The 72,089-nt window shown below is 43.6% G+C and overlaps 1 protein-coding gene across 1 annotated transcript; it reads left to right on the top strand.

Annotated features, from left to right (window-relative positions):
* Positions 1–12,943: 12,943 nt before the first annotated feature.
* On the top strand, positions 12,944–51,609 carry LOC115093511 (inactive dipeptidyl peptidase 10-like). Its single transcript, XM_029605347.1, has 6 exons — positions 12,944–12,992; positions 30,172–30,271; positions 32,957–33,015; positions 33,120–33,192; positions 42,198–42,271; positions 49,669–51,609. Exons 2-6 carry the CDS (start codon positions 30,196–30,198, stop codon positions 49,801–49,803), a joined length of 417 nt encoding a protein of 138 aa, XP_029461207.1. The 5' UTR covers positions 12,944–12,992; positions 30,172–30,195; the 3' UTR covers positions 49,804–51,609.
* The last annotated feature ends 20,480 nt before the right edge of the window (positions 51,610–72,089 follow it).

Here is a 72,089-nt window from a genome sequence, read left to right as displayed (position 1 = left end):
AGTACGCGAACGCGCTTTTTTTAAAAATCTACCCCTTATTGTTCGCTTCAGCTAGGCACCACTTGATTCAGCAACTTAAACTCTAAAAGCAAAGTAACAGTTATGATAAATTAATACCAGTGTTCCAGCTTTGGGGCTTTGCTCTGGTCACTTGCACTTCACTTTATGTATGCTCAACCTGCTTCTGCAGCATTTGAAGCAATTAAGGCAAATTCATAAAAGTGTCCCAGCTTCATGGCTTTGCACTGGGCCCTTGCACTTAATTTTATTAAGCACAACCTGCTTCTGCAGTATTTAAAGCAATTAAGGTGAATTCATAACAGCATCTCAGTTTTGGGGCTTTGCTCTGGCCCCTTGAACTAGACATTATGTAAGCACAACCTGCTTCTGTAGGGTTTAAACTTTTAGATTCAAAGCAGCAATTAATGAAAATTAACAACAGTATTACAGCTTGGGGCTTTGCAGTCACACTTTCTAGTAGAAGGACTCCTATTCAGTCTCCATGGGATTTGTTTCTATTTCCACTGGCATATCCCCTGAGCTTTAACTCCCTTTGGCTTCCACCAGCTCCTCTACCTCCCATCGCTTTGACTCCTCTCACCCCCTCTATTTGGGTCCTTCTTCTTTTACCCCTCGGTCATCCTCTTATCTATCAGGTGGTTTCCTTGAGGCCCAGGCCCCTTGAGCTTCTGTCCTCCCTGCTTCCCACCAGTGTGTGTCTCAGAGGGAACCTGGGAAATTTAGTTTTGTGAAGGTTTTTTTTTTTTATTCTGAATTTTCTGTCCTTTTGCCTGGATCTCGTGGGGTTATTTTGGTCTTACTTTGATTAATAGGGCCAGGAGAATTTGTTCCATCTTCTCCACAGACCCTAAAATGGTATATCAGGGCAAGGCAGACCTTCAAGGTTTTTTCCGTAGTCTGGCTAATTGCATGGAAATTATGCAAACCAAAGCAAATGCAATTTTTCCATCAACTCTGGCGCCAGCCTTGAGCGATGACAGCTCTTGATGTTGCCTGCCAATGAGAAGAAAGGTTTACTGGGCCCACTGATTAACTTTGGCTGAGTAACTTTGGCTACGTTTGGCCAGCTTGCAGACTTATGTGCCCAATATGCTAGCACATCTGTGCCCATCTTCTTGATAGGCTCTGTGAGATAGCATGTTACAAACATTTGTGACATACTGCTAAAGGCTTTAGCTAATGGCCTGTTTTATGAAAGACGATTCTTTGTGGGCAACGTTGTTTTGGCAAATTGAAGTGGAGGAGGAAATGGTAGCTGACAGGGTGCTGCTCTTGCTTACACTGCTCTCTGAGGTGGCCACTCTTTTCCACTGTGCCTCTGCCTATGCCCCTGTTCAGACATCTTATCTAATAGCATTTCCTTCATGTATGTGAGATGCTGTAACAGGAGGGCAAAACGCCATTTCTCTCTTGCATCACAAAGTATAGCAAGCATGTATGTATTGTTTTATTGCAGAGGTTTCAGTCTTTCTTGCACCAGCTGCTGCAAGGAGTCTACAAACTGCAGCATCTCTGCTTCCATTTGCTCTTACTGTGTGGAAGACCCTGCCCAGGGTGGCCCTTCTGGACCATAGATCCTGTGTGGCATCCTTGAAGGACTTCAAGATTTCCGTCAGCTGCTTCATCACTACCCAATCATGATGCCCTGGGGGCATTCCACACCTACCTCTGTTTCCAGAGGCAAATCACGCAGGGGTGCCTGCTGTTCCATTAATGTCATATAGGTGGAATTCCAGCAGGTTTAAACATCTTGTGAGGCATCCCAAATTCTCACTGCTTCTCATTGAGAAGCTGCCCTCCCTTCACACTTCGATGGAAATAACCTGTTATTTTCCTTCACCTCACTATCAGGTCCTTCAGGAATAGATTCTCATGGTCCTTGGGCTCCATCCCCAGGACATTCCTCACTGCCAGGCACAGCAAATGTGCAAAGCACATGGATACCCTGAAAGCCCCGATCTTCTATTGCCTTTACCATATTTGTACCATTCTCTGTCACAAATAAACCAGACTCAGCATTCTTGCCTCTTTGGTATAATTGCCAACACTTCAGCATTTTTCTTATAGCTGATAGAATATTACACGAAGTATGACAGCTATCATCAATTAGGTGTGCAGCAAATCCCACCTATACCCTGTTGCTTGGTCCCCCATAGAGCTGCTGCCTGCCCCTGCATCAACCAGGTCCCACCAGTATGCTGTCAGGGAGAGGTAAATATATAGCACTACTGACAGTCCAGATGTCACTGGTTAAATGCACGCTACACCCCTCTGCCTTAGCCAGCTGCACCTGTATGCATCTATGGCACTTGTGTAGAGGTGGGGTGACCTATATATTAAATGCAGTCCTGGAGGGGACTTTGTAATTGGGGCTAACACATCAGATGCTTAAAGCCCACATTCTCCAGTTCCTACAGGGGCTAGTCGTTTAGGGCAATAACTTCCCCAATGCTCCTTGTTACTACTTTAGATGTTGCATGCCTTTTGCTCTGGGACGATGCTATGGAACACTATCATTGTTCCTCTATAATTGTTTATCGCTAGGGATGTGCATTCGTTTGCGACAAAATAGAAAATATAGATGATATTTCCTATTTCGTCGTGTTTCGGGGGTTGCCTAAATGATAGGAAAACCCACGAAATTTTGTGTAGTTTTCTTATCATTTTTTTTTGGGGGGGAGAAAGGGCACATAAAAAAAAAAAACCAACCCACCCCAACCCTTCAAATTTCATTAATTGCCACCCTCCCAACCCCCCAAGACTTACCAAAAGTCCCTGGAGGTCCAGGGGGGTCCCGGGAGCAATTTCCCCCTCTCGGGCAGTTGGCTGCCACTAATCAAAATGGTGCTGATGGCCCTTTGCCCTTACCATGTGACAGGGGCCGGCCAATGGCACCGATAGCCCCTGTCACATGGTCGGAGCAATGGATGGCCCGTGGCATTTTTTAAGATGGCGCTGGCCATCCATTGCTCTTACTATATGACATATATATATATATATATATATATATATATATATGTTCATACACATTCATATATGTGTATGTCTCTCTCTCTCTCTCTCTCTCTATATATATATATATCCATACCTAATAACGAAGGATGACCGACGTGCCGCAAATGCACAGTAGAGACCAGCTCTACCGCGCATGTACGGGCGAGCACGTCGGTCTGAGCCAGAAAAAAGAAAAAAAATGGCGGCGTCCAGTGGCAGCGGCGTCCAGTGGCAGCGGCGGCGTCGGGAGGCAGCGGCGGCGTTGAGTGGCAGCAGCGGCGGCGTCCGGTGGTAGCGTGGCGGCGGGCGGCAGCGGCGGCAGCGAGGGAGGAGAGAGAGAGGGACTGACAGAGAGAGGGAGGGACTGAGTGAGAGGGGAGGAGAAGAGGGAGTGGGACTGAGTGAGAGGGAGGGAGTGGGACTGAGTGAGGGGGGGACTGAGGAGGGAGGGAGGGAGTGGGACTGAGAGAGAGGGAGTGGGACTGTGGGGGAGGGGGAGGGAGTGGGACTGAGGGAGAGTGAGTGGGACTGAGTGTGAGTGGAGGGAGGGAGAGAGGGGGGGAGGGAGTGAGTGAGACTGAGTGGGAGGGAGGGACTGAGTGAGAGGAGAGGGAGGTGAGAGGGAGGGAGGTAGGGGGTGGTGAAGAGTGAGGGGAGAGAGAATGAGGGGGAGGTGAGAGACAGAGGCATGTAGCCCGTTTTAACGGGCTTAACGGCTTGTATATATATATATCCTTTAACACAGTGAAACTGCTAAGTACTACCCTGTGCAAGGTATTTAGAAATAGGAACATAGAAATGAAAGAATTCCATCCCTATCGAACAGCTCAGCACAGGAGACTACCCAGTCATAGTGAACATGCCACCTGCTGAGCAGGAAGACAGCCCTGCTAACCTGGCTGTTACTCCTCGTCACCCCTCTTGTCCTTAAATCTTTTGAGTGAACTTGAAAGAGGGAGTGATTTTGGACCAAATCAGAATTTTTATTTATTTATTTATTTATTGTTTTTGTTATACCGAGTTTCATGACAGGCATCACATCAACCCGGTTTACAATTAACAAAGTGTGTAAAACATAACATAACGTAAAACAATGTTCTCAAAAAGAACCTTGAACTTTAAATATCGTGAATCAGATATAGGAATTGAGAAAGTTACAATAAATCAGGGAAATCAACTTGGAGCTGGAAAAGGGGAGAGATTGCACAGAGCAATATTAACATTTCAGTCTATTAATGTAATAGAGTAGCATAGTGAGTAAATAAGAATATGTGAGAAACTGTGGCAATACCTCACTATGGAACGGAACATAAATAACCAAATGCATAAATACGACAGTGTTGATAAAAGTTCAGCAGGTATTGATGATTGTCAATTTAAGGTTGATTGAATTGTATTTGGTCCAGTTATTGGATAAGAGTTTGTGCTATTTAATGGAGGAATTATTCAAGGCTTGGAAATGCTTTTTTGAAAAGCCAAGTTTTTAGTCTTTTCCTAAATGTTAGAGAGCATGGCTCCTGTCTCAAATCTGGTGGGATAGAGTTCCAGAGAGTTGGACCTGCTGAAGAGAAGGCTCTGAGACTCAATGATTTATGTTGGTAGGTTTTGGCCTTTGGTATTTGGAGTGACTCTTTGTAGCATTCCCTGATGGGTCTGGCGGAAGTGTATTTTTTAAGAGGTATTTGTAGGTCGAGGTGCGTGTTTTGGTTGATAGTTTTGTATATGATGTTAATGGTTTTATACATGATTCTATAGTGGATCGGTAGCCAATGGAGGTTTTTGAGGATAGGTGAAATGTGGTCCATTTTCCTGGAGTTTGTGAGGACTCTGGCTGCAGAGTTCTGGACCATTTGTAGAGGTTTGGTATAGGAAGCTGGGAGGCCTAGTAGTAATGAGTTGCAATAATCTAATTTGGAAAAGATTATTGCTTGCAAAATTGTTCTAAAGTCTTGGGCGTGAAAAAGTGGTTTAATTCTTTTCAGGATATGTAATTTGTAGAAGCAGTCCTTGGTGGTTTGGTTAATGAAAGGTTTGAGGTTGAGTCGATTGTCCAGGATGGCTCCTAAATCTCTTACGTGGGCTGTTTGAAGGAGTGTGGGTGGTTTTGGGTGTGTATTTTTGTTTTCCGGTGATATGAGCAGGAATTCTGTTTTAGAAGCATTAAGTACCAGGTTTAGACTGGTGAGGAGAAGTTTAATTTCTACTAAGCAACTGTCCCAGTATTCCATTGTTTTAGATATTGATTCTTCTATGGGGATCACGATCTGTACGTCGTCTGCGAAAAGGAAGTGTTTTCAGGCTTAGTTTTGTAAGAAGTTGACAAAGTGGTAGGAGGTAGATATTGAATAGCGTGGGTGAAAGTGAAGAACCCTGCGGCACCCCTCTATTAGAATGGTGGTATTGGGATTCTTTATTGTGGATTTTGACTCTATATCTTCTATTTTCAAGGAATGTTTTGAACCAGTTTAGTGTGGCACCTGTTAAACCAATGTTTGCCAGCTGTTTTAGAAGGAGGGTGTGGTTGACGGTGTCGAATGCCGCCGAAAAGTCAAGGAGGATTAGTAAATATGCTTGGCCTTTGTCAATTCCAGAGAGGAGGAAGTCCGTGAGTGAGAGTAGTAGCGTTTCAGTGCTTGCGGCTTTGCGAAAACCATATTGGTTTGGGGAAAGAATACTGTTGTCCTCTAGGTAATTGGATAGTTGGGTGTTTACCAATTTTTCCATGATTTTCGCTATGAATGGGAGGTTGGAAATAGGGCGGAAGTTGTTGGGATCGCTTGCATTTAGATTTGGTTTTTTTAACAGTGGCTTGATTGAGGCAGTTTTTAGGTCATCAGGGTAGATACCATGTGATAGAGAGCAGTTTATGATATCTGCTAAGGTTTTTGCTATTGTGTCCGGGATGAGAAGGAGCATTTTGGATGGAATTTGATCAAATGGGTGAGATGATGGTTTCATTCTTTTTAACACCGTTTGTATCTCTGTGATTGTGATGTGTTCGAAGGCAATAAACTGGATCTCTTTGTTTTGGGGGAAGTATGTGTTATCTGGAGAAGTAGTGATTGGAGTTAGCTGATTGAGGAGATCCGATATTTTTTTGTTGAAATGGAGAGCCAGTTCGTCTGCTTTAGTCTGGGCTTGTTCGGGTGGAATATCTGGAGATCGGTTTAGTGAGGCTGGAGACGAAGGTGAATAGAGCTTTTGAGTCAAAGATGAGATGATGAACTTTTCGGGCATAGTAGTCTCTTTTGGTTTTTAACGTGGTACTTTTGTATAGATGGAGTGATCGTTTGTAGTCAGAGAGTGTGGCCGGAGAAGGGGCTTTACGCCATTTTCTCTCTTTTTGCCGAAGTAGTTGTTTGAGCTTTCGTAGTTCATCGTTAAACCAGGGTTGTCGTTTGGATGCATTGGAAGACCTTGTTTTGGTTGTCAGTGGGCAGAGAGAGAATAGATTTGGGCATCCATGAAGCAATGAGTGCCAAGTCATACATGATAGTTTTTGACAAATGTTGGCAGGTGGGGCATTTCCCTATGTCATTGCCTTCAAGATGGATGATCAGGGCATTTGGATAATCAGAGGGACATGTTAGGTTAACCAACAGCAGACATAGAAGTGGTATGAGTTCTGTCCACTGCATGCCCAGCTTTCTAAGCCACCATATTTTTAAGTATGCCATCTCGTGCCCCCAGCATTCTCGAAGTGTAGTGGACAGCACTGCCTCTTCAGCCCTGACTATGAAGGAGTGACTCAGAAACCAAGTGAACCGCAATGTCCCAGAAATGCCTGCAAAATATCAGTGTCAGTATAGATAGCATTAAAAGCACATGCATCCTGGAATCCCGTCCTCACACCATATGCAGAAGATGTAAGTGTCTTATCGCCATCTTCCGAAGCATTGACTTGCCCTAACTAGGAACCCCAAGGCAGCAGCACAACTGGCGGCACCAGTCTGAAGGAATGGGTACCATTGTGGTGTTACTGGAGGCCTACTACCATGAAAATTTGTCTGAAGACAGAGGGAAAAATGGAAACAGCTAAGGAGATTCTTGTGTGCCAAGAATTTTACACCACCTGAAGATCATAGAGCCAGGTAGGTTGCCGTATTCCTAACAGGACAGGTTACTAAGCTGGGAACTTCAGCTAAGGAGATGCAATGTCCCCTACTGTCCTGATCTATTTTAGACCTCGGTATGCAGCAGGTCCAGTTCTCCTTAGTTATTGTGAAAGAGAAAAACAGTAAACTACATAGGTTGGAAACCTTACTCATGTTCACCACCAACTGTTGCATCAGAGGTGGACCCTTGGGCCAAGGTGGGGTTGACGCATCCTGTAGGTAAGGACCTATGGGTCCCCACCATTAGCAGGCAGAGTGGGCTGATAGATGGAGGCTGCTGGAGCTTCACCTATACCAGCCCTTGTTCCCAGCGGATTGAGCCTTTGAGTGCCAGGGCCGGCAGGACTTAGGTGGGCCTCTGTATGTAGTTGCAGTAGGAGTTGGTTCAGTCCAGAGATAGTAGGTGAGAGATGGTACAGTCTTACTCCGGAATGGGTAATGTCCTGGAAACTCGGGCACCAATGGAACAAAGGCAGACAGGGGGAGCTCGAGCAAAAGCAGGCCGAAGCCTGAAGAAACCACGTCCAGAGAGTAAGCTGAAGAGGCGTGCAGTGGTAGGCTTGAGTCAGGGCTGGTGGCAATCCGAAGGCAGTGGCAAGCAAGGCTGAGGTCTGATCACAAAGATAGTCAAGAGTGTAGTCAGGCAAAGCGAAGTTCTGGGTCTGGAGATAGGCAATGCGTAGTCGGACGAACAACCAACAAGGACTTCAGACAACAGCCAACAAGGACTAAACTTCATAATCTGGGTAAACAAATAAGCGTGGGGGTAGCTTGCTTATTATGGCGGTTACTACCCTAAACCAATTAAGCCTGATATATCACTTTGAATACATATAAGGTGCTGCTTTCTGCTTTTACAGCAGAGGGAAAAAGTGGAAAACAGGATTTACATTCAGACATCATCCAACAAGTCATCGATCTGTGCAATCTGGGTAAACAAGCATCGGGGTACTTTGCTTGATGTGGCGGTTACAACCCTTAACCATAAGCATGCTCACCTTTGATGCAACTCCAACATTACTCTCTGCATCAATGACAGGGGATGGCAGGAAATTTGAATCAAACAGTTACCAACAAGAGCCCTGAAGTTGGTTTTTGGTGAAACAGATAAGTATGAGAAAATAAGAGTAGAAGCTTGCTGGGCAGACTAAGAGAGCATAGGGTGAGCTGAGTATGAGTAAATGGCCAATGACTGTTGAAGTTAGGCCCCTTGCTCCAGGCCCAACCAGGCATAATTCACTTCACTGAGAAAGTGGTCATGGGGTTGAGCCACTTCCATGCCATTTGTGCTTGAACTATGCCTATGGTGAGGCCGGACCTCTTTGCTTCCAGAATATATTCCATGACCAAGTCCTCTGAAATAATCCACCAATCCCAACCTCTACCAGTTAGGAAGGAAGTGATCACTTTGAATCCTTTAATGTAGGCTCTTTGGATTGAAAGGTGAGGTGTCCGTCGGTGCTGACGCCCTCTCTCCGCCCTCCTTACCTCTCTGGCGCCTCCCTCTCCGACTGCAGGAAGATTGGCTTCTGCGGCATTCTTCTGCCAATTGTCCTCGGGCGTTCCTGGACCGGCTCGACGCTGCAACCGCCATGTTTCCTGGAGGCCTATGCGCGAGTGGTGAATGGACCCATTAGTCTTAATGATAGCGGTGAGGTGGCAGCTGATCTGGGATTCATGGGATCTGACCTCGCTGGAGGTTCTTTATATGATATTTAAACTAAGGAGTGAAGCTGGCAGGAGGTGACCAGTGAAACTGGAATGTCACCCTCAAGCAATACAGGAAGTGGGAAGAGAAAGTAACAAAATTAATCAGTTCAAAAAAACTGAAAAGGCGACTAGGAAGAGCAGCTGGAAGGCAATGACCGCAAATGCTCATAGTTTATGCAATAAAATCCTAGACCTGCAGGCCCTAATGGTAGAGGAGGAATTGGACATTGTTGCTGTACAGAGGCAAGGTTCACTGAGTCTCATGATTGGGATGCGGCCATCCTGGGCTATAACTTGTTAAGGAAGAACAGAGAGATCAAAAAAGGAGGAGAAGGAGTAGCTCATTATGTCAAAAACAATATACAAGCAACTGAATTGCAAGGGACATGGGGTAAAGAAGAAGCATTATGGACCATCCTAAAAGGAAAAGATGGTTCTTCCATTTTTACTGTTGTTATCTACAGGCCTCCAACCCAATTGGATGAATTGGACAGAGACCTCATCGAGGACATCCAAAGGTGGGAAAGAAGGGAAAATGTTGCTCATTGGAGATTTTATTTGTTACGGATGTGGATTGGAGCAGAGAGATAGTAGATCCCCTTCAAAGTGCTCTGTTCAAACCAAATGGTAATGGAACCCACGAGGGAGAGTGCAATCCTTGATCTAGTGCTCACTAATGGGGATAAAGGCTCTGCTGATTGGGTAGGGGCTCATCTGAGCACAAATGATCATCAAACAGTATGCTTCGATATCTCAAATAGGATACAGAGAAGTCACACAAAGACCCAAATTTTGAATTTCACAAATACAGACTTTGTCAAAATGGGAATGTACCTGGAAGATGAACTGGAAGACTGAGAGAAAACAGATGAGGTGGAACAACAGTGGGCCAAATTAAAAGGAGCTATTACAAAGGCAACCAACTATATATTAGGAAAGTAAAGAAGAGTAAGAGGGAAAAAAAACTGATCTGCTTCTCTAAGGAGGTGGCTGAAAAAATTAAGGCAAAAAAGCAGCATTCAAGAAGTATAAAGGATCCCAAAAGAAGGAAGAATATCTGTTAACAGTGAGGGAGATGAAGAAAGAAATTGGATAAGCAAAAAAGTCAAGCAGAAGAAAGGATTGCCAAAGAGTTAAAGAGAGGAGACAAAACATTTTTCAGATGTATCAGAGAAAAAGGGAGGCCCGGAGTGGTATAGTGAAACTGAAAGGTGATAAGGAGCACTGTGTGGAGAGAGAGAAAGAAATGGTAGAAATAGAAACATAGAAATGACGGCAGAAGAAGACCAAACGGCCCATCCAGTCTGCCCAGCAAGCTTTCACACTTTTTTTTTCTCATACTTATCTGTTACTCTTGGCCCTTATTAGTAACGTTTTGGTTCTAGTTACCTTCCACCCCCGCCATTGATGTAGAGAGCAGTGCTGGAGCTGCATCTAAGTGAAGTATCTACTTAATTGGTTAGGGTAGTTACTGGCTGCATAAGTAAGCTACTCCCACGCATATTTGTTTACCCAGCCTGTGCCATTCAGTCCTTGTTGGTTGCTGTCTGAATATAATTCCTCTTTTCTTTATTCCCCCCTGAGTTGCGCTGGATATGTATTCCAAGTGAAGTATCAGGCTTAATTGATTCGGGGTAGTAACCATCGTAACAAGCAAGCTACACCCATAATTATTTGTTTACCCAGACTATGTAATTCAGTCCTTGTTGGTTGTCCTGAATATAAATCCTCTTTTCCTCTTTCCCCCCCCATTGAAGCAGAGAGCTATGCTGGATATGCATTGAATTATGCATTGAAATACTAAAATACTTCAGTTTAGGTGTTCTGTTCTGCTCTATGTCTCACTTTGCATGTAAAAGTGGGCCCTAACCCCTACACAACTACCTAAACTTCACCTCGAGTTACTAGGTGGGCCTCCTAGAGTAGCATAAATAGCTACTACTAGACAGGCCTTGTAGATACTCTCTCTCTCTCTCTCTCTCTCTCTCTCTCATGAAATGAGCACTTTGTGGTGTTACCACAAAGTGCAGTAATACCTATGTGAAGTGCTAAGATAACACACATTGCAATAAATAGACTATTACCATAAAACACACCCTTTTTTATATGCATGCAATATTTACTGCTTTTATAAATCTAGGCCTAAGTTAGGGGCATTTCAGAGGTGTAACTGGAAGAAGTTAAGTTAGCCAGCTAACTCTGATATTCAGAGTTAGATGGATATCTTAGCTGAATAATAGGGTCATTTATTAAAATGCTATACGGCATTTTTGCATGCATTAAGGGCTTATCGCATGTGAAAATGCCTTTAACGCATGCGATAGTACCATATCATATGGTGCGATGCAAATCCAAAAAAGAGAATGAGTTAGGGGCGGGCTTACCATTTTGCAAAGCCCTATCGCACGGCTTTAACACTGATTTTAGCTACACCTTTTTCAGTAGTGTTAAGCCATGCAATAGCTTGTGTTAAGACTTTATCGCATTTGGCAATGTGTTCTCAAATGCCTGTTGTAATACTTTTGAGGCTCCTGGAGGGAGGGAGGGAGGGAGAGGGAGAGAGAGAGAAGCCATAATGCCCCAACACTAGATAGGTATTTATCTCTATGGGAGGCCCACCTAATAACTCGAGGTGAGGTTTAGGTATTAGTGTAGGAGTTAGGGGCCACTTTGACATTCAAAGTGAGACGTACGAACAGAACAGTGCTCTCTTGTGAAGATTTGATGACCCTCGGAGTGAGGAAACTCACTCAGAGATGAGATTTGGGCAATGTTCTTTCAACCTAGCTAGATAGACTCTCTACCTGGTTAACATCAAGCTAGGTTGAGAGAACATTGCCCAAATCTCATCTTTGAGTGAGTTTCCTCACTCCGAGGGTCATCAAATCTTCACAAGAGAGCACTTTTCTGTTTGTACGTCTCCCCTAACCCCTACACTAATACCTAAACCTCACCTCAAGTTACTAGGTAGGCCTCCCATAGAGATATAAATACCTATCTAGTGTTGGGGGTATTATGGCTAGGCTCTCTCTCTCTCTCTCTCATCGTAAACATGGTCCCCCCAGTGGTTGTATGTAGGAAATACCACATTTTGGCACGTATCTCAAAGTGTGATAAACTGCTTATTACTATAAAACATGCCCCTTTTTCTATCGCAGGCGATATTTAGTGCATTTTGATGAATCCAGGCCCAAGTCTGGTCAGACCAAACACCTGTCCTAAAGCCGGCTAACTTTAAGATAGCTGGCTAGATTCAATAGTGCGGCTGCACTTTGAATGTACCTCCAAAGTTAGACAGATAAGTTTTTATCTGATTCAGCATGAGCATGGTCGCCATCTGATAGGAAAAGAAGTGCTATTTTTAAATATTGCTCCTTTTCTAACAGCTTCCAGCCAAGTCTATAGTAATGTGGACTGATTTTTGCCTAAGTTATATCACAATTTTATCACACATCAGAAAATTCAGTAGTAAAAGTAGTAAAATGAATATGAGTTATAAGGTTGGCAAGAAGGAGCCACATGATTATAACAAGGCGCCATCACTTTAGCAATTACAACAACTAGTGCAGTGAGCATCATATAATGATATGCTCCTTTCACCTGTTCATCATTTTTTGTAAGCTGAGAATTTGGTTGTACTCTTGTCAAGTGAATTTGTTTCTTTGCTTATAAATACCATAAATAATGAATATTGTCACAGGTTTTGCTTGGTAAATAAACGTGACTACTGACCAAATTTATTAAATATCTGAAGTAAGTTTAGCAATATCATATACTGCACCTTCTTGTAAGTACAGTGCAGGAATGTGATCATCAGGTTTCATTAAATTGTGATCACAGATGTTCTCATCAAAAACTTTCATGCTTAAGTAAATTCTAAGGTAAGTTACTGTCCAGATGTTAGTACATGGACGCCAACTCAAAACTGTAAATATAAGTTTAGCTTAATTATTTTCTAAAATGTTATGTTCAAGATTTTCTTTAATTAAGTATTTTTAACTGGATAACTTGATTTTTTTTCTTTTTTACTGCAGATGTACATTTACATATTGGACTAGAAAGCAGTAGTTATATTTATAATGCTTTATTTATTACAGATGGCTATTGAAGCAACCCTTTATTGACCCGAAAAGACTGAGTGTATTTGGAAAGGTAATTAGTAGAACATTCATTTGCATCATTTTTTAAATGTGCAATATAATATGCTTAGTGTTTGCGTGCTTTCTTAACCCTTTAGGGACGATAATCTAAAGGTTATACTCATGTAAAAACAGGGAGGTTAATATTCCAAGAACTGGTGTGTGGGTAAGTTATCTGGACAAAGTTATGCGCATTATTCAATCCAGATGTTCAGTGGAGCTTACCTGAATAAGATTATTCAGTTAACTTTAAATGAATAACTTTCCAACCAGACTTATGCACTTAACAGTAGCCTGACAGCGTTTAATATCTGCATGCATCGGCTAAACCTTGGCCCCATCCCTTGAACACTTTCAGCACTGCCTCATTTTATGCAGATAAATTTTGTGCACACTATGAATCTGAACACAAACGTTTTCCACTCATGGGGGGGAAATATTCAAGCCTTGGCTTTTGTTTGGCTATCTCCAAACGTTAGCCAAACAAAACCTTTGAATATTGACCTCAGCATTTGAAAATTTGCTCTGTGCCCCCCTTCCTCCATATGTGGGTAAAAGTGGGCAGTGTTAGGTTCAAATAGCAAAAGTATGCATGTTAATGTCATTTGCAAATCACTGTGCATACTTTCTGGCATGTACTTTCTACTTGTTTCAATGGTGCAAGGTATGCTAGTACAAAAGGTACCTGTGATTTGCGTTCCTCCCACACATCAGTGCTATGAGGAAAACTGGCAGAGCTGCTAGACCCCAGGACAGGAGATTAAAGAATACGTAATCTGCTCTGAAGTGGCTGAAAGGTGGAATATAAATCTAAATAAATCAAAATAAAAACAGAGAATTCCAGGAAATCAGAAAACAAATATGTATGTTTTCTGGTCCAGTAAGGTCTTCAAAGAGTGGCGTGAGAGGATATGGTTGAGGAAAGAAAAGATCATGGATTCAGGGAAGAATCTGACTCAGAAGGGTGCCTGCATCTGTTTATTCTCCCCTCTGTGACTACCCTGTACTGCAAGGGTGGGCTCACTACAGCAAACAGGCCAAACCTGGCCTAACAGCAGCTTTTTTCCAGCCCTCCTTCTCCTCAATTTGCCCTAATAGATCCGGCCCGTCGGTACCTTCAATGTCATCAACAATGGCCTCACATCGCAGGCCTTTGTTGATTACTTCAACCTGGATGTCAGTGGTCGGAGGTGATGTCCCCCCCAGAGGAAATTCTACAACCACGATTTTTCAGTGTGGCCTGCACAGAGGAGGAGGAGCAGCAGAGCAGCTTCAACAATGGATTGGCTCCTCCCTGGCATGCAGTGATGGTGACAGTGTCATCGGAGAAGCAAGAGAGGTTATGAGGCTGCCAAGTGAATGTGTGTAAGAGAGAATGAATGGATGCCTGCCTAAGGGGATTACCCAAGGGAAGTCTTGCCTAACAAATCTGCTTCATTTTTTTAAGGGGTTAATAAACATGTGGATAAAGGTGAACCGGTAGATGTAGTGTATTTGGATTTTCAGAAGGCGTTTGACAAAGTCCCTCATGAGAGGCTTCTACGAAAACTAAAAAGTCATGGGATAGGAGGCGATGTCCTTTCGTGGATTACAAACTGGTTAAAAGACAGGAAACAGAGAGTAGGATTAAATGGTCAATTTTCTCAGTGGAAAAGGGTAAACAGTGGCGTGCCTCAGGGATCTGTACTTGGACCGGTGCTTTTGAATATATATATAAATGATCTGGAAAGGAATACCACGAGTGAGGTTATCAAATTTGCGGATGATATAAAATTATTCAGAGAAGTTAAATCACAAGCAGACTGTGATACATTACAGGAGGACCTTGCAAGACTGGAAGATTGGGCATCCAAATGGCAGATGAAATTTAATGTGGACAAGTGCAAGGTGTTGCATATAGGGAAAAATAACCCTTGCTGTAGTTACACGATGTTAGGTTCCATATTAGGAGCTACCACCCAGGAAAAAGATCTAGGCATCATAGTGGATAATACTTTAAAATCGTCGGCTCAGTGTGCTGCAGCAGTCAAAAAAGCAAATAGAATGTTAGGAATTATTAGGAAGGGAATGGTTAATAAAACAGAAAATGCCATAATGCCTCTGTATCGCTCCATGGTGAGACCGCACCTTGAATACTGTGTACAATTCTGGTCGCCACATCTCAAAAAAGATATAGTTGCGATGGAGAAGGTACAGAGAAGACCAACCAAAATGATAAAGGGGATGGAACAGCTCCCCTATGAGGAAAGGCTGAAGAGGTTAGGGCTGTTTAGCTTGGAGAAGAGATGGCTGAGGTGGGATATGATAGAGGTCTTTAAGATCATGAGAGGTCTTGAACAGTAGATGTGACTCGGTTATTTACACTTTCGAATAATAGAAGGACTAGGGTCATTCCATGAAGTTAGCAAGTAGCACATTTAAGACTAATCAGAGAAAATTCTTTTTCACTCAACGCACAAAAAAGCTCTGGAATTTCTTGCCAGAGGATGTGGTTAGTGCAGTTAGTGTAGCTGGGTTCAAAAAGGTTTGGATAAGTTCTTGGAGGAGAAGTCCATTAATGGCTATTAATCAATTAGGGAATAGCCACTGCTATTAATTGCATCAGTAGCATGGGTTCTACTTAGTTTTTGGGTAATTGCCAGGTTCTTGTGGTCTGGTTTTGGCCTCTGTTGGAAACAGGATGCTGGGCTCGATGGACCCTTGGTCTGACCCAGCATGGCAATTTCTTAGGTTCTGTGTGTGTGTGTGTGTGTGTGTGTGTGTGTGTCTCTGTGTAAAAATGAATGGGTACCTGCCTGGGGTTTGGGGGGTGGTGGAGTGTATGTAAGAATGAATAGGTGCCTGCCTGGGTGGGAGCTGTGTGCTTGTGAGAATGAATGGATGCCTATTTCAGATATGTATGTGTATGGCGAGAGTATGAATCTTGTGTCTCCATTCAAATAAAAGAATTTTTGGACAATATTTGGTGTCTAATCCACTATTTGCCCACACGGCGTTTTTAGATCACCTACCCTCTTGCTTCATTGGTCCTGCCTATGTTACAGTACGTTTGTAATGCAAGAAACCATTATTGAGTGGACTATAATTGCAGGAGCTTTCAACCTAACACCTCTCAAGTAGGATTTTTGAAGAGTGCTACGGTAGTGTTCATCGATCAGCTAGAATAATTATTTGAGCATCTCGCAAGTATGTATATGTGTGTGTGTGTGTGTGTGTGTAGTTCTACAATATATCCATATCTAACACCCCATTTCATGCTTGGACTTATTTTGATTTCTCTATTGCGTTCCCTAACAAAAGCAAGACTATAAGTTCCTGATTGCAGGAAAGTAAAACCAGGACTGGATCAACCTGTCCTGAAAATCTGGAGCCAGTTTACAACCCTAGCCTCAACTTTTATGGTCCAGAGAACTGAAAAGCATGGGGGTAACCTGCACGGAGCAGCCATTTCTACCCTTAACAGAAGGCATGGGATTATTACCCATAACTAATAAGACTTGATTCTTTTAATGCAACTGCAAAATCTCTCTCTGCTTTGATGGTGAGTGTGTGTATGGGGGGGGGGGGGGGGGGGGGGGGGGAGAGAGAGAGAGAGGAATTTGATTCAAATGACAACTAACATGGGCCCTGACTTTTATGGTCTCAGGTACTAATTAGCAGACATAAATTTAAAAGCACAGCCAAGTCCATAAGCAAAGCATCTCAAGCAGCATAGTCTGAATTTTCAAGAAGGTTCCTCACCCGGTAATAATCTTGCTAGTAGTAAATTTTTTATGGCTTATGGTAAGGCTTGGGGATACCTGCTTGAAGCGGCAATTGCTGTCCTTAAGAGAAACATGGAGGTAACCTGCATGGTGTAGCAGATACTACCATAAGAAGCTGGCTGGGCGGTCTGGTCCTTTTCTGCTGTCATTACTATGTTACGGTGTTACTAAGTGCAGCCTGGCTTCCAAGGAATCCAGAGCCCATGAACGTCAGAAAACGTTGCAGTGGGAGCATTCAGACCTGAAACAGGGGTAGATCATGGTACACACTTGTCACAGTGGCAGCAACAGAAGTGACTGGCTATTGCGAAGGACATGCCCCGTGGAGTGAACACGAGCCCTGCAGCTAAAGTTGCAGGACAAAGCATGCATGGATTGGGCAGTTGCTGGAAAGGACACGCCCCATGACTCAAACAGAAAGCGCTGAAACAGGTAGTGAGCAGGGCACCTCGTGACCCAAGGAGCAGCCTGAGGAAGAGACACTGAGCAGCATAGCTGCAAGAAAGCCTGGGCTCTGCCACTGCTGCAGAGAATCAGTTACCTTTCAGTGAGATGGTGGGGAGGAGGAGGTGAGAAAGAGAAGTCAGAAGGGAAGGGTGTTAAAGAAAATAGCTGAGAAGAAAGGTGACAGAGGAAATGGTGTGGCAGAGGAAATTGAAGAGAAGGGAGAGTCAGAGGCCATGGGGACATCAAGCAGTCACACTCCGGCAACTCAATCACTCAGACTCCACCTGCTCTTTCACACAGACAGCAGCCAAACATTTCCCACTGACCCATATAGTCAGTCGCAGACAGAGTTCACACCCCTCCCCAATCACACAGGCCCACACTTGCACAGAGCCCACACCACCCACAGACCACACTCAGATCCACTCATTGATGGACACACACTCACACTACCCCCTCACTTCCATGCATTTCATACATAGAGCCCATATACCAACTGACCCAGATGCATACACTACTCACTCACATTCAGTAGCACAGACCGTACCTATGTACATACACCCAACACCAAACATGCAACTCCACTACCCCCTCCCCCCACCATATATGCACTAGCATTCTGCTCAGGAGATGGTTGGCCATGGGCCAGAAAGGAAGCTGCTACATGGTTGCATGTAGGGTAGAGGGGGATAAAACTAAAGGAGAGGGTAGGAAATAGTTGGAGAAGGGAGCAGGAGAGGTGAGAGAAGAAAGAAATGGTGATGCAGGAAAGAAAGGGGAAAATGGTTGGTTAGACCCTCACAACCTGCCCAACGCAATCATCCCCACCTCTCCCACTCAGTCACAAAGACATGATGCCAACAACCTGCCAATCACATATATACTCCATTGTGCAAATTTTTCCCACCTCCCCCAACTCATATATAACCACACTTTGAAGGACAAAGGCCACACTGCACAGACCCACAATAATTCACTTTAACATATTGCTCATACCACCCACTCACCTTCCATGTACACAAACACACACAGAGCTGATATGCCAAGTTCCACAGATGTTCACACTCTGCAGCCACCACTCACTCACATGTAAAAGTAGTCACAGGACCATACCTATTAAATACATACACATACGCCCACACATGCAACCCCACTTCACCCCCACCCAGAATATGTACACCACTGAGAGTCGAGGCATACTACAACTGGTGAGACAGATGGGTTGTGGCAGCCATGCAGGAGAGTCATTTCATTTGCAACTTACTCACCATAGTTACCCAATTGCCAGTTTCTAACAGAAACCCAGATTAGCGTTGCTTGCACTGGAATTCAGTTCAACTATTATATATCCTCACTCCATAACTTACCATACAGCATGAACAGCCTCTCACAATCAGATAATAGCTCTAACACACGTTAGCTGCAAACACCATACCCAATAAGCAGAGTAGCTAACACTGGAAAGAAATAAACCATTTACACTCACCATCATCTTTACACATTTAAACATGTGACCACACAATCTTTTCATTCTGCCACTGTGCACCTCATTATGCCTTTCCATTGTGTCATTTTTGATAGATATGATAACTTGGGAGCAGACCAGCTTGAGGATATACCAGAGGATAGGAGTTGCTGGACTCCTGCAGTCTTTTTAACAAAAAACCTTTTATTATATACCACCCAAAAAAGAAAACCAAGCAAAAATAGGACTGCTTACTTCAACAGACTGGCAAGTGACATTTACAAACCAGATAAATTACAGAGCTTATAGGTACATTGTCTGACATATCCTTGACTTTGCTCTTCGCTCTGGGCCTTCCTGTTCCCTCTGACGGCCTGTCTACTGAACCTCCTACCAAGGGAACCATTCTGGGACCAGAATTCCCTTCCTATCTCTGGCTTAAGGTGGAGGTGGACCACAATCTTTGAGCCGGTAGTCTGTGGCTTTCTATTGTACCTTCTGTCACACACCCTTCTTCTCAGCTCAGCCCTTCTTGGGTTGAGCACCTGCCAAAAACCAGGGACACCTCCTGGGAAAGGAAGTCAGTGTAGATGTTTCTCTTCCCAGCTCAAAGCTGAACCTTTAAGTTGAAGGGTTGGAGGGCCAAGAACCATCTCATGACTCTCTCCTTGGGTTTTGTTTGGGGTAATCCAAATAAGAGTTTGTAGTCTCCTCACCAGGGTGAACTAGCATCCTAGCAGATGGTAATAGAAAGCTTTAAGGCCCACAACAGCTAGTTGCTTTCTTTTCTATTGTTGGAGTAATTCTTCTCCTTTGGTATATAGCTTTTGGCTATTGAAGGCCATGGGGTGTTCCTAACCATCTTTTCCCCTAAATCTACCTCTGAGGCATCAGTTTTGGACTGCGAAGGAGGATTTATTGACGTCTGGGCTCATCAACACTGGCTCTGAACACAAGGCACTCTGTAGCCTCCCAAAAGGCCTCTTCACTTCTGGGGCCCATCTGACCTTCTCTGGAGCCTTGTAGTCAGATGAGGGGCTCAGCTTTTTCTCCAAAATTGGAAAATACTTTCTATCAGGGATGTAAATTCATTTAAATGAAATAGACAATGGCAACAAAATTGTTCTATTTGTCTTGTTTTGGGAGCACACGAAACAAAAAAAAAAAGAGATGAAAATTTCATAAAATTAGTATTTCATGTTAGTGCACATGAATCTGGACTAGTGCATGCTAACTGAATATTTTCATGCACTAACCATAGTTAGTGTACACTAACTGAAAATGTTACCAATAAGTTAATAAGTGTCAATTGGGGAAGCAGTTTGTTAGCCAGAGGTATGGTTCTGCAATCCCATTGGCTGTGTCATTAGGTACTTGTTTGTATTGCCAAGGTTTCAAGATGGTGTTTATGGAGGGATGGCCATTAAGTTCTAGTCAGCCAAAGCATGTAATGCAAATGCATATTTTGAATTTGCCAATCCCTTTGTATTTTAGGAAAGGTGCCCTGGTATTTTGGGATATACATACTTTGAATTCCCTGATGTGTGTCTGTGTGTTTGGGTGGAGGGGGTGACTGGTGAGAGCAGAAGTGATTGGGGTGAATGTATGGGGTAGCAGGTGGGAGAGAGACTGGTTGGGATGGTGACTGATGACAGAAAGGCAGCCTGATATGTGTGGATGATTCATGAGAGGGGGAGTAAACAGGATGACTGGGTGTGTCATGTGTTGGTTAGAGACTGGTTGAGGTGGTGACTGGTGAGAGAGAGGCAACCTGGTGTTGGGGTGACTGGTGAGAGGGGAAGTGACTGAGTGGACTGTGTGGAGTGACAAGTGGGAGAGAGACTGGTTGGAGAGGCAGCCTGCTGTGTGTGTGGGTGACTAGTGTGAGAGGGAGTGACTGGCGTGACTGTAAGGAGTGACAGGTGGGAGAAAGACTGGTTAGGTGATGACTGGGGAAAGAGAGGCAGCCTGATGTACGTGGGGGTGACTTGTGAAAAGGGGAATGACTGGGTTGACTTATGGGGTGACAGGTGGGGAGAGAGACTGTTTACAATGGTGACTGGCAAGAGAGAGCGGCAGCTTGTTTTGTGTGGGGGGGTGACTGGTGAGAGGGGATGTGGAAGAGAGAGGCAGCCTGGTAGGGTGAGGGTTAACTTGGGTAACTGTATGGGGTAAGAGGTCACCTGCCACACACTCAGGCTGCCTCTGCTTTTGCTTTTGCCTTTGCCGACTAGAACTTAATGCTATTATGTATTGCATCACTTGTTTGTTTACACTTGTTACCAGGCACTGACCATCTCCCCCACAAACACCACCTTGCAATCTTGGCAGCACAAACAAGTAACTGAGGAGAGAAGCCAAAGGAATGTAGAACCATACCTCTAGTTAATGAACTGCTTCCCAAGTGATACTTTTTAACTTATTGAAACATTTTCAGTTAGTGCGCACTAACTCCAAAATCAGGGAAACCAGAAATAAACCACCCCCAAAACCATTTTAAAAATGAAATCAAACAATAACAACACAAAATGACACAAAAAAAAAATCAGCGCACATCCTTACTTTTTATAGTATCCAGCAAGGCCAAAAAGGCTCTCACGTTGCTCTTTGTCTATGCGACTCTGACCAAGGTGATTGCTTCTACTTTCCTTGCTTAGGGATGGACCATCCCTCTTCCAAGGGAGTATCCCAGGTTACTGTACTTCTTGGCCCCCCTAGTAGGCACTTCTTGGGATTGGCTGTCAGCCCAGCCTTTCATAAGCTTGTAAGCATCTCCTGGAGTTGGCTTAAGGTATGTCTCTTCCGTTACTGTGGGCATAGTAGGCAGTAAAATTAAGCACTGGAACACAGCTGGAACCTCCATGAAGTAAACATGGCAAGACTGTAAACTGGAAGTTGCCCTCCAGGTGCTGCTGGCATAAGCAGACCTGCTAGTAACCCCTTTGTCAGGTCAAGTATGGAGATATAGCGGGTTGTCTCTAGGTGCTCAATGATTTCATCCACATGAGGCATGGGATGGGCCTCCAGCTTTGAGGCTTCATTAATCTTCCTGAAGGTCTATACAGAATTGGATGCAAACTATTCAGGATAGGTACCAATACAATAAGTGAGGGACTAATCGCTATTGGACTCTTCTGCTACACTGAGCTAGAGCATCTCTTTCACTTCTTCATCTAGCACATGACATATAGCTTATGGAATCTGGTGCAGCTGTTGTTGAATCACAATTCCTAGAGAGGTATTATCATGACAAGCGAGTTATGTTCGTCCTATTGTATTGGAAAGAACATCTTGATGCTGGCTATCTATCAAATCCAGATCCTCCTCCTGTATTGCAGAGAGTTGGTCCCCAAATGGAACTTGTACTGGACCAATGGTTTGTGTGGTGTCAGAGGCAAAGTCCTCTTTCTGGACAATGCCACAAGTCAGCACCATCCATTTCTTTAGGAGTTCACATGGAAAAATCTGAGCTTTCTTCCTTTTGGCCAGCTTGGAGAAGAGACAGCTGAGGGGGGATATGATAGAGGTGTTTAAAATCATGAGAGGTCTAGAACGGGTAGATGTGAATTGGTTATTTTCTCTTTCGGATAATAGAAGGACTAGGGGGGCACTCAATGAAGTTATCATGTGGCACATTTAAAACTAATCGGAGAAAGTTCTTTTTCACTCAGTGCACAATTAAACTCTGGAATTTGTTGCCAGAGGACGTGGTTAGTGCAGTTAGTGTAGCTGGGTTTAAAAAATGATTCGATAAGTTCTTGGAGGAGAAGACCATTACCGGCTATTAATTAAGTAGACTTAGAAAATAGCAACTGCTATTATTAGCAACAGCAACATGGGATAGACAGTTTTGGGAACTGGCCAGGTTCTTATGGCCTGGATTGGCCAATGTTGGAGACAGGATGCTGGGCTTGATGGACCCTTGGTCTGGCCCAGTATGGCATGTTCTTATGATCCACCTTGTAATCCAGAAGACCCATATTCTCCAGTACTTCATACAGACTCTGCCAACAGGACAAGAATTTACTCTCTGAACATGGTAGCAATACGAGGACATATTCCCTAGGCTAGAAGACCTGTTCAACGGCAGATCTGTTATACTCCCTGGCTTGGGGAGCCTAGGCCTTCTCCAGGCATAGGCAGGAAGCTTATCCTGCCCTTCTTAGCTGCTCCTACATGTTGATCACATAATTGATCAGGTTCCATCTGGAACTGGATTCCTTCTCCCAGATTACATTAATAATCCCCTCATGGTCTTCTCTCATATGTGATTTCAAACAGGAAAATCCTGTCAAACTTTGGAGAACTTCTCATACCACAAACAATATATAGGGCAATTCTTGTCATCTTCCATAATGAAATTCCTCAGCATCTGTTTGAGGGTTTTGTTAAATCCACCAACCCAGCAGTTTGTGGGTGGTAGGCTGAGGTTCACAAGGTCTTCACATTCAAGAGGGCACAAACTTCCTTCCTCATGGGGTCTTTTGGATAGTTAATATCTCCTTCGGTAAATCAACCCTGGAGAATACCTCATCCAAGGCTGTGGCTACTGTCTGAGTCTTCATATTCTGTAAGGCTATAGCTTCTAGATACCAGGTTGTATAGTTGAGGATGTTTCGAATATACTTGTTCTCTCAGCTGGACCTTTCCAGGAGACCCACAAAGTCATTGGAAATCCTCTGAAAAGATGTCTCAGTAATAGGCATGGGCACCAGGGGAGCTGCCCGTACCTCTGCAGGTCTGGTGAACTGACAGGTAGGGCAGGACTGATATAATAGTCCTGAACTGCTCATACAATCTAGGCCTATAGAATTTGGCCATAATCTTTTTTTGAGTTTTCCCTTCCCCTAGGTGCCCCCTAGGAGGTTACTGTGGGCAAGCCATAACCCTTGTTAATGGTACAGTTGGGATACTAAGAGTTGCACAAACATCTCACGCTTTAAGGCCTGGATTCACTAATGCCGCAAGGCATAGTGGATCCCGGCGGTAACAGAGGGCGGGGAGCGAAGCGAGGGGGCGGTCCTGTGCTAGCCGGCAGCGATCACACCTCCGCGGTGCCGGCGTCGTGCTGAATAACTACACCATAAAAGGTGTAGTTATTCGACGCAAAATAGGCAGTGATACGGAAGCTTATTGTTTCGCTGTATGCGCTGTGTTCGCAGAGCCAGCCCCGGTGCCGCCCCGACTCCTCCTCTTCCGGGGCCGACTCTGCCCCGATGTTGCTTTCGCATGCGTGCACTAAGCTTTCTAGATAATCACACTCTTGCACTGGTAGCGCAAGCGTGCGATAGCTTTAGAAAATAACCCCCTGAGTTTCCCTTGGCTACTCAGTATACCAGATCTACCTTCATTATAAGGAATGGGGGAATTAGGTTTTTACTTTCTGCCCCAGGAACTAATTCTCCATCTATCATGTGTACATGCTCCTGGGCAAACCATAGGGTTTCATATTCTGTTTGGGCTCATCTGAAATTACTGGGATTTTCCTCCCATTTCATTCAGAGGGAATATTTATAGGATCTTGCTGACTCAGAAATGCTGCCTACAGCAGCCCCTAATTGATGAGTATAGTTATGTTTCTCTAGCCTACATGAGGGTTTCATAGGGTTTTTAACATACAAGTCTAGGTCTTAAAGGAAAGACCTCTGGGAATGAGGCTTCATCTTTGTCAGAGTTAGCCGGTCTGCTCATCACCCAGCTCCAGAGGTTCCCAAAGTTTGGGTAGTTCTACCCCGGCACTATGGGATAAGGAATCCAAGGGAGCCTGCCTACTTCAATTTTAGCATGCCTAACTAGAGTCTTTAACAAGATCTGGATAGTCAGATATTGCCTCTGGTCTCCATGAATATAGGAAAGAGTTAGTATTTTCTTGTAATCAATTCTCTTTGAATATGTTTTATACTCCTTGAATCTAGTAACGATAGGTAAGGAATCCATCTAATTCAACTGGAACCATGAAGGTTGAGAACACCAAGCAGGGAATGTCTACAAAAGTGCAGAAGTGGGATTATTAAGTTTTCATCCATGGGTTTATCTTCCCGGTGGGGACAGTCACAGACAAGTGACATCTCGCCATAATTGAAGCAAGAAGGTTGGCCTGGGTTTTGTGACTGGGATAAAAACTCAAGCCTATCCTGCTCTATAACACATGGCAGGAATTTTGTTTTCAGACTGTGGTGTCCATAGCCTTGTGCTGGTGGTTTCTCTTTCATTTATAGGGTTTTGGGCTTCAACTGAGCCTGGAGAAAGGCATCAACTACATCCAAAGTGGTTTCCAGGATCAGCTTTGCATATTGAAATACCCTTTTTGACATAGGCCAGTCCAGCCCATCCAGGAACTGTTCTAGGAGTACTAGCTTGGCTACTTCCATGCCCATTTTGGCTTCCAGCTCTAGTTAATTCCATCCACTGGCCTTGAGGCAATGTAATAGGCTATGTGGGCTCTTCCTAGATAGTAAAACTCCTCACTGGTACTATACTTGTACTCTTCTGAGGTGTGCTTAACCCTCTTGAAGATAGCGGCCTTCCTCGCTGGGTTGGTGGCTTGGAAGGCAGCTTGACTGCTGCCTGTAAGCACCTTGTCCCAGCAAATGGCCCTTGAGGCTTCCAGCTAACCTACCAGGCAGGCAAGTTCTCTCAAGTGGTCCTTGAGGCTTCCAGCCAACCTACCAGGCAGGCAAGTTCTCTCAAAGTTGGTGATGCAACAATCATATTCTTCCCCAGCCATCATTTAAGGATTATCAGAGAAAAGGGCGATGGCTAGGTTGTAGCCATGTACACTTCTTGGTACTATTTTGGTCAGTGACATCTATTGCTGATTTATATTTTTTTTGCAGCACCTCTGTGGTTATACTGGTTCTGAAACACTGTTTGCAGTTGCTGTTTCCCTTCTGTCATGGTCTGCAGTAAACACTCCATTTCCCTTAATGGTCACAAGTCTGGCAGAGGCTTCATCTTCTAGCAGCCCACTGCCTGGTTTTAGGGCCCCAACCTTGAATTGACTTACAGTGATAAAATAAAACCCTTGCCTGTCCGGCTCTGTCTAAACTTAATGTTCCCTCTCTCCAGGCGGCTATCTCCCTTAGCCTGCTGTCTCTCAGACGCAGCTGCAGTCAAAGCCAGGCCCCAGAAAAAAAAAATGTTTTCTCTGCTGCTAAGATTATGGGTTTCTGTCTATGTACTAGGTTTGAAGGATACATTCCATTACTGTCACCATATGATGTAATTTGGAAACAGTCTGGCTTGGAGATGTATTGGAGCCCTGGGGTTGCTGGACTCCAGAAGTCTTGTCACACAAAACTCTTTATTATATAGAATAATAAAAAAAAAAAACAAGCAAAAACAGGGCAGTGTACTTTAGCAGACTGGCAAGTAACATTTACAAACTCAGATAATTTACAAAACTTACAAGTTGTTTTTCTCTTCGGGGCCTTCCTGTTCCCTCTGAAGCCTGTCTACTTAATCTCCTACCAAGGGACCAGAATTCCTTTCCTGTTTCTGGCTTAAGATAAACTGAGTCAGATACTTGGAGGTGGTTCCTTAAATTAATCTGTGCCTTCCTATTGTATCCTCTGTCACAATAGGCTATTCTTCTAGTAATAAAATTAATTGCTCATCCATATTCATTATTTCCTTTTTGTAGTGTGATTCTGAAAAGAATATCACATTTGAAACAAAAGACAAGTTAGAAAGCAGATTAATTTGATATATAGTGATATGAGGTAATAACATGATACTAAATTGGCCTCTAACATTCAGATGCTATTATTGAATTATGACAGATGCATGTAAAAGAATTCTGTAAAAATTCTTCACCTTATTTAATCTTTCATCTCTCTTTGTAATTTGCTACATTTGTTTGTTGGTCACCAGCTTCCAAAAACACATTTGCATTGCCTTTTGGGATATAAGAAAGTAATTTTCAAACATACCACATGGTAGTAATATGAATTGTATACAGCAAGCATTTTCCAAAGAAATCTTGTGCATTTGTTTGCTTTGAAAATACTTGGATTATTGCCCAATTACACACATTCACTCATATAAAGTTACGTGCATATTTTTAAAAATCAAAAATTATGGGCCGGATTTTTAAAAAGATATGGGGCGGATTTTAAAAGCCCTGCGCGCGCGCGCGCCTATTTTGCATAGGCCGCCGGCGCGCGTAAAGCCCCGGGACGCGCGTAAGTCCCGGGGCTTTCGAAAAGGGGCGGGAGGGGGCGTGCCGCGGCGTTTTGGGGGCGTGGCGCCGGCCCGTGGTCGAGGCCTCCGGACCAGACCCCGGGACCGGAGGACAGAGCGGGGCTGCCGGCCGGCGCACGCAAAGTTACGCCTGCTTTCAGCAGGCGTAACTTTGCCAACAAAGGTAGGGGGGGGTTTAGATAGGGCCGGGGGGGGTGGGTTAGGTAGGGGAAGGGAGGGGAAGGTGGGGGGAGGGCGGAGGGAACAGGCAGCGTGCGCTGGGCTTGGCACGCGCAGGTTGCACAAATGTGCACCCCCTTGCGCGCGCCGGTCCCGGATTTTATAAGATACGCGCGGCTACGCACGTATCTTATAAAATCCAGCGTACTTTTGTTCGTGCCTGGTGCGCGAACAAAAGTACGCGCTCGTGTATTTTTTAAAGATCTACCCCTATGTGCGTAAATCTAGATGATTATTTTAAAAAGGCCCAGCGACGCACGTAAAGCCCCAGGACGCGCGAAAGTCCCGGGGCTTGCAAAAAGGGGAGGGACGTGATGGGGTGTGGGCGGTCTGGGGGTGGGGCAGAGGCGGAGCCAGAGTCATTTCTCTTGCTCTAGTGAGAGAGTAGTTTATGTAATAATATGCCCTTGCTCGTTAGCATATATTGGTCATAACAATAGAACCATCAGACAAAGGATAGTGGAGCATAAAAGCTGTGTTAGGACAGGAAAGGAGTCTGCCCCATTGGTTGCTCATTGGAGTCAGGAGAAACATTGCATGGAGGATATTAAATATTTTGTAATTAAGCAGTGTTTCAGCGCAGAAGGGGGACACCCAACGTTTACTCACACACAGCCCGATACTGTAAAACCGCGGGAGAGCGGACGAACGCCCGCTCTCCCGGCGCACGCACCGGCCCTTTGCCGGTGCGAGCTATCCAGTATGCTCCAGCATGCAAATTAGGCGACGCGGTGCAAACGAGGGAAAGGAGGCGCTAGGGACACTAGCGCGTCCCTAGCACCTCCTTGTGGCCTGGAGCGGCGGCTGTCAGCGGGTTTGACAGCCGACGCTCAATTTTGCCGGCGTCGGTTCTCGAGCCCGCTGACAGCCACGGGCTCGGAAACCGGACGCCGGCAAAATTGAGCGTTCGGTTTTCGGCCCGACAGCCGTGGGCCGAATTCAAATTTTTTTTTTTTTTTACTTTTTTTTACTTTTGGGGACCTCCGACTTAATATCGCTATGATATTAAGTCGGAGGGTGCACAGAAAAGCAGTTTTTACTGCTTTTCTGTGCACTTTCCTGGCGCCGGAAGAAATTAGCGCCGACCTTTGGGTCGGCGCTAATTTCTTAGAGTAAAATGTGCGGCTTGGCTGCACATTTTACTTTCTGTATCCCGCGTGCATACCTAATAGGGCCATCAACATGCATTTGCATGTTGAGGGCCCTATTAGGTGCCGCGGGTGGGCCGCGTGTTTTCCTCCCCTTACTGAATAAGGGGTAAGGGAAAACACGCGTCCAGAGCAGGCTGACAGTGCGCTCCGACGGAGCACACTTTACTGGATCAACCTGACAGTGGGAACAGAAATGTATTTTTGAATGGAATCCCTTGGCTCCCAAGAGATTCAATGCTGAAATAGAGTGGGCAGCGTTTTTATAATGCAGGTTACATTAGAGTACATTTTGTGCAGTGAAAAGATGTGCGTGGCTTTCAGTTAGTTGTTGTATAGTGCCCAAATAGAGTGGGCAATATTTTGCAATGCAGGTTGAAGCTCCTATGTGAAGTGAAGGGATTTGTATAGCTTGCAGTTAGTTGTCTGCACCATTTATTCATCTTTGTTGGCTGGATATTATATTGAGTGCAAGTTGCTGTTCAAGTCGAGTAATAGCATTTATAGGTGATTACAAATAAGGAGTATGAATGCATTAGATAAAGCTGTATACAGTGGATTATAGTGTTGTTCTCAGGTGGAGTTTGCTTATAAGTAATGATTAGGGGTGGAGTCAACAGTGAGTATGTATAATTTACATTAGTGTTGAGAGAGCGGTAAATGTCACCCATTTTGTGTACCTTATATGGTTTCCCAGTAACTCCAAATTTGGCCAGATAACTTATCTGGTTAAATCTATTCATGCTGGAGAGCAGACCATAAAGTTAGATGCGTTCATCCAGCTAACTGGGACTTTATCCAGCTATATTCATCAAAACTCCTCATCGTCAGTGTTCCACTGAATATCCATGTAAGTATACTTGGCTAACTTTAGTAGAATAAGTTGTCCGCTTGCCATGCTGCTGAAAATGGAACTCTTAAATTATTTTTTCTTTTAAACCTTTTAAATATGGTAAGTCTAAATGCCTCAGTGATGTGCCTTAATTTCTTCATAATTGAAGCATTTATTTATTTATTTAAAATTTTTATGTACCGACATTCATCCAGGATATCACATCGGTTTACAGTGTAACACAAACAGACGCCAGGCATGGCGCTTTACATTGAACAAATAAAACAAGTTAACAAATGAATAAATGAGGGTGTGAATAACAAGGGGAAATTTGCATTAAATAATCAACGAGGTTTGTAAATATATACATATGTACAGAAGGAAGACACTAAGAGATAAGCAGTTTAGGGGTGCTAGGAGGAGAGGGGGGAGTGGCGAGCAGAGGGAAGGGAACGAGGTGAGGGGGGGAGAAAAAGGTATGAGGTGAAGGGGGGAGAAAAAGTGTATGAGGTGAGGGGGGGAGAAAAAGGTAGGAGAAGGGCGAAGTGAGGGGATAGAGGGCCAGAAGAGGCGGGCAGAGGAGAGGAAGGGTGGGCAGTGGAGAGGAAGGGAGAAATTAGGTGTATGCCATGGCGAAGAGCCAGGTCTTGAGTTTCCGCTTGAACGATTTGAGGCATTCCTCTTGCCGTAGTTCAACTGGCATTGTGTTCCAAAGGGTCGGCCCGGCTATCGATATTGCACGGGCTCTGGTAGATGTTAGTTTGTAGAGTTTAGGGGAAGGGATGGGCATAGTTGTGAGATGTGCGTGTCTAGTAGGCTTATTAGACTGGTGTAAGCATCTTTTGGTAACATCTTATTAGACTGGTGTAAGCATCTTTTGGTAAGAACTGAAATAAAATCTGAGTGAGAAATTAAAATACTTAATTTTCACAGCAAGACTTAACTATCCTTTTTTTTCCTCTTTAGTATAGCAAGGGATTATTCAGTAAAATCAAATAAGTCATGAAAGACCAAAACTGTATCATGAAATTATAAATACAGCAATTATATTATAAAGGAAAAATGCCAATGGTCTAAGTAATAAGAAGAAATAAGTTGATCTTGTTATTTTATAGGGATATGGTGGTTATATTGCATCAATGATCCTGAAATCTAGTGAAAGACTTTTTAAATGTGGAGCTGTGATTGCACCAATCATAGACATGAAATTATATGGTGAGTACACTAATTCTGCAGTGCAGCATAATGCAATTTTGGTTTTAAGAAGCTTGAATTGGAATTGTAAATGAGAGTCACTCAACACATAATTCAGCTATGGAATTTATCGCCCAGAAGATATGGTCAAGTCATCTTGCCGGTTTTAAGAAAGGCTTGGAGAAGCTACTGGAATATAGTCCATTAGCAATTATTATATGCGGGGATCACAACTCTTACCTCTGGTAGAGAGTGACAGGAAAGGGATCACCCAAGTAACCCAGATTAGCTGCTGGTGGAGACAAGGGTGCTGCTTTTGATGGACCATTGGTCTTATCCAGCATGGTACTTCACTTCATTAAGTTAAAACCAGGTGAGACATTTATGCATATTTTAAAAGCCAGCTTTAAGGAAGATCTCACAAAATACTTTTATTAAGCTTATTTTGGACAACATCTAAAAGAGATATGTTTTCTTCTTGACATTTTCCCCCAAATTTTTGCTCTGAACACATCATAAATAATATTTGACTCAATGTTATGTAAAACTCATATAGTGGACAGTTTTTAAAATAGCCTGCATAGTTGCAAAGTCCATGGGTACTTTAACCCATAGACTTTGCACCAATCTTTAAAACGAAAATAGAAGCATACTTTCCTTTTGAAAATTGCCTAGGGAAAAAGTACCCACAGAGATTTGCATCTGTTTTTTCTGCAGCTATTTTTTCCCCTCAAAATAATCAGGTGGATTTTCAAAAGAGCTGCACATGTAAATGTAGCATACTATCGAAGCAGTTTTCAAAAGATATTTACCCACGTAAGTGCACTTAGGGGTACATTTTTAAAAAAAGCGCGAGCATGTACTTTTGTTTGCGCAGCAGGCGCAAACAAAAGTACACCCATCTTTTAAAATCCGGGGTCGGTGCGTGCAAGGGGGTGCACATTTGTGCACCTTGCGTGCGTCGAGCCCTGTGCGCTCTGCCCGTTCCCTCCGAGGCTGCTCCGGAACTTTCCCTCCGAGGCCGCTCCGGAACTTTCCTTCCGCCTCCCCCCACCTTCTCCTCCCTTCCCCTACCTAACCCACCCCCCAGCCCTATCTAAACCCCCTCCCTATCTTTATCGCAAAAGTTACGCCTACCTGAAGCAGGCATAACTCGCGCACGCTGGTGGCCCGCTGGTGTGCCATCACCCGACCCGGGGGCTGGTCTGGAGGCCTCGGCTACACCCCCCGGAACGACCCCGGGCCGACATAACGCCCCCCGGAACGCCCTGAACATCGCGCCGCCCCCGACACACCCCCCTAGCAAAGCCCCAGGACTTACACGCGTCCTGAGGCTTGCGGGCGCCGCCGAGCCTATGCAAAATAGGCTCAGCGCGTGCAGGGTTTTTTTTTAAGGGTTACGCACATAACTTGTGCGCGTAACCCTTTTAAAATTCGCCCCTTAATGCGTGTAAATCCTATTGGCAATTCAATGGCATGTACTGTAGAAATTGTGAAAAGCTCTCTTACATGGGTAAAGTGCATTTAAATGTGTAAAACCCAGTTTTAAGTATGTAAATACTTTTGAAAATCAGGCCCATCGTATGTAGTTTTGAAAATGGAAACGTGCATGTGTTATTGACTTTACAGGCCTAACCCCACCTCCAAGCCTGCCTACTTTTTCAGCAAATTAAAGTACATGTGTTATTGATCCCCATTAATACATTTGCCCACAGAAAGAGTGAGCAATTAATAAGAACTTTTTCAAGCAAAGATACCTTTGAACAAAACTCAGAAGGAAAAAAAATATTCCTTAAAAAAAAAAAACCTCCCCTGTCAGACCCATATCTGGATCAAAACCTTTCTCAAGGGGAATTGAGACTATCCACATCTGTTGGACTGGATCTTTCCTTCTTTATGAGATAGAAAATATGTTATAAGGAATTGGTTGTTTCCAGAGTTCAATGCCTGCTTGTGCTGTCCCTTGGACTATATACATAGGATGCTAAGTAATCTGTTTCACAATGTGACTCCCTCTTTAAAAATGTTTCTAAACAGAGAATGTTTTTTTTAATGGTCAGAGATTGCACACTGACCAGTTCGTAAAGATGTTTTTCATAAGCACAAAATAGGAAAAGTTCAAGTGTCTTTTTTAGATGTACGATTGTACATGTTAGTTGCTTGCTTTTTTCATAGAACACTTTTTTTTGTATTCATTACACTATCTTCTTGAATAGAGTTTGCTTACCTGTTTTTGTTGCACTGGGCCATTGTATTGTTTCTTTGGTAATTTTCAAAGGCATTTCTGTCAGTAAAACAGTGCTTTACTCATGGAACTGATATGCTGATAAATTTATATGCTTATATCCCATGTGAGATTACCCAGACTGAGTGGAGGCATTCTGGGAGCAGACTTGGGGAGGGATTTTGACTTTCATGGATACCTTTGCTTTTCCAAAAGTATGCATGTACATTTGCCCCCAAAATTTTCTTCACACAAATTAGCAGATGTAATGGTGTGTGAGTAGTTTCTAGTGGGATAATTTTCAAATAAAAGTAAACTAAACTAAACATATGTACCCAGGTTGACTAAAAGTTGGTGTGCATTTAGCACGTTTGCTGGTTTTCTTGTGAAGGCTGTTTCAAAATTACCCCTAGTGTCCTATGTGCATGAGATCTTATCCTGCATTTTTATTTTAAAATCAAGGTTTTCTTTATGCACTGTAGCATCAGCTTTTTCTGAAAGATACCTTGGAATCCCAACAAAAGAAGACAGTATTTACCAGGTAAGGGCTCCATTCAGTTTTCTTCAATTTTGTTTTAAAATGATAAGCAATGTGCCTGCGTTAACAAATTGCAACCACATGATGTATTTTTTTATTCTCTATAGGCATCTAGTGTCCTACACAATAACCATGGCTTAAAAGAAGAAAACTTGTTAATAATTCATGGGACAGCTGATGGTAAGGAGTGAATTTTCAATTATAGCTTTAAATTCTAGCTCCAAGTTAAGATATATAATTTTGTCCTTTTAAATACTGTTATATCAATGATGATCTGCTGCACTCATTGAAGCAGAAAGTGTCATTTTGCAAGTGAATCTTTATAACTAAAGTAGGTGCTACGTATTGAAAGACTGAGCATTTCATAGGGAGGGGGGGTTTTATAACTCAGCAGCAAAGACCACATGTAAATTGTACATTGTGCATGCAGGCTTTACTGAGGATTGCTAACAAGACCTTGGGTGCATAAGTTTGCTTTGAAAATTTGCAGGTAAGGATCCAGATACATGTGAAATGTCACAACTTGTGCACATACACTCAAGGGCATATATTTTCAAATCAAAGATAGTAACTTTAAACAACTGCGTGGGTATGCGCCAGTGGATGCCGCCATTTTATAACATACGCCGTTTTTATAACATATAACTATAAAACTTCAAAATAATGCTAATAAAACCAGTAAAAATCTTAATTCCATTAAGTCAAATTGTAATGATTGTGTATCAGATTTATTACAAAGTAAAATCAAAATCCATCAGATCTATCAGAGGGTAGAAACATGCAATTAAAATCTTCTCCCAAACATATAAGCCCTTTTCAGATCAATTTAAGGAGTTTACAGAACTGGTAGAAGGAAAAGACATCTTCATTGGGAGCATAAATATTAACAATGTAACTTCAAAATTATTCATTGACCCATTTAAATAATATCTCATTTATTTGTCTATCAACTGATCCTTTTCTAAGGGACAATAACTGTAAAATGAGCGGGCGGGCGCCCATATATGCATGTATGTGTATATAAGTACACATATGCAGGAATCTTAAATAGTCTGCGCAAGTGCAAGCATATTATTTAAAATATACCTAGCATACATATGTGTGCTCCTAATTTTAAGCGGTTACACAAGCAAACATTATTTGCATATGTTCCTTAGGAATTAGTAAGCTTTAACATGCACAGCTAAACACATTTTAAAACTTGTGCACATGAAGAAAATAGCCAGTTTGACCAATATGCCCAGTCTATCTCTAGGTCATCCAGACCCCTCTAGTTCTTCAGCCCGCACTCCCTCCAGGTTACCCAGACCCCTCACCCTGTCATTTTAGACCTAAAATGAGTTTTTGTCAGACTTGCACCTATCAAGAACAGAAGTAAATAAGCAAAGGTATCAGCCCCAAGCACATTGCCCTGGAATGCCCCCAACATGCCTTAACTATGTTCTTTATTTCCGTTCATTGGGTTGCTCATGCAAGCACATATATGCATATAATTGGGCCGTTCGGAAATATGAGTTGCTTGTGCTCAGCCCAGACACTCTCGTATACTGGCCTTTTAACTCAAGCAACTCTTTTAAAATTCACTCCTATATAAATAGTGTTTTGCAATTAAAATTACCACTCCTCTCATATTAGTTCTATGAGATGCAGTAAAACGTTTGCCAACACAACCTCCTTTAAGTTTTAAACCCCCCTTTGGCAATAAATGTGTTTTCTGCAAAAACAACAAAGTGCTTTTCAATTTCCCCAATGTTCTTTTCATCTGTAGTGGGTTGTTTAGTCTATGTACATTCCAGTTTACCAGCTTGAGCACCATGTGCATTGATTGAAGGTCATTTTCAGCAGTGTGCGTAAGTCAGCAGATGCATGCAGAAGTGGGCATGGAGAAATGTGTGGCTTTATTTTGTAAACTATGCAGCAAGAGATCCACACAGCTTATTAAAAGGACGTGCATTTATTTTAAATGACGAATAAAGCCGATGTGTTTCATTCAAGGGGCCCAAAATGAATCGTGGGCCCCCTGAATGAAAAAAAAACCTTATTTGTTTTAAATGAATGCATCTAGCCTCGGCTGAGACCCCCAGAAAGATTAAAACAAACTTACCTGATCCATCGGGTATCCGACAAAGGCCAGGTCCCAAGGCCTAGACTTCAGCCAGGGCTCAGGCCCAGGCCTGATGCTGGGTCCTGACGCCAGGCCCTCGACCCAGACCGAGGCATAATTGTAGTTAGTAGTTCACATCCCAACTTCCACCAGTTCACATAGACCTTTCAGCATTTCACCCTGATCCCCACACCACTTAAGCCAGACTTCCCACCCAAACATTGCAGACAAAAGATATGCTATCATTTATGTTTTTATGCAGATGGTATTGTTTGTTATTGACCAATATTTGTTGTCATCTTAAGTATTTATTATGCATGTTTTATAGTAACATGCCAAGTAAATTGGATCAGGCGGGCTAAAAATCAGTTTTAATTAATTAATTTTATAAATGTGATTTTAGCCCAGGGTTCAATTTGTAGATATAAAAACATGCAATCAAATTCAGTAATATATGTACAAAACCACTTACAAAATACTGCCTGGAACGCCCCTAAACTGCTCCTTTTATTTCCCTTTAGCACTTATATGCATTACTGTTAGTATGAATCAATAAATCAATGATAAATTAATTGATAAATTAATTGATAAATTTTGAGGTACTGAGCCGTTGTATAGGTTTTACTGTTAGTATGTACATACTGTATTTAAGACTTTTGTATAATGCTACTTGTGCGCTTACATGCTATTTCCACATATATGGGTCCATTTTTGAAACCCGCGCAAGTGCGTCCATGTGCACGCAGTTCCCAATGCGCATACATGGACATGCAGATTTTATAATATGCTCACGCCGGTACACACATGTTATAAAATCTGATGACCGTGCACACATGCACAGCTCATTTTAAAATCTGCACACGCATGTGCGGGCGGCCCGCGACTCGCGCACACAGGGGGTGGAATTTTAGCAAAATAAATGCGACGACACAATCGGGCCTCCCCCAGTTCCCTCCCAGTCCGCTCCAATTAAGGAGCGGACTGGGAGGGAACTTTCATATCCCCAACCCTATCCTTCCTCCTTCTTCCCTTCTCCTCCCCGACCTCTAACCTAAGTCTACCTATACCTAATTTTTTTATTTTAATATTTACTGCTCCCTGGGAGCAGAAGTAACCTCCGTGTGCCGGCCAGCTGCCGACGCGTGATTCCCCGGGTCAGTGGCTAATGGCACTGTCCTGGCCCACCCTGCCCTGCCCTTCTCCACCCAGACCACACCCCCTGACCTGCCCATTTTACAGGGCCCATCACTTCGGCGCATAACTGGGATTACAGGCATGGCCGAGCCCATTCTAAAATGCACCTGGCGTGCACAAGGCCCGGTCATGCGTGTAACCCCTATTTTTTACACTCGTGGCCCTTTTAAAATCGGGCTGATAATTTCCAATTTTCCCCCATTAAATGTAAAGATGAAAAGAAAGCATCTATCAGTTTTTCAGTTCGGGTATCTCTCCTTATCCTGATCCATTTTCAGCTTATATTCTTGGAAATCCCCCCTTACGTCTTCAAACCCAACCCCAGCCCCAGTCCTCAGCCCCCCCCCCCCCCCAATGAAAAACAAAAGGGTAGAAAAATCACTTTTCCAAAACTATTTCCCATAGCACATCCTATGAGACAGATATATTACCGTATCTCTCTTCACCAACCCCTGCATTCCACAAAACAAATGCTCAAAGGATATGAGCATAAATATATAAATGTAATGTTAAAACCTGGAAAAAAATTTAAAGGAAAAAGTAAATGGAAACACCTTCCTAAGTCAGTCCAAAAGCAGTTCATAGAAAAAGAAATGCAATATGAAAATGCAACACAAATTCCCAGGGCAATCAGATTTTGTTGTACTGATACAGTTGCTAGCTCTACTAATATAGCATAATAGACAGGAGCAGGTCTTTATAATAAGTAAAATGTAGACTCTTATCTTCCAGAGTTCACACTAAGTTCCAGAATTTCAGTGCTCGTATATCAAAATCAAGTTTACTCCACAGGAGATAGGCAGTACAAAAGGGGAAAATATTTAACTTGGGACAGTTATTTTGCCAAAAGTTCTAACTCTGGGGGTCATTTATCAAAGTGCCATATGGCGTTTTCGCATGTGTTAAGGATTGTACAATATTCTCTCAACCTAGCTTGATGGACTCTCTACCTGGGTAACATCAAGCTAGGTTGAGAGAACATTGTACAAATCTCATCGTTGTGCGAGTTTCCTCACTCCGAAGGTCATCAAATCTTCACAAGAGTGCATTGTTCTGTTTGTACGTCTCACTCGGAATGTCAAAGTGGCCCCTAACCCCTACACTAATACTTAAACCTCACCTCGAGTAGGTAGGTGGGCCTCATATAGAGGAATAAATACCTACCTAGTATGAAGGCCTTATAGCCTAGTGCACTTTGCTATAAACAGCCTATTACCATAAAACATGCCCCTTTTCCTATTGCATGTGATATTTAGTGCATTTTGATAAATCCAGGCCTCTGTCTCTGCCAGAGGCATTAGAACTAATCATGACTGTTTCCTTTCGCTGAGATCTTCTGCCATTTGGGAGTAACTAATTTTGAATCTCACAAGTAGCTATGATGAAGGTCAGATTCTGTATTATCTCCTAGTTGATCCAACCAAACCAAGCTGTCCTTTAGCTCTATCTCACAATAATTTATTCCTTCGAATAGAAATATCAGGTCAAAACACCCATTCATACCAGATCTCCTTATCTCTTAATATCTGTGTTAAAAGTCAAAAGCTCTTCCTCTTCTATAAAGTATGCAAAGATAAATCTGAGAAAAATTCCTCTCTTCTCTAAAGTGAATTTGATCTTTGTTTCTGACACTGTAGGTCTTCAGAATAGTGAAAGCTTGTAATTACAGTCTGACTTTTACTGCTTTTCTGTTCAGCTTTTGATATATTCTGTGAGCCCTTTCGAACTTCATTTCGTTGTCTTTATTCTCTGGCATGCAAAAGTTAAAAAGATATTTGACAGTTTGTAATACATCTCCTCATTTTGCTGGTTTTGATGTCTCCAGTATTCGAACATTCAAGTATCTCTGTCAGTTCTTCAGATCATCCTGTTTATCTCAGATCCCCTTGCTTAACATTTTCATAATTCTCATTCTCCTTTGAAATTGGGCCACAGAATCAATTTGTTCTCCTATTTAATGTTGTTCTATGTGACATGGTCATTCAAGACTTTAACTTCCGACTTGAGCTCTTGCATAGCTTTAGAGAGAGCCACTCTAAGTAACTTAACCTCTTTGACCAGTAACAAAAAGAAATTTGACTTAGTAACCATAGCATTGCAGGGTTGTCTCATTTGAGCAGGCGCATCTGTTCCTGACTTGCTAGCTATGGATCTCGACACTTCCTTTTGTTCTTTGGGTACTCTACTGAATTTATCTTAATCTGTTCATTAGGGGAAGCAATAAAAAAAAAGTCCCAGTTCCAAACTCCCACTATATTCACAGAGCTCATACATCTTATTTTTCACTCATACAACATTTAAATCTGGGTACAATCTTATTGACCGAAGTGTCTTATCGTAGTCCATTTCTAGGTCCTTGATAAACAGAAACAATATCATGCTATGTCCTTTAGCTCTGAATGCTCTTCAGCTTTTATGCTTTCGACCAAGCAATACAATGAGCATTGATCACTCCAACTACTTTTCTTATAATTTCCCAGGGAATTAAGGTATCAAGAATTAGAATATTTCTACAAGGCCGGAGGTATTGACTAGGGGCATTCAGAGTTTCTTTTTTTTTTCCATTTTGTTGATGTTTTTTATTGTTTAGTTTTGCTTTTTCATTTAGTTTTCTTTTTTTAACGAATGTTCAAGTAATGTGAACTAGAACTATTTAGCGCATATTAGGTTTCACTCAGAAAATTAGTTCTTTATTCAAAGTGGAGAACTGAGTGGCCATTTCTCTTTATATTTATTTATTTATTTATTTATTTAAGGGTTTTTATATACCGCAGTACGTAAAGAAATACATCACCGCGGTTTACATTTAACAATAACTTAGCAACAAGCTTTACATTGACATTATTAATAGGTATTAAATAAAATAAATTCCATATAACAGTTTTGATGGAAAACAGACTGAACAGACTGTGGACCATCCAATAATGTATAACATACAATTAAAAAATTGATGTAACTATTAAACCTTTACAAACCAACACAATAACTAAAAGTATCTAAAACAATACCGGTTCTGAGAGTGGGTACAATTTCTATATTGCACCGAAGACATTTCTGTTATTTCAAGCTAATTAATATCATGATGGGGATGGGAGGGTGGGGATGGATGGGTGGAAGGGGATGGATGGGTGGGCAGGTAAGGTGAAGAAGGAGATTGAGGAGGGAAAGAGGGTAGGGTGGGAAACGGAGCATGGGGAGAGAGGGTAGCAAATTGAATGGCTCTTGGGGAGCCATTCAATTTGCATGGGGAGAGAGGGTAGCAAATTGAATTATACTCTTCCATTTCTTAATTTTTGTAAATTTCTTATCTGGATTGTAACATTCTCATGAAGTGTACCAATTAGATATAAGCATATCCAATTTTTCTCTAAGAAACTTTGTAAATTGTTCATGCACCATCATTTAACTATCCATTCAATATAGCTCTGTCCCTCCCTCTTATTCTGCTGCCTTGCCAAAGTGATTCTGGCTTGTCTCATTTATTCTAATTTAGCCCTCTGTATTTTTACTTCATCAGCATATCCTAAGAGAAATATCAAGGATCCATTCAATTTCTCTCCTACTCATCCCCCCAAATTATTTCAATATACACATACTCCCACCATATATGAAAATAATTCACATTTACCTTCTCTCCAACATAAAAGGGAGTCTTATCCACACATAGAAAACAATTTTCTAGGGCTCAGGTACAATTTGCAAATCAATTTATATTGTTCCAGCCTACAAGCAATAGAAATGAGCAAAATATGCTAATCTATGAACTGCACTCACTGCTCTTGATTTTGCAGTTTCTTACAACCAAATTCCATAAGCTGCAATACATATATTCTATATAATCTTTATTTTATATATTGCCTATATATAACCTTATTTTATATATTCTCTCTCTCTTAATATATATCTATATATATATATATATACACAATAGAAAAAACAAAAAATATAAACACATGATGTATTACAAAAAGATTTATCTATATATATTTTTTTTATTATCAAACTATTTTATGCTATACAAATTATACAATGTGCATAGGTACAACACTATACATAAATCATTCAAATCCTTAAAAACAGTTTTTCTTATAAATGTCTGCTTCACGTGCATAAGAGGTTGGAATTGTGACAAAGTGGGGTAACATCTCTATGATTTCAAGAAACTGCTAGTAATGGATTGATTTCTACCATCATATGGTTAAAAAAAAAAAAACATCTTCCAGTGGGACATGGACTTACTGATACTCAAGTACATTTGATATTAAGACTATGATACAGTATTGTTGATACTGTTTCATAAAGTTAATTTGCGTTGGGGAACCACGTAGACATTTACAAGCAAAAGTGTTTTTAAGGATTTGAATGATTTCTGTATAGAGTTGTACCTATACACATTGTATTGTTTTTATAACATAAAATAGTGTTTGACAATAAAAAATAAATATATAAATCTTTTTGTAATACATCATGTGTTCGTATTTTGTTTTTTCTATTTTGTCAATATGTGATATTGAACACTTTGGGGTAGATTTTAAGAGCAGCGCGCGTGGCGTATGTGCGCATGCTACCCGGCGCGCACACATGTACGCCCAATTTTATAACAGGCGTACGCATGTTATAAAATCCGGGGTCGGCCCATGCAAGGGGGGTGCACAATTGTGCACCTTGCGCGCGCTGAGCCCGCTCCGAGCCGCGCTGCCTTCTCCCGCTCCTCCCAGGCTGCTCCGAAAATGATCCCCGGCACAGCGGCAAATATGGACGCTGTGCCCGGGAGCCTGGCACCAACCCGCCCCCTCCCCGCCCCTTTTTGCAAGCCCCGGGACTTACACACGTCCCGGGGCTTTACGCACGTCACCGGGCCTTTTTTAAATAGGCCCGGTGCGCGTAACCCTTTTAAAATCCGGCCCTTTATTTCTATTATAGTGAATCCCCATTTCTTTGTAATTATATATATATAATGTACTAATTTCTCTTTATGAGGTGCTTGTAATAGATTTATTCTACTTGTAGACCTGTGGCCTAGTGTAGTTACTAGGCCACAGGTCTACCAGTGGCCTAGACCTGTGGCCTAGACCTGTGACCTAGACCTGTGGCCTAGACCTGTGGCCTAATGTAGTTACTGGACAGAAGAACATCTTTCTTTCTGACACTGTCCTTTCAGACGAGTGTGCTCGCAGACTCAAAAGACTGGCACACAGAATGGTCGGTTTCCTTGCTCACCTCTTGGGACAGCCCTGCTCTTAGGTCAAAATGAAAATTGGTAGATGTGTTCCCAGGTTTTTTCAAGTTCTCACATGGAAGTAAAAAATGTCATAAGAACATAAGAATTGCCGTGCTGGGTTAGACTAAGGTCCATCGAGCTCAACATGCTGTCTCTTGACAGTGTCCAGTCTAGGCCGCAAGTGACCGGCAGATCCTGTAAAGTAGATCTAATTCCTGTTACTCACTCCCAGGGATAGCAATAGCTTTTGTTAGTCTACCTGGCTAATAATGTGCTATAGAGCTTTCCTTCAGGAACTCACCCAAATCTCCCACAAATACTGCCATGCTAGCCCCCTTGTCACATCGTTTATAAAAAATATTTGACCAATGTGAAATCCTTCCAGCCCAAATTTTAGCATTCCACCTGGCAAACTTGGCTCCATAAAAATAGTTGTCAATTTGACTTTGAGGAAAGGTAAATCCTACAAAATATGGTTTCTTCTTAACTAACTTCCATCTTTTCTAAGTCATCTGCAAACCAAGTACTCAGAAATATAATATGATCTATTATACAAATGTGAACATGTTTTTTTCTGAAGCTTTTGCAAAGGTAGAATAGTACTGTAACTAAATAATGTGTGAAATGTAATAATTTTGCTCTTTTGATTGATTGTACTTTTTTCAGCTAAAGTCCATTTTCAGCATTCAGCAGAACTCATTAAGCATCTAATAAAAGCTGGGGTGAATTATACCATGCAGGTAAGTAATATACAGGCTCTTATTGATGTTTATTTCCACAAATAGATTGTGAGGATCTTATTTTTAAGAGGGATTCAAGCATTCTTTGTCTAAGACATGGGTTTACAAAACACAGGACATTACCCTTATTCTATAAAATTTACTTTCTGGCAATAGTTGCAACATATAGACCAAACCTGATAATATACTTTCCAACTGCGTACAGGTATTCATAATAAATATTCATGAAATAGATTTGCGTACACTTGAGGCAGTGCGTAAAAATCTATCTCTTGCAAATTCATTGTGGATATCCTGAAAACCAAACTACTTTGTAGCTCTTGAGGACTGGAGTTGGCCACTTCTGATATGGTCTCTGACTACATGCAGGTTCAATTTTGTTGTAACAATTAGCAAAAGTCTTTGATCCAAGCTGGCTTTCATTCATACTATGGGGGCTCACTCTTCAGTGGCTGAAACATAGAGTTTGGCTGGATTGTGCTCTTCTCCTTATTGCTGATTTTGCATGTATTCCTGCAAATGATTAGTTCTCATGCCCTTGAAGTGCCCATATAATGGTTACTTATATAACTGAGTAAGCTTTCTGCAACTTGGTATAGTGTTCAGGACCAATTGAGTTTCTTAACCTGAGTAAGCCCCCTTTTTCTCTCACTTTACTATTCTATAATGTTTCTACCTGACCCGCCACAGCAGCGTCGGGGAGGCCACGGGAGTCTGGTTGCTGTTGTTCCCGCGTGCCAGCGCGGGCCCCTGCGGTGGCCACCGGATTGGGAGGCGTCCCTGCTCCTCCCTTGCGGCCTCAGGCCACTTTTCTCCATGTCCGGGAATCCAAGATGGCCGCCGCTCTCTTAGGCGCGAGACCGCGCCTCCTCACAGAATTTAAAGGGACCTCGTCCCTTTAATTGCCTGCACCTATTTCCTATGAACCAGACCAGGGGAAGTATATAAGGAGACTTCCTCCACTCACTCCTTGACTTGGCAACTTCATTGTTCGAGTCTGCTTGCTTCAGTGAGTCTTCTAGTGCTTTGGATCCTTGCTTCCTGGTTCCTGTTCCTTCTCGGTGATTCCTCGGTATGTGACTTCGGATTGGCAAGCGGTGATTCTTTGGTGTGTGATTTTGGACTGGCAAGCGGTGATTCCTCGGTGTGTGACTTCGGACTGGCAAGTGGTGATCCCTCGGTGTGTGACCTCGGACTGGCAAGCGACGACCCTCTGGTACTCGACCTTGGACTTCCTCCGGACCATCGTCTCCAAGGACCCACCTAAGTCCCAGCGGCCCGGGTCCCTACAGGCTCCTCCCGGGGGGACCGCAGGCTTCCAGTGACAAAGTTCAAGTTGGCCCTTGCACCAACCTCACGACTCCTCGACCTCTCAAAGGTCCACCTAAGTCCCAGCGGCCCGGGTCCCTACGGGCTCCTCCTGGGGAGACCACAGGCTTCCAGTGGCGAAGACCCAGTTGGCTTCTCCGGCGTCTCGACTCTTCACTTTCTCCACGGTCGCTGCAGTCTTCAGTACCGATGGTCAGCCGGTTCCATCTTCTGTTCCGCCTCGCCACCCAACGGGAGAACCTAAGGATCCACCTCCTAAGGTAATACCATCCTCCCGTCGGTCCAAGGGTTCACAAGCCTGATCATAACACTACCAGCACTATAGTAATACAAATCGTATCAGATATCATACAGCAGTATACAAACAGAACAATATAAAAAACCACACATGAATGTATAAAAAAAAAACCAATCTCTTTCCAACTCAGCCACTCATTAAGGCAACAGAATATTCCAGGTATGAGGATATATTCTAGGCATGTGCAAATTATTATTATTTTCTTTTTTCAGAGATATTTGTTTTTCATTTTCATTGCTTTTATTTAGTTTTTTAAATTGTTTTTGTGTGTTTGGTAAATAGTGCACACTATTAATACTATTAAAAAATAGTGCATCCTATCTGCAGATAGAGCACACTACTTTGCTAATTGTTTGCACTATTTGCAAATAGTATGCCCTGTTTGCTAATAGTGTAAACTATTTCCTGAAAATGAAAAATTGGCAATTTTTTTTTCCCTGTACGTACCCGGATCAGTCCAGACTCCTGGGTTTCGCCTCCCCTCCAGCAGATGGAGACAAAGATGTTTTGACGGATTCTGCCGTATATATCAGGGTTAATAAATCATTCCTGAAATAAATAAGAGGTGGGAAGCTCAAAAAGACCTCATATATTATATGCCCAGTAGCTGGGCTAATGAAAGCTTATAATAGCGCAAGCTTTTCTTTGTTTGTAATCATAGGTCTTAGTGAGCTGAGTTGTAAAGGGCGCTATATGGTGTATAGCTGTCCCGATGCATCTGAAATCTCAGATTGTACTGAAAGTTGTACTTAACTTGCAACTTTTTTCCATGTCCTGCATCAAGATCGGAGTGCTGATGGTATAGGTGGTAAAATGGTTAAGTCCGACTCTGTTCCAACACGTCGTGTTTCGGAGGAAACCTCCTTCCTCAGGGGGTCGGGTACCGCTATTACCTTCTTCTATCACTGCCTGGAGATGCTTGACTTCACTACGGGTAAAGAAAGTACAAGAGACCGGTGCATACTAAATCCCACCACAGAAGGAAGATGTCAGTGTAAATTGAAAGAACACTTACTGTATGTTACGTACTGACTTAAATTGCTGCGCTAAAAAGCGTCTCTGTATAATTCTGCAAATAGAACAATACATAATGAAGGACACCAAAATTGAAATTTTAAAATTGGTTACCTTATGCCCATATATATTACCTTGTTGGAGCGTAGTCAATCGCTGACCGTGAGTGAACTATCGGCAGCGAGAGACTCGAAAAAACGCTGACCTTTAAGAGAGCAAAAAAAGCGCCAAACCTGTAGGTGTGTCCAAATATGGGCATGTACGTCACATTCAGAGCCATTTTAGGATAAGGGCTGTCCATAAAAGGGAAATGACGTCGCCGGCGGCCATTTTGAAAAAACACCGGCTGGGAATGCCCATCAAACATCCTTCTGCGGGCGCCATTTTGAAAGTGTTCGAACAACGGTGTATCCCAAACTATCCTTAAATGGGCAATGACATCACTGTCCACCTATGGTGCAACATTGTATTACACATCAACACAAGTTTGAAGAGTTCCAGTGGTTGGTCCTCGAACAGGTTATACAATCTTGGAGAGGGGGGGACAGACTTTCAATTTTAAATTTGAAAGAACATCAATGGATTTACCGCCTTCAATCTGTGGAACCACGGGGCCTCAACGAAAAGATCGAATGGTATACTCTTATTTAGATTCCCTTCAAATGATTACCTACCCCTTTTGCCCTGATTTCTCTCCTCCCCCTGAGGGGGGACAAGTCCAGTGGGCTTGGATCAAAAGGCGCTGCGGATGTCCCTGAGGGGGATACGGATGATTTTTCCTTTTCTTCTGATTTTGTACTTTTGATGCCTAGGGCCTTTAAGGCCCGTAAGTCAGGAAAGAAGAGGCCCCTCATATTGGACCCCCAGGCCAGGCCTAAGAAGCGCTCTTCCAATCAGGATATAGGTCATCCTCCATTGCAGTGGCCCTTTAGTTTACGGACTCCTCTGGCTGTTTCAGATACTTCCTACGATTCTGAGGACCAGGAGGATCGAGAGTTACCTTCCCAGCCCCCGAGGTGGGTTGAGGGGGACACAAACCAGCCACAAGGGGATCTGTGGGGGTCTCATGGGGTGGACAGAGATGACCTGAAGGTGGTACGGCTTTTTAGGAGAGAAGAGCTGAGTCCTCTCTTTCCTGCTATTTTAGGGGAATTAGGTATTGAGGTTCCCCAGGAAGAGTCCTGACTAGGGTCTACGGACTCGGTAGTGTTAGTCTTGCAAGGACCACCTTCGTCATTCCCTTTACATTTTTCGGCCATGGATTTGCTTTTCAAGGATGTGACACCCCGGACTTGGGCAAGAAGGTGTCCAAGGCAATGGATAAGCTATACCCTCTGCCAGAGGAGGCTTTGGATCTTTTGCGGGTACCCAAGGTGGATTCAGCGGTGTCGGCTGTCACGAAAAAGACCACCATTCCGGTCACTGGCTCGACAGCCCTCAAGGACTTGCAGGATCGCAACCTGGAGATTCAGCACAAGAAGATTTTTGAGGTCTCCCCGCTTGGGATCCGGGCGGCTTGTGTGGCAATTTTTCTTTGTGAGCAGGTCTTCGTTGGGTGCAACAGCTACAAGCCAACAAGTTGCTATCTGAGGGGGAAGCCCTCCAGGCGGGGCGACATGAGGCTGTCATTGCCTATAGAGCGGATGCCTTCTATGATCTACTTTGCACATCTGCCAGGACCATGGTATCCGCCGTCTCGACACATATTCTGTTGTGGTTAAGAAACTGGGCGGCGGATGTTTTCCAAATCTCAGCTGGGCTCTCTGCCGTTTAAAGGCAAGCTGCTCTTTGGGAAAGAGCTGGAGGACCTGATTCAGTACCTGGGAGAGAATAAAGTTCATCATTTGCCGGAAGATAGGCTGAAGTCGAGAGGTTCCTTTTCTTCCAGGACTCGATTTCGGGGAGGTCGGAGGTCTCGTACATCTCGAGTACCCGCTTCCTCCTTTTGGCAAAATTCCAATAGACGACAGACATATTCTCAGTCCTTTGGTGGGTGACATTTTGGTAGACTAGGTAACACCCAGGCCACCCAGGGCAGAAAGCCTTCACAATGATGTGTGGCTGGTCCATTTCTCAGTTCCCGTAGTAGGGGCAGACTGTCTCTATTTTATGAGGAGTGAGCCAAAATCACTTCTGACCATTGGGTTCTATCTGTGATAAGACACGGCTACGCTTTAGATTTTGCACGCTGGCCCCACCATCGGTTTCTGGTCTCTCCATGCGGCTATGCAACAAAGCGTCAGACGGTAAGGGAGACCCTGCAACGCCTTGTAAAGCTCGGCGCAATTACTCCAGTCCCTCCGGCAGAACTTCGGAGGGGCAGTTACTCCATTTACTTTGTGGTCCCCAAGAAGGAGGGGACCTTCCAGCCCATTCTCGACTTAAAGCGGGTCAATAGATGCCTTCGGATTCCCCGCTTCCGCATGGAGACGTTACGGTCCATCATTGCGTCGGTTCGGCAGGGGGCGTTTCTCGCATCCCTGGATCTCACAGAGGTGTATTTGCACATAGGGATCTGAGGTTCCTGAGGTTCTCCATCTTGAGCCATCATTACCAGTTGCAGGCTCTGCCCTTCAGCCTTGCCACCACTCCCAGGACATTCACCAAGATTATGGTGGTGGTAGCAGCGCAACTATGAATGGAAGGATTTTTAGTACATCCATACTTGGACGATTGGCTAATTCAAGCAAAATCGGAGGCGCTTTGCCAGGAAGCGATACACCGGGTCCTTCAATTATTGAGAGCTCTCGGCTGGGTGGTCAACATGATCAAAAGTTGTCTCGTTCCCTCCCAATCATTGGAATTTTTGGGGGCACGATTGGGATTCACGATTTTAATGCAGAGATAGTGCGCACTAAATGGTTGTTAGTGCGCAGTAAGGCCCATTAGTGCGCACTAACGCACTTCGTCGAAAATTGACGGAAAAAAAAAAGAACCGTGGGAAACCGAAATTTTCCATGGAGCACCCGATCCGAAGCCTGAACTGATATGTTTAAACGAAGCACATCTCTAATGGGAAGGCCACCATCTGAAACTGTATTTGAGCATGTTCTCTTATACCACTATCCGGGTACAACCAGCCCGGGGGTTACAACTGGATAGACTCTCCATAATGGGTTCCCTGTAGATTGTTCTAACTAGCTATGTTTCTCAGGATGGAGGGGACAATACAAATTATGGCAACAACAGAACAAATATAGTCAGTCATTTTAATGCCACAATGGTGTGTATATTATTAAGTTGATATATCAGGCTTTAAAGTATGATGTACTGTCTGCATTAGACCCGGCATTATCCTGCTGGTTCTAGTATGGGTTATTAATTAGAATTCTTAATCTCCCAGGAACCCACTGAAAAGGAAGCATTTGTCGTAATCCAACTGCACTAATTAAGGGCCAATATTTAAAGGGATTTCTGCAGGTAAATCAGAGTTTACCCATGGAACAAAGTCCTTAAAAAACTTCCCATACCCTTACGCAGGGAAAAGTATGTGCACTACCTACACTGCATTTACTTTTCCCCTCCAGGATAAAAGGGCAGTGCTGAGGGCACGGTTAGGCAGGGCCAGGTGAATTTCTTCTTGAAATCCCAGTGTATTGCTGACCCTACGTACTTTGCACCTGTAAAGTAAGTAGGTAAGAAAATACCCATGTCAACCCCCTTCCCCCACATTCCTGGGGATTTTCTTAGGACAAACCTGCAGGCCCGTGGGTACCTGCAGGCCTGCAAGCATCATGGAAAGGCTGAAAATTGGCCTCCCCATTATTAAGTACTTAATCAGGTGCAACACATTGTTCAGATTCAGGACAGCTGCAGGGAAGTAGTATATCTGAGCTAGGCCTTTTGTGGTTTTTCATGAGACATTTAGTCTGGTGCAAATTAAAAGTAGGATACCAAAAGATTAGCAGTGTTTTGAATGCCATCCTTAACTACACAGATATGATAAAACTAAAGAATGATAAAACTCCTCACGTTTACAATGGTGTTTATTAGCATTCTGTTCTGAGCTGCGATGAGAACTGATGTGGTGCACCGTTGGTAATTAAGCCTAACTGAATCAGTGTCACATCCAGCTGGTTCCTGCTTCAGTGCCAGAAATCAGACTGGCAAGGTTTGCTACCATATGTGGATCATATCAGAATTTCACTGTGCAGCAAGCCTAAAGCTGAAATGTGTTCCAGATCATGTACTTTCAAACATGGAATACTTTTCACCAGTGGAGATTTCCATGGCTTCCTGGCATGCTAAAATATTTGTGAGCTAGTCTGGCTGCAGGAGAAGCTTTGTAAATGCAGTCTAATAAATATTGTGTTCCCTCATGCTAAATGTGCTTGGGCCTTTTTCTCCGGGGAGCAAATTTACTGTGGAAAATGATGAACAAGGCCCTCTAATCTCACTTGAAATTCTAGCCAAAAAGTGAATCACGATAACTTTGCGTTTCAATACAAAAAATGAAGAAAAATTATTTATGTATGTTCATTACATTATAATTTCACTATATATTACATCAATTTTTACAATTTGGCACATATAGGAATTTTGCCTTAATGCATGTTTAAATATTTAATATTTACTGTATTTTAATCATTGTTAAATTATGGCATGCTAGTTAATCTCATGTAATCTTTGCATATTCATTTTTAAAATAGAATATACCACTGCTGTTATTCTGTTGGTGCCCAAAGACTGAAATTAAAGATTTTTATATTTATATCTTTCTATCTATATATTTTAATTTCCATCTGTCCTGTTATAGGTCTATCCAGATGAAGGTCATAGCATATCTGAGAAAAGCAAGTCTCATCTTTACAGCACAGTCCTCAAGTTTTTCAGTGATTGCTTAAAAGAGGAAGCACCAGTGGTACCACAGGAACCGGAAGAGGATGAATAAGGAAAAGCGTGTTTGTAACACAACATGTCTGAGACTTAGAGGCTCAAGAAGGCCTAAATGAAGGGCGACTATAAGATTGCAGATTCTACAGAAGCTTAGGGGCAGCTAAAGGACGTACCAGGGGAACAGCACACTTAAAGACAATGAGTTAATACACTGTAATTGGAACAGAAGACCCCCCATAATTACAAGAAACAATTCCTTTTTGCCTTGTGGAGAGCTAATCATCGGATACAAATTCCATGAAGAACTTAGTTTTGCATACTACTAGGGTGGTGCATGTTTTATTCTGTTGAACCTCACTGTTATATAACTAGCTGCGCTAAATTTTGATTTAAATGAACACTTTCCTTTCTAACTGCATAGTGCACAACTTACCATCCTTTTAAGTGTTAAGGCTACAAACATCATCAAGGTAAAGCTGCAATCTAATACTCTACTGTAACTTTTACAATAAGTGCAATTTCTTCACTGTCTTTTAATCTTAAGATAACATTCAGTTAATAAAGGACATAAGATTTTCTAGAGTTTCTGTTTAAAAGACAAACATTGTTTAGTAGTTTTCCTAATTTGCATATGGTAATAAGGACGGTTACATGTATTCAATTTCCTGACTTATAATGTACTAGTGACTTTAATAAGGACAAGTTTGGTAGTTTTCTGTTGCTCTTTATACCATGTATGTGTGTGGTGTGTGTGTGTGAGTATATATCTATATAGAGACAATTATATGTATATATAGATATATATGTAAACCCTTTTATGTGCTTAAAGATAATCTATTTTTCAAACCATATGGAAACATTGTTTAAAAAATATCCATAGTGAAATATTCCCCCCTGTTAGAAGTGCATTGTTTCTGTGGAGAATGTTTGGCTTGTGCTTGGTACTGTTCTCTAGTGGTTAACAGAGTTCTGTTTATACTTTAATTTTAGAATATTTTGTCACATGTAAATCAGATACATGCATATTAAATTATAGTTTACGATAACTACATATTAATAATGTAATGCTATTGAGTAATATTTCATTTCTCTAGCACAAAAAAAAAAAAGAAGCATTTTAATATTTTTTTTTCTCTCCTTTTATTTTCCTTCTGTCTAGGCTTAGATTCAGTTCTGGTTTTCATTTTGGCAGTATGTAACTGAACGGTCTGTCAGATTTTATTTTAGTTCTCCATTTCTGTCCATTCAATCCATTACTATTCAATCTCAATGCATATTGTGTTATTGAGAAATGAAATACCTTCCATCTGTAGGCCTCAAAGTACACAGAGACAATCAAAGGTTCATTCTTTTATTTGACTTGACCTCCAAACACATTCCAGGGAACGGATAAAAATAAACAGATGCATCAGATTGTCTTGAGAACGTTATTGTATCTTCTGTAATTAAGTAAAACACCTTGACCACTTAGGATGGGACATCAGAGAGAGAGAGAAGAGATGGCTTTACTTCTATTATGCTGTTATGTAATAAGCAACAAAATGTATAAACAAATCAAAATTCTAAGTCCAGAAACTTAACAAGGCATTTGCTAATGACCTGTAAAAGGACAGCACCAAATTGATGGCCAGTGAGATCACATGAAATATCTGTATGTTTCACCGAGCTTGCCACTTTGTCTGAAAGTGGGTACTGCCTTAAATGTATGTTTTTTGTTTCAGCCATGATCTTCTGTGTGCACATTCCCATATTGTGTTTCTACGAGGAGCATTTACATACTCTTTGCCCTATTTATGGATTTATTTCAGTGCCTCTCCTGTTCCTTTTGTGTGTCTTGATATAGTAAATGATATTTGAAATATTTCTCATCATTGCAGTCATTTTCATCACATTTTATTTACAAACATTTTCCAAATGCCAAAAGTTACTTTCTGAAAGCCTGTTACTAGTTTTATTCAAGAAAATAATTTTAAAGAAGCAACCTTACTTTAACATTTTGAAAAAAGTTTGAATGATGTGAAATTTTAAAGTGTATTGCAGAAAATCCTAGCATTTCTTGAAGTTGTAGCCTTACATGTTGAATGGGATCTGTGTTTTCCACTGCCAGAACTGTTGTAGTCTTTGCTTTTCTTCTAAATCAGGACTGCTACAAGTGGTCTAAGCTTCTCAAAACCAAGAAGCCTTGCAACAAGGTTTTCCTTCTCCATTCCAGAATCATCTGTCTCAGTAATGTAAACAATCTTGAATTAGGTCATTGCAGTTAAATGGAAAATTCAGTGTGATTCCCTCTGGAGCTGGTATCTTTAGATATCAAAATGATAGTTGGTTAACATCAGTTCAAGAACTTTTTTCAGATCTCTTTTGCTCGAGTATCTGTGTGAAAAAGACCACCGCAACGTTATTGACCTCAGTGTGTAATTTATATATCAACTACCTATTTATTCATTTATTTAATAAATTTATATACTGAATTATCACTCCAAAAGCTATAAAAATGGTGTACAAATTTACAGTCATAAACTCAATATGTAAATAAACAATAAAACAACAACCAAATCAAACAAGAACATAACTAAATGTAAGCGAGGTAGACCCTTGCTGCTGTGATGAGGTTGACGCAGCTTATGCAGTGAGCCCCGAAGGCCCTCACTGATAGTTGACAGAGGTTCTCTGGTGGAAAACTAGTCTCGAGCTTCACCTTTACCAGCCCCTTTCCCTGGATTCTGGGGCTTGGCAGGACTTAGGCAAGAGTCTCTCAGAGAACAAGGTAGTTGATAGACCAGGGCCAGGCAAGGGTCAGAGGCAGGCAGCAAGCAAACAAGGTCAATGTCCAAGCAAGGGGTCAGTAGCAGGAGGAAATCCAGAGTATTCAGTGTCCAGGCGAGGGGTCAATGGCAAGTGGCAATCAAGAGTAGCCAGTATCCAGGCAAGGGGTCAATTCCAGTGGTCAATCCAAAGAGAAGACAAGGGTAAGGCAGGACAGGCTGCAGAGACGAGGCATGGCTGGACAAGGTAGGTTGGATGGATGAGGCAAGGCTGGATGAGACAGGGCAGTCTAGACGGATGAAGCAAGGCTGGTTGAGGCAGGGCAAACTGAAGGATGAGGCAAGGCTGGACCAGGAGAAACATGCACTATACTAGGTAGGAGGACCTGTTGCTGAGGTGAGGTAGAGATGTCTGTTGGCCCTTTTGTAGGGCTGAAGATGATGAAGTCAGCCCTGGATGCCACAGTGTTTTCCCACCACAGGCCCTTTAAGGATCACAATATTGGGTGGGCGCACGCCCACCTTTGCTGGAAGCTGGAGGTGGTGGTTCCAGTGGCATCCTGCCATGTGAGGGAAGGATGGTGCATGCGCCATGGAGGAAGGGCTGGGTATTGGCGGTGTCAGGGTGAGTGTGGTGGCATGCTTGGATGCCCCGCCAGTTGCCAAACATAACAGTACCCCCTTTCTTAAACCCCTATCCTCAAGGTCCTGGGCTTTGGCTCTGCGGAAAGCGATCATGAAACACTCTAACCAACAGGGGAGTTTGAAGGTTGCTTGTGGGTTCCCAGGAGTTTTCTTCATGTCCATAATTTTTCCAGGCTATGAAATATTCCAGCTTGTTTTGATGTCTGCGGGTGCCAAGGATTTCTTACACCTCATAACTGGTGCCCTCTTCACAGGTTGTTCCCATGGGTCAAGGTGGTTGCCGAGAAAGCCAGCAGAGGACCAGTGGTTTCAGAAGAGACACATGGTAGACATTATGATACATAATGTAAGCGGTAGCTTTATCTGATAAGTCAAAGACCCACCTGTTGCAGCACCAGGAAGGGCAAAATGAATCGAGGTGCCAACCTGATAGAGGGTATTCAGAGGTACAAATTCTGTGTACTCAACCATGCCAGGTGTCCTGGGATTGAAATAGGCAGCTGGTCTGTGTTGCCTGCCTGCCTGCTTCTTGGAACCGGCTGCCGCCAGGGTAATCAACTGATTAATCCTTTGCCTGAGATCGTGGAGCTCCAGAGAAGTGAGCTTGGCTGCTGAACAGGCCTTTGTCAGAGGAAGAGGTACCCAAGGATGGATGTTGTAGACTCAGCCCAGGGAAGGAGAAGGGCCCAATCATTTTGTCTGTCATTGACATACAGTTTGTCCGTTTCCTTGGGGATGGTAAGCTGTAGTAAGGTCCAGTGTAATTCCAAATTTCTTGCAGAGCCCCTTCCATTATCAGGCCATGAACTGGTTGCCTCAATCTCAGAGTATGTGAGAGGGCAGTCTGTGCAGGCAAAAGACATTTATTTAATTATTTAATCAGCTTTATATACCAACATTCAAATTAATTTCATGTCGGTTTACAATAACAGAATTTGCTGTAGCAAAATTCGACATAAAACAATTATAACAAACCTACCATTATACATCTGGCATAATTTTACCTAAACATTAAAATGCTACTTAATAAAATTATTCCTACGTTGACTAAAATAAATCACTTTAAAAAATGTATTTATTTATTTAATCAGCTTTATATACCGACATTCAAATTAATTTCATGTCGGTTTACAATAACAGAATTTGCTGTAGCAAAATTCAACATAAAACAATTATAACAAACCTACCATTATACATCTGGCATAATTTTACCTAAACATTAAAATACTACTTAATAAAATTATCCCGACATGTTTCAAAAAGAGGCCAATTCAGGAGTGGAGGACAAGCCCGGGATTGGGATGAAATGTGCTATCTTGGAGAAACTATCTACCACAACCCATATCACAGTGAAGCCGTGAGAGAATGGTAAGTCCATAATGAAATCATTGGACAGGTGGGTCCAGGGTTCCTCAGAAGCTTGCATTGGCTGAGCACCCCCCAAGGTGGGGCTCAAGTGGTCTTGTATTGCACGCAAACAGGGCAGAATGCCACATATTGTTTTACATCAGTTCTCACTTGAAGCCACCAGTAGTGATGTAGGAGGAATTCATGTGTTTGGGTGATTCCTGGGAATCTTGCTAAGCGTGGGTCGCATAGCCACTTGGGTATTACCATCTTCCCAGGGGGTATTGGTGTAGTAACAGCAGCGATAATAGCCCTCGCTGGATCTATAATGTGTCGAGGGATCTCTGGGGTTTCTTCCATCTGGAAGGGCCACAAGAAGGCATCTCCTCTCTGGTTTTTAGCTGCCGGTCAATAGTGCAATTCAAAGTTGAATCAATTGAAGAAGAGAGACCACCTGGCTTGTCTGGGATTGAGCTGTTGCAATTGTTGTAGATACTCCAGGTTTTTATGATCAGTATAGATCATGATCCATTGCTTGGCTCTTGAGGAGGTGTCACTATTCTTTCAGTGCCAATTTTACTGCAAGAAAATTCTGATCCCTGTTTGTATAATTCCTCTCTGCCTGGAGCCTCCTGGAGAAAAAGGAGCAGGACAGGATAGAAGCACCTACCTCCAAAATTAAGGGTCAATCAGGATCTGGGTGCCATAGGCAGGTTCCTTGAAAGAATGTTTGCTTTAAGGCTCGGAAGGCATCAGTGGCTTCTGTGAGCCAGCTTAGAGTATTTGCATCCTTTTTGGTTAGGGCCATAAGTGCAGCTGCAAGGGTGGAGTATCCGGCTATGAATTGTCTAAGGTAGTTAGTGAAGCCTAGAAAATGCTATAGCACCCAAAGACCTACCGGCTGGGGCCAGTCAAGAATGGCTTTCCACTTTGCAGGATACATCTGGAAGCCATTGCTGGAGATAATATATCCCAAGAATGGGAGTTGTTTTTGCTCAAAGAGGCATTTCTCCAACCTGGCATAAAGGTGATGTTCACATAACTGATGTAGTACCTGTTTAACATGCATCTGATGGTGCAGTGAATGCGAGTAAATGAGAATATCATCAAGGTATATCACCACTTGGGAATACAGGAGGTCTCTGCATGTTTTGTTTACCATATTCTAAAACACTGCAGGGGCATTAGTAAATATTTGTAGTGCCTGTCTCTGGTGTTGAAGGTGGTTTTCCTTTCATCTTCTTGACGAATGCATATGAGCTTTTATGTTCCTCACAGGTCCAACTTAGTGAAAACTTTTGCCCTTTGTAGGTGGTCGAAAAACTCAGAGATGAGAGGTAATAGATACCGGTTTTTCATTGTGATAGCATTTAGGCCCCTGTAATCAATTCAGGACCTGAGGGAACCATCCTCCATGCCCATCAAGAAGAAGCCAGTTCCTGCCAGGGAAGATGAGGTCCAGATAAAGCTCCTCTCCAGGTTCTCTTTGATGTAGTGACTCATGGCCTTGTCTCAGGAACTGATAAGGGATAGACCCTTCTCTGGGGAGGCACCTTGTCTGGCAGGAGGTCTATAGCACAATCATAAGACCGTTGCGAGGCCAGACTCTCTACTCGTTGCTTAGAAAATATGTCTTGATAAGCTGCGTATTGGGAGTTAACTCTGGCATGGTAGCGGCCACCATCAAGACGGGTGGAGGCTGAACGATAGACAGATAGTAGCTCAGGAGAAACCCCAACGTTCTAGTTCTAGGGTCTGCCAATTGATTTGTGGCTGATGTAGTTGGAGCCATGGCAAGCCTAGGATAACTGAGTTCACCACCCAAAATATTACATGGAGAGATATGGTCTTCTTATTTATTTGTTTATATACTTTTCTATACCGTCATATAACACAGGCTGTCACAACAGTTCACAAACATAAAAATAAAAAGATAATCTGTAAAACAATATAAAATACAGTAATCACAATAATAAATTAATTAAGAAACAAAATAGTAAAGGAGGAAACTGGACTGGAGCGCAAGTGGTACGGTCATCTCTGTGAGACTTCCACGGAAGGGATCCCGTAGACAGAAAAGATGGGCATTCCAAAAGGATTGTTAGATTCTGATGTAGACAAACCAAAGCTTCGTCAATGAAATTCCTGCCTATTCCAGAATCAAGGAAAGTCACTGTGAACAGTTGGCAGCATTCCAAAGAGCGAGAGATGGGAACCAGCAATTGTGGAGAGGAGAGGGTCCGGCCTAGGGTTGCCTCCCCATAACTTCTCAGGGCACTATGATGGCTGATGTGTTTGCTCAGCACAGTAAATACATAAGCCCAGTCATCGCCTGTGGAGTTTTTATTTCTGTGATAACCTAGTGTAGCCCAGCTGCAACTGCTCTTTGGGAGCCCGTGGTTCAAGGATAGATGGAGGCAGTGGAGGATTCTGAAATTGAGGAGCCAACTGGAGCAGGCACTGGTTGGCCTTAGTTTCCTGAGCCTTTTCCTGAAGTGTCAGTCAATGTGATTAGCTAGTGACATTAGCACATCCAAGGTCATAGGGACATCACAACCAGACTATGCAGTTTTGATTGTTCTGGAGAGAGCCTGCTAAAAAATGGCTGGAGACTGTCTTCTCCCCATTGGAGTTGAAACAAGGCTATGAAATTGAATGGCATTCTCCCCGGCAGTCTGTGAGCCTTGCCGAACCCAGAGAAGCTCTGTTGCCATAGAGGCAACACAGTCGACACTGTCTCAAGAAATCTGGAAGACTCTGAAAAAGAGAATCATCCTGCTCCCATATTGGGGTCTCCCAGGCTAGTGCTGTGCCTCCTAGCAATGAGAGAAAGAAATGACCTTGGTCCAGTTAGTAGGAAACTGTTATGGTTTTGAGGTGTTTGAGTGGATTCTTGGGTACTGTGGAGATGACCATGCCCACGTGGAGGAGCCCCGTGAGGAACCACAGTACTAGGCTAGACTCGAGACACGCAAACACAGAGATTCGTCTTTTATTATACAACTGAGGTATACCACCAGAGGTAGCAGTCCAGGGACCCTCGGCAGAGGGGACCCATCTAACAGAGATGGTACAGGGAGATCCGGATGCAGGCTCCCAGTGCAGCAGAGCTGTAGATGAGACAGACTGAGAATGTTAGATTACTCACTAAGTTGGTAGCTGTATAGGTGGAGATCCCAGTAGGCAGAAGTAGTTGAATATAGGCACCAAGCCAGGGAGAGCAGGCCCTCGAGGAGTGAGTACCTGTTCCCAAATAGGCACCTGAAAGAAAGCAAAGAGCCCCCAAGGAGCAGGTACCCAGGTTAGAGAAATACACTGAAGGGCAGAGAGAGCTTCCAGGGGCAGCAAGGAAGCGGCAGAGTAGCTCAGGTCGGAGGCTTTCCACCCAGTCACGATCCTTGCTAACTTGATGAGCTAGCAAACAAGGGCAGGCTAAATACCCGGATGGCGTGATGTCACTCGAGGGGGACGCCTCCGAGGTTCCTGCCATGACGTGGATAAAGACATAGGTGGCATGCGCACACGCACCCTAGGAGGCCCTTAGGAGAAACATGGCGTGATGCTTTGCATTGCCATTCCGGGGATGCCAAAGAGAGCGGCATGTAGACGTGGCAGCAGCCATCTTCCCAAGGCTAGCGGGGAGAGCAGAGAGAAAGGTGAGGCACAAAGGTCGAAGCCGTGTGAGACCGATGGACACAACAGAAACAAGACAAACTGGAGTTCAAAGTACATGCGTCAATCGTTTAAAAAGCCATGGAACTCCTTGGGATCTCCTGGTGGTGGTGGCAGAAGTTATGGCACTGACCTCAGAGGAGATGTGGGCCTTGGTGGGAATGGACCCACTGGAGGTGGAGACTGGGCTGGCAGGGCATCCATACAGACAGCAAATCTTTAAAGAAGACCTGTGACTTGATCATAGACTCCCTGATGCTGCTGAACACATTGGGCCAGGCTAGGGATGGCCTCAAGAAGGGTCAGATCCACTGGGTCCTTGGCATCAATACTCTGTAAGCGAGGTGGCCTCTTGCTGCTGTGGTGAGGTTGATGTAGTCTATGGGGGTGAGTCCCATAGGGCCTCACCAACAGCTGGCAGAGATTCTCTGGAGGAAGACTGGTCTAGAGCTTCACCTTTACCATCCCTTTCCCCTAAGGATGAGCCCTTCGGTTCTGCAGCCCAGACGAATCGGGTAGATGGTAGTTCAGGATGAGTCAAGGATCATAGGCAAGCAAACAAGATTTATGTCCAGGCAAGGGATCAGTGGCAGGCAGCAATACAAAGTAGTCAGTGTCCAGGCAAGGGGTCAATTCCAATGATCAATCCAAAGGGAAGACAAGGATAGGCAAGACAGGCTGGAGAAATGAAGCATGGTTGGATAAGGCAGGGCAGGCTGGATGGACAAGGCAAAGCTGGACGAGGCAGGGCTAGCTGAAACACAAGGCAAGACTGGACAAATAGCAACATGCACTAAACAGATAGGAGGACCTGTTGCTGGGGCAAGGTAGTGACATCTGCTGGGCGCTTTTATAGGTCTGAAGATGATGAGGTCATGCCGAGCATTGCAGCCATGGGCCCTTTAAGGATCGAGACATAGGGTGCATGTGCAGCTATGTAAGGAGCTGGAGGCGGTGGTTCCTGTGGCGTCTCGCCACGTAAGGGAAGTATAGTGGTGTCTGCCATAGAGGAAGTGCCCGGTTGTTGGCAAAATCAGAGTGAGTGCGGCAGCTTGTGAGAACATCCTGCAAGCTGCCAAACATAACTCTAAAAAGCTAAAATAGACTGCAACCCACTGCGTTTGGCCCAAGTGCAGCCAATCCCAATCAGGTCCCCTTGGGGAACAGCCATGCATCTATGTACTCAGTAGGGATGTGCATTCATTTTTTTTGTTTGTTTGTTTTTAGTGTGCACTAACACAAAAACAAACCAAAAAAGAAAAAATAATAATTAGAATTAAATGACAATTAAAATGGACATTTTTCGCTAGCATTCAGTCTGATGGTTTCTAGGGATGTGTTTTTGCTTTGGGGTCTTTTTGTTTTGATTTGCTTTAGTGGCTCTGCTAAAAATGTTAATGATCTACAAAATCAATTTAAAACAAATGTATACTAACTGAATTCTGGTCAAATGTGTGAGGTTGTTCTCATCTTCTTCCTTTCTGCTGAAGTAATCCAATGAGCTCTTCATATCTACTGATTACCCAACTTATAAAAAAAAAGTTAGCTTTCTTAAGTATGGTTGCAACTGCCTGATGCCATATTTCAAAGTTTGGAGCTCATCCTCTCATCTGTGTTACAAAATGCTGGTTTATATTGGGCATATTATGCAGAATGGGATAATGTTTTCAAAATGTAGAATATGCACTTGGCAAAAACAAAGAAAAAAGCATGGTAGTCTCCACACAAGCTGAACTGACCCAGAAGAGAATAAATGCTTTAGGATATCGCAAATGATATCATAGAACTTGAAAAAGTACAGAGAAGGGCAACGAAAAGGGATGAAGGGCTTCCTTATGAAGAAAGGCTTGACAGGTTCTTCATGTTGAAGAGGAGTGAGTGCTTTGGAACAAGTAAACAGGGAGCAGTTATTTAACCTTTCCACTAATATTAGGAAAAAGGGACAATTCATGAACTCAACAGGTAGCAGATTTAAAACGCATTCTTTAATTTTTCAGTCAGTTAACAAATAACTGTAGAATGTGGTGCTGGAGAAAGTGGTCAAGGCCAGTAATATAGCTGGGAACAATAAATGATTGGTTACGTTTCCTGGAAAACAGATTCATTAACAGCAATTACCTAGGTAGTCTTGGGTCATGCCATCTTTTTACCAGGAGCTGGGATTGAACAGGGAATGGATCTCTCTAATAAAACCCATTGGGTGCTCCAAGTCACCTGAATTGTCCACTTTCAGAGAAATGATGCAAGGCTCGATGGACTATTATTATGTTCTTAGGAACTGCTGCTTTAAATTTTGTTATTTTTAGTTTAATCAAATACTATAGGTGGTTAATGTAATCTTCCCCCAAGAGAAATTTCAAAACACAATAGAGAGGCCTATGCACTAAGATGCAATAAAATTTGCCAGGAATGAAGCACAAAGCATTGATTTTAAGATGTAAACAATGAAATGTGAGGAAATAATTTAAATCCAAAAGTAATATTTTTGATGATCCGGTGCAATCACGAGATTTCCAAATGTCAAGTTCAAAGTAACATCTTTATTAGTTTCATGTTGATATTATCACTGTATTAGTTATAGAATTCTTAAGCCTTAAAGTTCCCCTTTAAGCATTAAAATCCCCCGACACAGCCATGTTTCGCCATATGGCTTCTTCGGGAGGGACCTCACTGTAAATCAAACAAAACAAGAAAAATCTTACTCTAAAGTGAAAAACATAAAGTATATAAACAGTGCAAATTCAAGAAGTATTGTGTTACACGAGCACCTTTGAATATAATACAAAACATCAGACACAAAGCATAGCAGGAAATACAAAATCATTATGTGGCAGAGACAAAGTTTTGTCTGGTGCTATGAATCTAGGGTTGTAACCACAGGGACACTTTTTCAGTTACAACCCAGTAACTGCACCAAATTAATCTTTTTATTCACTGATCAAAGTCGAAGTTATGATAATTTTTGTTAATACTTTTTTATCTTGTATTAATAAAATATTGCCTTAGGGAAAATGTTTTAAATTTCTTTATTATTAGTTGAACATTCTAGAGTATATTACTAAAATATTCCCATAAGGAAAATTGTCTTTTTCTTTATTGATGGTATACTACAGCCAGTTCCCTCATTATAATCCACTTTGGGGGCAGCCAAAGGCATTAGCGCAGCTGTGTCTCAATATGATGGCACCACAGTGCTCTTCCATATGACAAGTCAAATCGACACAGCTGCTCGTGTGAAAACACCCGAAACACCCGAAGACAAATTGCTACAATTACTGTCTTTAAATGGCACCAATGTGCCTCTTTTAAGATGATTCACCTAGGGTACCGTGCAGAAGCTTATAGCTCAGTGATATACATAGCTCAGTGATATACAAAGAACAGCTCCAGAAAGGAGGGTTAAAGGGACTCCGGAAATGGCATGAAAAATCACATGACTAGGGGTAGCCAATCAGAAATAGGTGAATCAATCCCTATCTGAGAGCAGCTAAGCTTCTAGAGATATAAACAGAACTGTTACGAGTGTCATCCGCAGCAGACCCACGGCATGGCCCTCTCACCTTTCCACAAGGACTCCAGCCTCTGGTTTCTCCTCGCTGGCAGCGGTGGGTCGCCAGCTCCATCCTCGGGCCACTCCCGGTGCCTCCGGCCCTGCTACAGTCTCCAGTGTTCCCAGTCCTGATGCCACTACTCATCGTGCCTCTCCGCGTGGCCCACAGAGAGACGCCACCAGTCACGCCACACCCCTCCCTAGGCACGCACGCGCGCATCGCTGATCCTTATGTAGGAACCGCAGCGGGAACCTAGCCGCGGCCCTGGATGATGATGTCAAACTATTCATAGTATTTAAGCTCAGGCTCTGCTCCATAACGTTGCCTTTGCAACAGGTCTCCTCGCTGGTCGAGTACTCATTGCTACTAGAGATTCGTCTCTTCTCTGCGCTTCTGTTCCCTGTTGTTCCTGGTTTCTGTTTCCTTGTTCCTGTTCTGCTTATGCTTCGGATTGACTACACGGACTTTGACTTTGCTTCGCCTGACTATGCTTCAGCCTATCTCCAGTCCAAGACCTCTGCTGTGCCTGACTACGTTCCAGTCTATCTCCAGACCCGGACCTTTGCTTCGCCTGACTATGCCACCGCCTATCTCCAGTCCCAGACCTCTGCTTCATCTGACTACGTGCCAGCCTATCTCCAGACCCAGACCTCTGCTTCGCCCGACTACACTACAGCCTGTCTCCAAACCCAGACCTCTGCTTCGTCCGACTACACTATTGACTATCTCCATGATCAGACCTTAGCTTTGCTTCACTACGCCATTGACTATCTCCATGATCAGACCTCAGCCTTGCTTGCCATTGCTTCTGGATTGCCACCAGCCCTGACTCAAGCCTACCACTGGACGCCTCGTCTGTCTACTTCCTGGACGTGGATTCATCAGACTTCGACAAACCTTTGCTCAAGCGCCCTCTGACTGCCTTCGTTCCACTGGCGCTTGAATTTCCAGAACATTATCCAGTCCAAAGTAGAACTGTACCATCCCTCGCCTGCTATCTCTGGGCTGAACCCACTTCTCTTGCAACTATACACAGAGGTCCACCTAAGTGCTGCCGGCCCCGGCATCCAAAGGCTCAACTCGCGGGGAACGAGGTCTGATATAGGTGAAGCTCCAGCGGCCTCTGCCTTTCAACTCACTCCAACTGCCAATGGTGGGGACCCGTAGGTCCTTGCCTACGGGTTGCATCAACCCCAACTCGGCCCAAGGATCCACCTCTGCCGCAACAAGAACAAAGGCAGGGATTTAAAAAAATGGTACGAAGAGTCACATGGCTTAGGAGAGTCAATCATAATAAGCATTTCAAACATTTCAGACATTACCCTTTCCATTGATAGGATTACATAGCACAGCTTAGATACAGGAGATATAAATTGAACAATGGTAGGGAATTGAAAAAACGGTGCAAAGAATCAATTGGCTTAGGGGAGCCCATTATAACAAGCATTTCAAACATTTTCTTTGCATTTCCAACATTTCCTCTTGCATTGATAGAATTACATAGACCCACTATAGAGCGGAATGTAAATTCACATGACTAGAAATAAACAGAACGCAGTGAACTAATGTTGTGTCCCGCGGTCGTGGCACCCCATGACCTCAACCCCCTACCGTAGCTGTGGCGTTCCTGTGCCACGGGAGCCCCGGGGGAGGGCTCCGATCCTGGCGGTCGCTCCCGCATGGCCCCCCGAGCTGCCCGCTGCAGGGGGAGCCATCCTGCTCCCCCCTTGCGGCGTCCAGCGGCGTCTCTCCTCCGCGGGACAAAATCAAAGATGGCTGCCACCATCTTTAGGGTCAAGGCCGTGCCTCCTCATTAGCCTTAAAGGGACATGATCCCTTTAACCAGGCTCAGCTGTTCCCAATGAGTTGGAGCAGAGGAAGTATAAAGGGAGACTTCCTCTGCTCATTCCTCGACTTGGCAACGTTCCTTGCGCTGTCTATTCTGCTTGCTTCGGTGAGTCTTCGAGCTTTGGATCTTGTTCCGGTTCCGTCTGACGTTCCCGGTTCCTGACTTCGGATTGACAAGCGGTGATTCTCTGGTTCCTGACTTCGGATTGGCAAGCGGTAATTCTCTGGTACACGACTTCGGACTGGTGAGCGTCGACCCTCTGGGACTTGACCTAGGACTCCTTCAGACCACCGTCTCCAAGGACCCACCTAAGTCCCAGCGGCCTGGGTCCCTACGGGCTCCTCCTGGGGGGACCGTGGGCTTCCAGGGCGAAGCTCCAGTGGCCTTTGCACCGTTACCCTGACCTCCCTAGGTCCACCTAAGTCCCAGCGGTCGGGTCCCTAAGGGCTCCTCCCGGGGGGACCGCAGACCACCAGTGGTGAAGACACAGCGTCCTCTCTCGTCTTTTCATCGCCTCCGTGTTCGCCTCAGTCTCCAGTGCCAAGGGTCAGCTGGTCCTGCCTCGCCACCCGACAAGAGAGCCTACGGGTCCTCCGAAAGGTATACCACCCTCTCGTCGACCAAGGGTCCACAAGCCGGAGCGTAACAACTAATACCTACCAAGGATACCATAGACTTTCTTAGACATAGGGATAGACCAAATAAAGAGCAAGGAGTTTAATCAACAGAGCCCACATACACTTTGCTTAGACTAGCCAATTAAAACAGAAATCCCCGTTGCAGAAAATCATCCATTGCATGGATCTACATAAATGCAGACCATTCAATTTCTCAATTAAGTTCTGATGAATGTAGTAATTGTAATCTGAAAATCTATTTTTGTTCTTTCTATATGAGCATACAATCCTTATCCCCACCCTGGGGTCTAGGAGGAACCATATCAATGGCGCAAAAGCGCAGATCTGTGATCAAATGATTCTTTTGTGTCAATGTGTAGTAAGGGGGCGGATTCAATATATCGCTGGATGACACTACAGTGTTAAAAAATGCGGGTTTTCAAACTACAGGATGTCTTCCCCACATACATTAGATGACAAGGGCATCTAATGATATGTACTACCCATGTTGAATTACAGTTAGTTGAAAACTGCAATTTATGCAGCTTAAACATAACCCCCCAAAACCCACAAAGAAACCTACGCTCTAACAACGCAGGATTCTTAAACATCCCCACCTTAAGAGACGCTCATCTTTCAACTACACAAGAAAGAGCATTTTCCATTGCCTCTCCCAAAATTTGGAACACCCTACCCAAAGAACTGAGGACCCAGCACATCCTGAAAACATTTAAAAAAGACCTAAAACATTTTTATTCCGCAAACTCTATTCTAACTATCTGACACCTGATCATCCCAGCCCTGCTGTACCCTCCTTTTTCACCCCTCCCTGCTCTCTCATTTGATTCATTAACTTCATTGAATATGTTCTCCTCACTATTCTGTTATTCAACTACTAAGAAAAAATGTTTACTGTTCACAATACTCTACTGTTCCCAACTACCATGTTAACTCCATTTGATTGTATGCTAATTGCATATTTTGTATGCTAATTGCATATTTTGTAAACCGTTATGATGGCTCTACCGAATAACAGTATATAAAACTCTACAAATAAATAAATAAATAAATGCGGGAACTTCAAGGAGTGGCATTCAAAAGAGTCAGGGATAGATTGCATGCATGGCATTTACCACAAGGTTGATGACCAATAGAAATCTGGGGTGAATTATCCTCTGTGTTAAAATCAGTGGACACAAGTATATCTCTTAAATTCCTGCCATGGTAAAAGGCAAAATATTGTAAATATTCAAAGGAATTAAGAGGAGTAAGCATTGACCAATGGGTACATATGGATTTTCAGATTTGACAAGCCAGTGATGAAAACCGGAGTACACATGTGAGACCTGCCAAAGATTCCTTAGGTTGTTGATGAAACAATAAGACCCTATTCACATACAAGTAAATTTTCAAAGGCCCGCACGCGCAAATATCAGTGATTATGCGCGTGGTCAGGCTCTATGCTTGCCACACGCATTTTCTAAAAGGCCTGGCCACACGTGTAACCACAATACACACATAAGTGCCGAGCTTCTCAGAAGGGGCGGGTCAGAGGGCAGGGTATGGGTAGGGGGGGACGAGGGGGACAGTGCAATTCAATGCTGCCCAAGAGAAGTACGCGCTGCCAGCTGACCAATGCGCAGAATCTACTGCTGCTCCAGATAAGCAGCAAGGTAAAAACTGTTTTAAAAATTTAAGAGTTAGGTAGGGCGTAGGGGTAAGCGAGGAGAGGGGAAGAGGTAGGAAGGGTAGGGTTAGGCATAGGAAAGTTCCTTCCCAGTCTGCTCCTTAATTAAAGCAGACTGAGAGGGAACTGGGGGAGGCCCAATTGCATCGCTGCATGTAGGCTTTTAAAAAATGGTGTGGGCCATCCATTGCTCCTACCATGTGATAGGGGCTGGCGAATAGCACCGATAGCCCCTATCACATGGTAAGGGCCATCAGCGCCATTTTGTTTATTGGCAGCCTACGGCCCGAGAGCGGGAGATTGCTCCCGGGACCCCCGCTGGACCACCAGGTACTTTAGGAAAGTTTGGGGGGGTCGTGAGGGTGGGGGATGCTAAATAATTAGATTTAAAGAGTCAGGTGGGTTTGGGGTTTTTTTTCTGCATACCCTTTCTTCTCGCCCCCCCCCCCCCCCAAAACGATAAGAAAACCACACGAAAATTTTGTGGAGCTTTCCTGTCGCTTTCGGGGACCCCCCAATACTTGACAGATTAGAAAATATCGTACGATATTTTCATCCATCAGAAAAACGATTCACATCCCTAATACCAAGCCCTTACTAGAGATAATGGGATGTCCAGGAGGATTAAAAAGGGACTTGTGTACCTTTGGAAGGACATAGAACACTGGAATTATATGGTATTTTTCAATCAAACAAATTGCTTCCCCAAGCCATGTGACTCATTGTGCCATTTTTTTCAAATCCCTGGCTTTGTTCTATTTATATCTCTAGTATGTAAGCTGCTCTTAGATAGGGATTGATTCACCTATTTCTTATTGGCTACACCTAATCATGTGATTTTTCATGTCATTTTAGGAATCCCTTTAACCCTCCATTCTGGAGCTGTTCTTTCTATATCACTGAGCTACCGTATATACTCATGAATAAGTCAAGAAATTTATGCCAGAAAAAAGGCACAAAAAAGCTGGCTCGACTTATATACGTATATTAGGGATAGCCCTCCACCCTCCTGACCCCTGCAGAACTCACTGATAGTCCGTGGTGGTTCAGTTAGCGGTCCGGGAGCAATCTCCCACTCTCTGGATGTCAGATGCCAATAAATCCCTCCCTCCTTCCCTCCCCCCCCCCCCCCCATGGCTGCCCTCCCTGTTCAATCCCTTCCCTTTCTCTCCCCCAATGGCTGCCCTCCCTGTTCAATCCCTCCCGACCCGCCCCCCCCCCCCCCAATGCATCGAAAGTCCATGATGGTCCTGCGGGTGGGGGGGGGGGGTTGGGGGTCCTGGAGCGATCTCCCACTCCCAGGCCATCGGCTGCCAGTAAACAAAATGGCGCTGACGGCCCTTTGCTCTTACCATGTGACAGGTGTTATTGGTGCCATTGGCCAGCCCCTGTCATATGCTAGGGGCTGTCCATTACTCCCGGGACCCCTGCTGGACCACCAGGGACTTTCGGTGTAACTTGGGTGGGGGGGGGAGTCGGGACGGAGGGAGAGATGGAAAAGAGAGCGCAGCCTTGGGGGGGGAGGGATTGAGCAGGGAGGGCAGCCATGAGGAAGGAAGGGAGGGGTTGAACAGCACATTTCTTAAGTTATCGGTTTATTTCTGAGTGTGATTTCACATTTCATAAGCCCCCTAGGTTTTACCCTCGACTTATCCATGGGTGACAGATAAATCTTGATTTAGAGGCCCAAAAAATACCCTCGACTTATACATGAGTATATACAGTGGGGCGGATTTTAAGAGCCCTGCTCGCCTAAATCCGCCTAAATCCGGGCGGATTTAGGCGAGCAGGGCCCTGCGCGCCAGTGCGCCTATTTTACATAGGCCTACCGGTGCGCGCAGAGCAGTGGCGTAGCCACGGGTGGGCCTGGGTGGGCAGGTGCCCACCCAACTTAGACCCAGGCCCACCCAACTGGCACCGGAACTGCAAGGCTGTCACGGGATCCCATCCCCGCGACAGCGAACAAGAGAACCCACGCCTCGCGCGCCATCACAGCACACACGGGGAAGCGCTGCTGCGGCCGTATGGCCAACCGGTCTTCCTGTTCGGGGGGGGGGGGGGGGAGCAGAAGCGCCGCGCGCAGCTTCCGCTTCCTGCCCCCAATGCAGGAAGATCAGCTGCCTCTCCTGCTGCCACCCGTTCTCCTGCTATCTTCGGACCAAACGGCCCGCCGAACTTCCTGTTTGGGGGAGCGGAAGCGCCGCGCACAGCTTCCGCTTTCTCCCCCAAAGCAGGAAGATCAGCTGCCTCTCCTGCTGCCACCGGCCTCCTGCTATCTTCGGGCGTCGGGCCGTACTGCCCGCTGAACTTCCTGTCGGGGGGGGGGGAGCGGAAGCGCAGCGCACAACGTCCGCTTCCTCCCTCCCCCCCCGACAGGAAGTTCGGCGGGCAGTACGGCCCGACGCCCGAAGATAGCAGGAGGCCGGTGGCAGCAGGAGAGGCAGCTGATCTTCCTGCTCTGGGGGAGAAAGCGGAAGCTGTGCACGTGCTTGAATGTGTATGTGTGGATGAGAATGGGAGTGTGTGTGGGTGAAAACTGGAGCCTGGGTGTGTATGTGGGTGAGAATGGAAGCTTGAATATGTGGGTGAATGGGAGCTCGAATGTGTGTGTATGTGTGGTTGAGAATGGGAGCCTGGGTTTGTGGGTGGGTGAGAATGGGAGCTTGAATGTGTGTATATGGGTGAGAATGAGAGCCTGGGTTTGTGTGGGTGGGTGAGAATGGAAGCTTGAATATGTGGATAAGAATGGGTGCTTGAATGTGTGTATGTGTGGGTGAGAATAGTACCTTAAATGTGTATATGTATGGATGAGAATGGGAGCTTGAATATGTGTGGGTGAGACTGGGAGCATGGGTTTGTGGGTGAGAATGGGAGTCTGGGTTTATGTGTGTGGATGAGAATGGGTGCCTGGATGTGCATCTGTGTGTGCATAAGAATATAAGCCTGGGGAGGGGTGAGAAAGTGAGAACTTGAATGTGAGCTTGTGGGGGGGGGGGGGGGAGAGCATATGAGAGTGACAGCTTGAGTGTGTGAGAGGGAGTCTGTGAGAGAAAGCGTGTGTGTGTGTGTGTGTGTGTGTGTGTGTGGAAGGGAAGAAGACAGTAATAGAAGAAAGACACTGAAAAGGAATTAGGAAATGAGCTATAAGGGAAAAAATGGGAAAAAGAGACCAGGACCAACTGATTAGAAAAATACAAAGATCAGACAACAAAGGTAAAAATATATATCTATATTTTGAGATGTTAGCAATTTAAATATAAGCAACACAACCGCTCTCTCAAAATTTATGGACAGGTAGGAGCCGTGTATAAAATCGTAATAATAAGAAGGCTAAAGTACCACAAATCACCGTGAATTATGTTTGTATCATTAAGTAAACCTCATACTTAGGCATAGATGTGAATGCTATGCTGCATAATTTGGCATTATTTATCAGTAAAAAAACAACTAGTAGACCTGCATGCCTACAGCCCACCCATGTTAACCTTGTGCCCACCCAAAAAATCAATTCTGGCTATGCCACTGGCGCAGAGCCCCGGGACTCGCGTAAGTCCCGGGGTTTTCAGAAGGGGGCGTGTCGGGGGCGGGTCCGATCCACGTGGCGTTTTTGGGGCGTGTCGGGAGCGTTTCGGGGGCGGGCCCGGGGGCGTGGTTACGGCCCGGGGCGGTCCAGGGCATGGCCGCGCCCTCCGGACCCGCCCCCAGGTCGCGTCCCGGCGCGCTAGCGGCCCGCTGGCATGCGGGGATTTACGTCTCCCTCCGGGAGGCGTAAATCCCCCGACAAAGGTAAGGGGGGGTTTTAGACAGGGCCGGGCAGGTGGGTTAGGTAGGGGAAGGGAGGGGAAGGTGAGGGGAGGGCAAAAGAAAGTTCCCTCCGAGGCCGCTCCGATTTCGGAGCGGCCTCGGAGGGAACGGAGGTAGGCTGCGCGGCTCGGCGCTCGCCGGCTATACGTAATTGATAGCCTTGCGCGCGCCGATCCCGGATTTTAGCGGATACGCACGGCTACGCGCGTATCTACTAAAATCCCGCGTACTTTTGTTTGCGCCTGGAGCGCCAACAAAAGTACACGAACGTGCCGTTTTTGTAAATCTACCCCTGTATGTATTAGTCGATCTCATGTATATCACTGGGCTATAAGCTTCTGCACAGTATCCTAGGTATGTAATGGTTTGTTTGTTTTGTATTATATTCTAAGGTGCTCATGTAACACAATGTTTCTTAAATTTGCACTGTTTATATAATTTGTTTTTCTCTGTACCGTTAGAGTAAGATTCATCTTGTTTTATTTGATTTACAATGAGATCCCTCCCGAAGAAGCTGATTGGCGAAACGTGGCTGTGTTGGAGGACTTTAATGCTTAAAGGGGAATGTTAAGGCTTAAGAATTCTATAACCAATACAGTGATGATAGCATGAAACTAATAAAGATGTTACTTTGAACTTTACATTTGGAAATCTTGTGATTACTTTTGGATTTAAATTATTTCCTCACATTTCTTTATTTACCTTTGCACTCTGGCATATAAGGCTTCTTTACTCTTGTTATTATTATTTATTTATTTATTTGTTTGTTTGTTTATTTATTTAGAGATTTTTATATACCGATGAACGTTGGGAACATCTCATCGGTTCACATAAAACATAATTCAGCAACAAGCGCTTTACAGTATAACAATGAACTGTTGGAGATAAGGAAGGTATAATTATCAACAAGTTACAGAAAGAAAGTCATAGAGTGTAAAAGAAAGGCTTAACAGTGTCATTATTTACACAATTTACAATATGTCACTTTTTACAAAAGAGGCATTTTCTACAGAGAGGATGGGAGGACCGGGGGGGGGGGGGGGGGGGGAGAGGGTGTCATGTGGGGGTGGTGTGGTGTTCAATGAAAGATTGTTTGAATAGGTAAGTTTTCAGGTCTTGTTTGAATTTTTTAGGGCATGCTTCTTGTCATAGTGAAGGGGGGAGTTTGTTCCAAAGGGCGGGAGCAGCTAATGAAAGTGCCCGGGCTTTAGAGGAGCTGAGTCTGGAGTCTTTGGGCGAAGGGATATTCAGTGTTGCTCGGTGTTGCTGTCTTGTAGGTCTGATGGCGTTGTGAAATGTAAGGCATTCATTAAACCAATGCATATTTTGGTTGTGGAGGGTTTTGTGGACCAGAGTGAGAGTTTTGTAAGTTATCCTTGCAGTGACTGGAAGCCAGTGGAGGTGTTGGAGAACAGGGGTGATGTGGTCACGTTTGTGGGTGTTGGTTAGGATCCGGGCGGCAGCGTTTTGGAGGAGTTGGAGCAGCTGCAGCGTGTTTTTGGGTAGTCCTAGTTTGGGCATTGCAGTAGTCAATTTTTGAAAGAATGAAGGCCTGTAGGATTATGCGGAAGTCATTGAGGTGTATCTAGGCAGGAAATTGGAAAATTGACCCTTAAATACACAAATTTCAGATTCTTATTTTACTCTTTCAATTTGGGGGGGGGATGGGGAGATTGTGAACTGATTTCTTTCTTATAACACTTTTATAAATCAGATTTGTTATGTATAATTGTGTGCAAAATTCCAACAAATTATATGTGTACTAAAGTACCTTTGGTTCCAGTTTGAACATGATTTCCTTTGTATGGTACTAACTGAAATGGAAAAATATCTAAAGAGAATTCTTTTAATTTCATATTAAATTAGTCACATTCAATTTTCAGTTTTCAGTTTTATATGTGCAATTGCTTTCTCAAGGTAGAAAATTCACAAACATTTTTTTTCTTAGTTGCTTTATTTTAAATAAGTCTATAATTCACTGTACTGCGTATTTCAGTTTTACATTGCAAAATTATATGACAGATACACTTGGTATATCTAGAAATAGCTGATTCTTTCAAGAAAAGAGTATAGCAAATTCTCTCAGCATGAAAATACATACAAAATGTTTGCCTTATATCTGTATCCTGAATATAATTTCATACAATCAGATTTTGGGAGATGTTCATTTTGTCCAATATACTTTTACAGTACTCAAATACAATGTCTGTCATGACTTTCAAAGTGAATATTGATGTTATAATCTGCTATTTGAATTTAGATACAAACAAGGGAGTTCAATTTTATAACAGCCTGAATTTTCAAAGCAGACTTAAGCAGGAGCTTTGAAAATTAACAAGACTGTGCGTACCTTTTTGTGGCATAGGAATGTACAGTTATACCTGCTAAGGAGAAGATGGAAATG

Source organism: Rhinatrema bivittatum, chromosome 6 (assembly GCF_901001135.1).
Source record: "Rhinatrema bivittatum chromosome 6, aRhiBiv1.1, whole genome shotgun sequence".
Classification (NCBI taxonomy): Eukaryota; Metazoa; Chordata; class Amphibia; order Gymnophiona; family Rhinatrematidae; genus Rhinatrema; species Rhinatrema bivittatum.
Note: the sequence above shows the minus strand (reverse complement) of the source record. Positions and strands in the feature narration are given on the sequence as shown.

Coding starts and splice junctions, on each gene's coding strand:
- LOC115093511 (XM_029605347.1), top strand. CDS start 30,196: ATGATCCTGAAATCTAGTGAAAGACTTTTTAAATGTGGAGCTGTGATT. Junction 33,016..33,119: donor AAGAAGACAGTATTTACCAG/GTAAGGGCTCCA, acceptor TATTCTCTATAG/GCATCTAGTGTCCTACACAA. Junction 33,193..42,197: donor AATTCATGGGACAGCTGATG/GTAAGGAGTGAA, acceptor TACTTTTTTCAG/CTAAAGTCCATTTTCAGCAT.